At 34.9% G+C, this 72,089-nt stretch overlaps 1 pseudogene; it reads left to right on the forward strand.

Moving 5' to 3' along the window:
- Nucleotides 1–12,167: 12,167 nt before the first annotated feature.
- On the forward strand, nt 12,168–54,309 carry LOC140162115 (uncharacterized; annotated as a pseudogene).
- The last annotated feature ends 17,780 nt before the right edge of the window (nt 54,310–72,089 follow it).

Consider the following 72,089-nt stretch of genomic DNA (forward strand, 5'->3'; position numbering starts at 1 on the left):
CTTTGAAAGGTTAAAAACATCAGCAAACCATGCAGAAATGAATCTATACATTTATTTAATAATAATGATGATAATAATGACCAAGGGGAATGAGTAAGATGTTGCTAATATTGTTTTTTAAGATATTGACAAAAACCATGTTCAAATTCTTTTGTTTTATATTCAAGTTTTCAGCAATTGATAAATTAACTCATAACTCAGTAACCAGATGTCTGATTTTGATGGGGTTTGCATCAAAATATAGCATTTGTAAACTGTCAGAAAAGGATGTAAAAAATCTCTAATAGAAAATTGCTGACATGTGACTCATTCCACTTGATCATGTCACATTTCATCATTGCTTCAAAAGTTCATTCACATTGTGTACACATTTAATAAAAAAGTATGCAGTAAATGATTAAAAGTTCATTCACATTGTGCCTATATATTATGTATGCAGTAAATTATTAAAAATGCTGAACATTTTGCATAGGCCTAGTACATGTATGGATCATCTACATATCATAGGCACACTGACATGGCCCATGCCTCAAATCTGTCCCTGTAAATGGACCATTTTGACAATGAATTGCACTCACACAGCTAAAATAGCATCACCTCCCGTGACTTAGTTCAATATTCTACACTTCCCCGTCAGTCATTCCATGAATGTACACTTACATTATTTAGGTTGAATAACTGTGCCCTGAGGTTAAAGAACTGGGCTTTGCCTTCATCATGGTGGCGTGATAGGATTCTAGTGTTACGTTGAGTAAAGACTTTATATTTCTGAAAGTGTGAAGTTCACTTAACCATATACTCATGTTTACAATAGTTATCATGAAGCTTTGATCTCTGTTTTGTTTGAGAATGAGCCAAAACATAAACATGGCAAATGCAGATTTTAATGTCATGTACATAGGTTATTGTATATTGAGCCCCTGGGAATTGATTGCACCTTGCCTGGTGAACCTGAACCTGAATGCAACATAGTTGACCTGGACATGGAATTAGACTTATTACAAGACTTAACAATAGTTGCTATACAATATTAACAACCACAATTACATCCTTAAAAAAGTAAAAGCTAACCCCTCCAAAAAGTAACAGCCAACCCCTCCAAAAAGTAACAGCCAACCCAGGGCTGCCAACATAAATAGGCCTCTATGTATACCAGCAAAAATACATTTTCTTAAAAAAAATTCTGATTGCACAGGCTGAACAGGTTTTGTTTGGGTGTGGTAGTAGGACTGGATAATGATATAAACATTTTTTTTGGAGACCAAACTTGTTTGGACATTTCTCATAGTAATATGGCATCTTTCAGGTTTGAGATTCAACAGATCAACAAGATCTCAAATCAGTTGATCCAAGTTGGCTGATTATTTCCCACTCTTACATGTCCAGTTGTTGATTTGTGACAGCATTTCCCCGCCCATTTTTAACATCCTTTTCACATCATCGTGTCTAGCCTTGTTTTCCTGTGCTGCATAATGAAATTGGGCAGAAATAACTAGAACCAATTAGAACATATAAATCATAGTTTGGATTATTTGACAAAAATATCTAGAAATGATTTGAAATTCTTGCTATATATATGATGATTCCCTGCAGTTATTTATCACACATATTTTGTTTCATTGGTTTCCTGTGTTCAATTGCACTAGTAATAACTAGGCTTCAACAAGTGTAGAACTTAAGACAGGAAAGCTGGGAAATAGTATTTGTAAGAAGTTTTAGGCATTTCAGCAGGTAGCTGCAGCTTTTGAAAGTAGCAAATATGAAATGTGTGTGTGTGTTAAAGTCATAATTTTCAGAATTTACCTTTATTTTTTTCAAAACCGATTTGTTGGCATATTTGTAATACTTACACATGTTCTAACTTAAATCTATGAGCAAACTGTCAAATTCGTCCTATTTGTAGTAAAACGGGACGATTTTCTGTTGGTCCGACATAAAGTCATAATTTTTTAGATTTATGACTTTATGTCGGCCACGATCATAAACCGTAGTCTCGTACAAAATTAGCTTAGTTACGCTCCCTCCACATGTGGAGGGAGCGTAACTCAAACTGGCCGTGTAAGAGACTAACTCTGAGGCCGCTTTTCGCTGTCCTAATCCAAATAGTGCGAGATGTTTGAGTCTGATAGAGGTGAAGTTTATGATGTTGTTTCTTTGCAAATTCCCAATGTTTTTTTTGTCCATTTGTATTGGGAACTTTCATAATGATTGCATATTATCATTTTAGAAGAAAAAAAGAAAAATCTCAAAATTTAAAAAGATCGTACATTAAGGCTTTAAGAGAAATAAGTGCTCAAAACATGTTGGACAATCTAGTTGATTTCTTCACTTTTACAACATTCAAGTGAAAAAGATAATAATGAGGTCAGCCACAAATAGTGATATATATGTATCATTACATACTAGTACTAGTAGCAATAACAAATTCTTATCATTATAATATTTTAGAAAGTGATACTGTCATATCTTGCCCAAACTAGATCTCTTGAGTGGCCTTCAAACCCTTGCCAAAGTTGATTTTTTTTAGGTGGTGTTATTTTTGTGCCAATTGCTTCAACGCTACATTTAGCTTTATACAGCAGCAATGAGTACATGTGAAAAATACGTAAATGTGTAATTTTAGGAAAGATAATGAAAATCCTGCATGTAAGTGATTGTCAGGAAATCTACACAGCAGCAACTTAACCCACTCATGAAAAATGATTTGAGATACTAAAAAATGAATTCCTCATTAGGTCAAAATAATTTTTATTTTTGGTCATTAATAGCCAAGGAAGAGCTTCTTGTGTGGTGTTGAAGATGACTTGGAATGTGTTTATATGCAGGCAGGGCATTGATGATGAATCAGTGCATTGGTCATCCATTTGGGCGGCCGGTCTCTAGATCATGAATTGCTAGTCATACAGAAATCCAATATGTAGCAAATGCGGCGGGATTGTATTACATCAAATATAGGTACATGTTGCCAATATTATGAGCCCTTGCTTCTCAAGTGTAACACCGACCTGTATATACGATTTTTTCTTCTTTGTCTTCTTTTTACATTATAATGAAAGCCTAAAATATGGATTGAAACAAGAGACTTGTGTCCTATATTATCTTGAGTGTTCTCGATAGTGAAAGGCAAGAGTTGTAACCCATTTCTTATAACTTCGCTTCATAAAGATTATGATATATACCTGTTCATTTTTTTTTGGGTGGGGTAGCCTGCTCGTATCTTGATAGGATGTTGGCAAAGTAATTTGAATGAGTACATTTTTAATACCTGGTACCTTAAAAGCAAACATAATAACAAGATTATCCCAGGTATCCCAGTAATCCCAGGAGTGAGGATGAGACAAAAATATTCTACAGCCAATTTTAAGTTTACCTTATATCAGGGATGATGAAAATGCTTTAGCAGCCCTTGCTTTTTTATTTTCAGAAATGTTATTATTGTTTTGCGGTATAACTAATAAAGACCTAGGCCTATAATAATGGGTGTGATTTTGTTTGGTTACCAATAGGAAGGAATCATTGTTTGCATTGCCAACACTCTTACAAGTTGAGCATGTGAGATGAATTATTCTCCTGAAATCTCATGAACATGATGAAATATAAATCAAGCATTTAAGCCTTATCTCTGAAATATTACAGAGACTTGACCACATTCCACATTCAGTTCAGTATATACATGCCCATTTTGCTTTGATATAACTCACATAACTATGTAAAGTGATTCATGGTTTCAGATTCAGTCTTTGAAACTTGTGAGGATATGTGTTAATAGATAACACCAGGATCTCCTTATATGCCTGTCCAACAAGGCACAGTTCTATAAACCCAATACTCTAAAAATGACATGTAAATGGTCGAATCCAACGAAAAGTGTACACGGCATGTTCAGGGCCATAACTTAAAAGTATTAATCAACTGGCATTCATTTTTGTATTGTGTTTATTCGCCTTGATCATACGCTTCGCGCCATATATAATAAGACCCCCTTCTGTGAAAAACTTAGACACAGAGACCCCAAAACATGCTATTTTTACCCATTTTTTCAAAATATTTCTTAAAGTATTTTTAAAAGCGTCTAAATCAGTTATGAAAAGAAGTCATTGGATTGAATCTAAATTGATTTCCTGAAAGGCGTGTATTCAAAGATTGTCTGTTCAATTTTTTACATTTTTGTACATAATTATGAATTTTTTGTGATCATTTTTTGAGTGGTATTTTTTTACATTACCTACGAATACAATTCTTCATAGCACTAGATATATCTCTATAAAATGGAAATCACTAATAAATGCGCAATTGATACAAGCTTTGATATGTCCAATACTTAAATGCATTGCATTCGGGCATCTTTATTATTGTGTTTAGCTGCCAGAAATTCTAAATGGCACAAAGGTAGGTTTGGTAAAAAATATGCATTACCTCCGAATACATGTTAAAAGCTGTGTCATTTCCACAAAGTGAGAGAATAGTAAACAATAGTTAAGCAATAGGTGCAGGGTAATACACTCTTTATTTCTACCAAGTTTCAATAGCCTGCGTTTAAATATTTCTGAGATGTCAACAATAAAAGCAAGTATTCAGAGGTAAATTTCGGTAACCGAATGTTACCTACGAATACAATTTTTATCATGACAGTATTGTGAAACACCGCCATTCATGCCAATGCCCATATTGGTACATAACGAAGGCCTGTATGTTTGCTATCAAATCATATGTCAATGAAAGTTGCGAATTCACATACATGCCCACCATGCAAAACTGAATACGGCTTAATTGTTGAAAAATATGTACTGAAATAGACGACGGTCTGCTCATTTGAAAGAAAAATCAGATTCAAAGAAGATTAGAAGGGATAAATACTTGGATTTGTCAACTGTCATGTGTGCTTCATTTTAAATGTTTACCGACCTTCTGGTGTCTGAGTAATTTGTGTCCAAATTGATTTATTCGAAGGTAACTTTTGACGTTTTCGCTAAGGTTACCTACGAATACCATGGAAAAAACGACTGTTCTCATTGTCTCATGATCTAGACAACATAATGATGGACCCTGGTATAAAGCTAATTGTAGTTGCCCTCAAACGAAAGGCCACAAGACGTAACTGACTCCAAGATGGACTTCACAAGTCTGCAATAACGGTTTTAAGCGAGTTGTGTGCAATTAAGCAAATTAAAGTCACTTTAGTGCCTTTGTTTCTTACTTCAATACTCTTTCAACCGCTGTGAACCGACATTATTAATACATGATAGGGTCTGAAGTATCAATAACGCACATAAAGAAAATGATACATTCAAAGTGCTTTATAAAATGAAGTTTTGATTGGGATATCCACCAAAAGTCTAATTCTTACCTACAAATACTGAAATGTTACTTACGAATACAGCATAATACATGACATGTGTAATGAAGTGTCGCTACCAATGGAAATTAATTGTCAAAAACTTTAAGCGGTACCCCAGGACACTATTATTACCCATATACGGATTCATTCAACAATTATTTATTGTGTAAAATTGCTGATTAACTACTTGTATATCAAAATGAAGTGGTCAAAATCTTGCTAAAAGCATCCAAAAATTTTTGATCTAAGGTAATAGCATTTATTCATTTGGACGTATCATCTGAAAGAGATCTAAAAACTATCATTTTATTAATTCATTACCATAATAGCAAACTTTAAACCTCTCAACTCAATATAGATATTGTTAAATCGCTCATGTTACCTACGAATACCCGGGTTTGTTCACCTTTTCATTGTATAAAGCGTTAGGTGTATGCTTATAATTCCTAATATTCTTGAAAACATATATCCTACTCGTTCTTATACAATGTGTAAATTGATTCATACTCATTTGATAAATAAAATACAGAAACTGACCTAAACTTCATTTTCAAAAATAAACTAGCATAAATTGACTAAGATCATATTGATCGCGTTATAAAAATAAAAACAAATATTTTCTGGTTGAGCTAGCATTTTCCTGACACCCTGTGGTCTACATTACACCGAAAAAAGCGTTAATGGGAATATTCCATTTGTTTTAGGTTGATTAGTATTGCGATAGTGAAAGCATCCTAGTGGTATTAAGTAGGTAACATTGGGTTTTGATATCACATTTACTATCACACGTCCTGGATTTATTTTTCAAGATTAGTAATGGCACTTTTGGTTCCTATAAGGCCAATATGTCATCAATCAATGGGCAAAAGGAAAAAATTGTGGAGACATTTTTATTTCGGACTTTTATTTTTGGCCCGTGGACCCTTTTGGTTGGATTCGACCAAATGTATAGGGTACAATCAGTAAATCACACTACATGAGGTCAATTTTTGAGCCACAATTTATTGTTGAATATAGAAGTTGTTATTTATGACATTGATGAGATGATTGTGGCTGATATTTAGACATACTAAGAATGAAAAAAAACCTTGCAGAATAATTATATCATTCTAGTAAATATTCTTCTTCTATAATTTCACTGTTTTATATACATGGAGTATGATACAGGTACACGTACACAAATGTATGATGTGAGCTTGGTGGGTTGGTCAAGTCCGAAATCCTTGGAAAGTACTATCATCCCATGTGACTGGTCAATGATTGCATGCTGGTTATGGCCTAGATATGTCAAATAACTTTGCAATATGTGACCAGCTTTGTATGCCCTCAAGGGCTAAATAGCCTAATAGATGAGACAAGCATACCTACTGTTAATATGTTAGTAAGCCAATGAGGAGTATGTGTCCTCATACCAGGACAAGGTCATTTGCATAGTACAGCCATCTTGCTGGGCTGGTTATCACTGGACATTACTGTGTAGGTAAGTGTTATGTACACTGTCTCGAAATGTTCATGCCTGAAGTTATGTTGTGCATTGTACACCAAAAAGAATAAATGATAATATATTAATTTTGCTTCATATAATAAGTATGTAGGTGTTTGATAAGAATTAGAATTCACTGATGAAAGATAATTTTAAGTGTATAAATTTTCAGACTGTGAAAATATTCATGCACAAAATATTGACAAGTGTTTGTAGTAACCCTGGAGTGTGCTTTGTTGCCTGCCATGTATTTGGGTCACAGAGGAGATTTTGGGCTTTACTGCTTCTTGCAGTGTCACCAAAAATGAAGATAGTGTATGTTTGATGGATAACATTTTACAGCTTTTCCATTGATGTTGCTTTTGGGAAAAAGAGTGGGAAATTCTTGTAGACTTAGTGCTTTTTATATGGCTATTCAAATTATGTTTGTGGACTTGGATGGTTCTTTTTTCATAGAAAATAAAGGTCAATGAAATAATAAAAGTGCAACCTCGAAAAACCAGTGATGTTTTCTTTAGCTTCCTCCAAAATAATTGATGAAATGTTGGTTTAACACACTTTAATGAAAGAAAAAGGGAACATTTGTGGTGAATAATTGATGATGTGTACAGGAAGGGTTTTCATTTATTCCTACTGGAGTGTGCATATATTTATGCATGTGTGTGTGCATATTGTTAAGTTAGTGTAAGGTGGCGCACATGTGAGTGAATGTCGACATCACAATATCTTCAGATTATTTTATCAATACAACTTGTGAGAGTATTATGCTATAAAAGTAAGTTAGTGATTGGGTGATTAAATCAAGTCATGTATTAAGGGAATCTCATGGGCTGAAAAGCAAAGTCATATCTCTTGCTGAATGGGTTTTTATGCAGTTAAAAAAAAAAAAAAAAAGGTTATAGGCCTACAGTGCAAATATTTTTGAATAGAAAAGGCTGAAGGTAAAATGATTTTCATTCACACAGGGACAAATTATTCATCTGTAATAGCAATAACATGAAATATTTTGATAAATTTCAATTGGAACGTGAATTGTGCTTCAGAGATGGCGGTGTATTGTACAAATGATAAGAAGCAAATGTTTTAATTAAATTGCATCAACTTACAATGTGTTAATAAGTTAAGACTAATTATGTTGTTGTGGCAAAACTGACCATTACACTGATGGCCAGATGGTCAAACAAAGGGGCCATTGGTCAACTTCAAGGCCCAACATTTCTTTTGTTCTGGGTCAAAATGTAGAGAATGACCAGACTTGTCATTCATTCACAAAGGAGCTGTGGTCAGACTGACCATTACTGACCTAAAGTGACCAGACAAAACAGTAATCCCTGGTGGCAAAACTTTTCCTGAATTGTGGGAAGATTATTATGCAATTTGGACAAATTTTGGGACTGTTTTAGTTGAGGCTAAGCTGTAATCCATGGTATACCAGATTAACACCTGTGTGGTTTACAATTCAAGTGTGGGAAGTCTATTTTGCCTTAATATTAAGGTCAATCTTGGATAATGTAGTGTACATGATTTCTATGCAGTACACAGGATGATTTACTGTTTCTGATGTTGATTAAGATACTTCTTGCATCAATCCCTGAGATGTGTAATAAGCAGTGTAAGAACTTCTTAATCAACATCTGAGAGGTAAGATCACTCTGTTTAGGAGTCTACAATATGTTTTTGGATTAAAATTTGTCTCTGTGTCCACCATATAAATAATTAGGTCTTCACTTATTTTCTTTGTACAATTCGGTACTCTTTACTTTAAAATATACTTAGGAATAGGAGCAAGATTCTTGTACCAGATAATCACATATTAGAAATAATTCCTAACACCATCATCATAATAGCACATGTGAGTGAATTATTGAAGTAAATCAGTATAGACCAGGGGTATTCTATAAATCCCTCCGCATACTGCAGCACCCAAAATCAAGGCATGTATCATGTATTGACCAAGTGGTGAACTGTCATAGCCCCCTCTAGTGTGCAAAAATGACTTAGATTGGAATCGGATAAACTTACAGGCACTTGCTGCTTGCCAGCTACTAGTCTTTTATTCATAAGGTGTAGTGGTCAACATAGCTTATTGCGTTAATTTGTGGTTGAAGTAGATGAGAAGATTGTTTTATTAACAAGCTTTTGTTGTCACTGGCACCATGTGAGGCCAACAGAATGGTCAGTAATGACCAGTGTTGGATGGATGTAACTTTGTATTTGCTTAATTACTAAGAATCTGTAACACATTGAGTTTTTGATGCAAAGGGACAACTGAATTGGAAAGAGAATTGTTTTGCATATTGAAGTTGACTTTTCCAGATGTCTACAAATCATGTCCTTTTCCTCCATTTTGCCCTAAATATCAACTTCTGTCAGCAATGACAGTTCGGAAGTTTTATTGTTTTTTTAGAGAAGTTACTTAAAATCAGTTAAGAATTGAAATAAAAAAAATTAAAATAAATGTTTAATATAAGATACTACATTACCATAAAATGATAATATTTTAAAGATATTTTGAAGACCCAACATGATATGAACCAGAATAGATTTTGGTATTCAGATTTCAGCAATTGAGGATTCTATGTGCATTTGCCAAAGCTAGACCACATTTATAATGCATGTTTGCTTTTTAACTTGCCCTTTAAAATACCACTATGCTGCATCATTTAGTAATGAAGTTGTGATTTCCATGCCAATAAACACATGTTGCTAGTGAAGATCTCTCCTACCTCAGTGGTGGTGGTATCACCGTAACCATGTATTTGGATCCATTGTACTCTCATCACTTGTTATTAAAATGTGGTGCACTTTCACTTAGGACAAATCCCACCCCTTAAATCATACATATGGGTCATTTGATTTTTTACGCCAACCCCCTCCAGCCAAGCAATATCCAATTGTTGCGAAGCACCATTGCAGAGAGAAACTGGCCCCAACGATTCTAATGAATTATACATGAGTTGTAAGGAGCCTCATGCATTGCTGTTGGAAGCAGTAGTGTTTATCTATGTATGCTGTGCCTGTGTTGCCAGCAGTGTGCAGTGCTGGCGAGTATTGTTGTCATTAGTGCTGCTGCTGACCTCAAGTTAGGTCATTTACGCCAGAGATATTTACATGTTAACTGGCACTAGGCCAGCCCAACAGAGCGTGCACTACACTACCTATATGTGATCATTTGCATATACTCAGGGATATGATATAGTAAGTGAACATTTGGGGATGGACATCTAAACGTAAGCATATGTGGAACATGATGGAGAGAGAGATGCTAGTACATGTATAGTGTGACCTATAATGCCAGTTGCTGCTGCTGCTGCTGATTCTAGCTATGCTATGGACACATTAAATCACATTGCCTACAGCTAGCTAGCTGTCTTTAATTTTACTACTTCAGACATTCACCATCTTCAAAGAAGAGAAAACACTACATCCAAACCAAATTTGCTACCTCTACTATAGGGGTTGCTAGCTGAATGTTGTGAGAGAAACAAACTCTTTGATGCAGTGGTCTTGGAGTATCATTGCATGTTACAGTGGATACAGGGACTGGAGTGTAAATAACAGCTGTATTTACCAGGCCATCCAACAGACAGAATGATGGTGATTCCACAAGGTCCTCCTGCTCAGAGGAGTAAGTATCATTTTGAAGGCTTGTTAGGGTCATGTAATAAAATAATGCACAACTTGGCCTTGTGTTGTGTCAGCTTGTGAAGCACATTTTCAACCTTGGCCTAAACTTGAGTCCAAGTCAATAATTATTATTTGGCATTGACCATGTTGACATGGAATTAAGCTTTGGCTGGCTGGCCAGCCAGCCAGCCCCTGTCCATTCAATGTGCCCTTACACAATGTTATGTTGTTGAGTCATACATTGTGTAATGTCTTATTGGCTTCAAGGTGGGTTGTTGAAGTCAAGATTGTGAGGTTTGACATATGATCTAAGGAGAGTCTGATATGAGCTAGGCCAACAGGAGGAAGGGAACTCAGGATAAGTTAGCCACCCGCAATTGATTGTACAAAGTCTGCTTGCTTGCTTGCTTAGTCTGATGACACAGGCAAACCCTGCAAACTAAAGTTTGTGCCTTAGCCCTAAACTTTATACACTCTGTTCACATTATGTGGGAAGTGTAAGGTTATATTTGCTAGCCTATAGTTGAGGAAACCTAATTTTTCAGTTCACTTGGGTGATTTCCTGCTGTCGTTATTAATCTGCTGATATTGTTTGATATATGTCTGTATCTGGTCACTGTTGTCATACATTAATCGGCAATTTACTATATCATCTTTTTTTTTGTTTTCTCATAATCATAAGTTTATGTGCTATACATGTTTTGCGAGTTTGTTTCCAATCATTATCAGTCAAACATCAGTATCGTGGTTACTATGCACTATACATGTTGTACGAGTGAAATCGCTATGTTTCAAATAAGGGCGCGAACTTGAACACATGAGGGCGCAAACACATACACACAATCGTTTACCGATGTATGCGTGGGATGTATGTTACTAGGCCACACAATGTTGTCACCCTGTGTGGACGTGACTACATGAATTGGCTACATACCAAATGTGCAGTACGAACTGACTCCGCCCTATCAACATTGAAATGCCCTGGGAAATCATGCACTGGTAGTCAGTTGAATGTTTACCAATGACCTTGGACTTGGTAAATATCTATTACACTTGACTATGCACAATTTTTGTGTTGTGTAAGAAGGAAACTAGCTACGTTGCATACATTTTGTGTGTGTGGTAACAGCATGGCGTTGGTAATGAACGCTACCACCATGGTGGTATTTAATTTGGGAAGTGACCCTTAACTGAATAACAAAAAAAGAAAAGAAAACTTGATCCTACACATCACTTAACATTAACACTGCAAATGGTACCTTTTGTGAAAACAAGAATGATTTTTTTTGCATGCATGAAAAACAGTGAAATAATTACCAGAAAATATTTCAACCTGTGAAAAAGAAATCTTCCCAGCATAATTATGTACTGATCTGTTCCCAGAGGAGTGTACTCATTGGCTGCCCTGCGGGCTGTTCCATGTTCCAGGCATAGTGTACAGAAAGAAAGTTGTGGGAAAGATTATCTATTCATAGTTTTGGGCTCAAGTCAGATTCATCTTACATAACTTGCAATATTTCCGAATCAAAATTGGTATATATCTTAAAAAGTCTCACATGCAGTAGTTAGTTTTAAATAGGTAGCAAGATAACGCTTTATATCGCAGATTCAGAAACAAGCACTAGTTTATGTAGATGAGAGCAAAACTTACTCGGTTCAATTTTGTGCCGAACAAAGTATAGATGTTATTTCGGCAAAGTTAAGGTCAGTCATTGTCATGATGGGTGTACTTTGTTGCATGGCAGTCTCATTTCCTGTGTCAGAGTTCACTAGAGTGTAATCTCAACATTCAACATGCATTTTGGAGACGAGCGGACATACTCGTATTTAAAAAAAAACCAACATTTGGATTGGTACACAGGGTATTGGACTGTCCTTGTGCAGTGCTTATAATACATTGTAGGTAGCCATTTGTTTGATAGAGAAGTTTAATGAACAATCACTTTGTTTCTCATATCTTGAATGTTTTCACGTATGATACAACATCACAATGGCACTACCTGTGCCGTTCGTCAAACATTAATGAGCGCCCCCACATCTTAATTTATGTATCCGTTGGGTTCAAGATGCAAGCGGACAGTCACAATTTTTATCAAGTATGGAATATACAGTCGTGGTACACGAATATCCACAAATTGCGAAATGTTATCACTGGAATTGTTGGGCAGTTCATGTCAAAATGAGCCGATCATGTACCTTTTGCTCAGGACCAAGCTTGCCGAGACGATTGTTTTTGTTACTTCTCACATTGTTAGGGACACAACATGGTTTTGGTATGTTAAAAGTCTGTTGTCTGTCTGCTAGTTTACCCATTACGTTCAGCACAGGTTTACATTGCATTTAAATCATGTGGTCGGGGTGTGTGTGCGTGCGGTGAAATTCTAGTCTGGAAGACGGATCCATTTAGGCCTACTCAGTGCCTGAAAGAATTGTGTTGCACTTTGATTTTAGGTTCAGGTTCATTAAATGTGCGAGCAAACAGGTAGGCCTAAATGTACAAAATGCTGTGTTGAAAGTGTAAGTAAATCAAAACAAAGTGCATGTAATTCAAAGCAAAGTACATGTAATTCAAAACAAGCAAAGCTTTTTACCGAAGGAAAAAGAAGGTTTAAACCATGATTCTGCTAAAAATTATATATTTGGTCTCTAGAATATTATTTTCCTGTACAATTCACCCTAATAAGTGGTGCAGAAGTAAATAAGTATGTCATTGGGCATACAGCACCTGTTTAAAGAGCTCAACTGAGAAGTGGTAATTTGTGTGTCCGGGGAGGGGGGACATCATGTCTACAGGCCCAAACCAGTTCAAAAATTAAGAAAGTATTGATGGTAATGGTCAATTTTCTATTTTAGTCCTTAATTTTGTGAGTCTCTTGACCAATATCACCCTACAGGCTGACCTACTTCAAAATTTACTTGAGGAGATTAATACTTAAAAGAACTTGAGTTGTCATCACTTAATGACTCATAAGAAAAACTATAGAAACATATCTCCAATAACAGTGTTCTGACATGTTTATGTTGACGCTAATGTACATTAAGACCCCTTGCAATTACACTAAAATTGATGTTGATCATGGTTATTTAATTTTGCAGATGATGCTTCCTTCCTTTTGACTGGACTGACCTACTTTGTTACTTCATAATTACATGTAAAAATTGACTACTTTGACAGTGAATAAAGAAACATATTTTGAGAGGGAGAGAATTGGTGCAATGCTATGAGCAAAATTCATTTGTAGCTTTGATTTATAAATATTCTTGACTGTTGTTTCACTTTGATTTTTTTAATGCCTGAGATGATTAGTTTATGATTAAAATGACCAATTACTACAAATGAGTTCTAAAGCCAAAGTTGGATATGAATTCAAAAATAATTTGAATTGGTGCTACATTATTAACAGAATTCATTTGCAGCAATTAATCTTGACCGTTGTTATTGTTATCTTTAAAATAGACCTGGATTTCAAATACCTGGTAATGGGTAGTTATGATTAAAAAAGTTACCAAAAGAAATGAATGAATTGGATAATTTCAGTAGATTTTGATGTTTTACCATTCTTGAAAGGGGCAATCAGTAGATTTGATTGAATAGGTTGTTAATCTTTGGTCAGGTATGATTCTCACATTATGAAGGTATCCTTATTGTTATGGTTTGTAGCCTTGTCCTTAGGTGACCTAACAGCCATGAAGATTAGATTTAAGCTGTTGTGGTGGTAAAAAATATTGACCATTGGATATTTTTAAATTGGACCATTGGATATTTTTAAACTAGATAGATTAAATTCATCAAATAGTGGTAATTTACAGTGGTAAAGATGCAACATTACACAAGTCTTTGGTTCCAAATTTAGCACCATATGCTGTACCCTTTCTACCATAAATTTTCATCAAGTAATAAAGAGAAGGAAAGTAGAAAAAACTCACAAATTGATTTGTTGGAGTAGCAGGGGTATTGAAATAATGCAAGAAATCTATATTGGATGAGAGAAATTGAAGACTCACAAGATTGAAACTTGCTTTTGTCATGCTCTTCACAAATGTACAATTTTACAAGCCGTTTGCATACAGTGGAATTTTCTCATGCATGTGATTAAATGCAAGTAAAAAGACAAAGTCAACATTCATTTTATTGATGTCACTTTTAGAAAACCAAAAACATTGAAATTTTGATGTACTCGTTGGTGAGAATTGACAACTCAATGATGGAAAAAACATTGACATTATCGAACATGCTGAAACACCGTAATTGGATTCACTGTGAAGGTGATGACACAAGAGGCTTAGAACAAACAAAAATCCTCTTAAAAAGTACATGTTACAGAGAATTTATCCAGGCATTTATTAGTGCACTCACCAAATGTTCTGAAGGGCTTACATATTTTCTGTAGTAGTAACTTATGCCAAAATGTGTCCTTTTCAAGGGATTTCTTTTCATCTCCACAATCATAAAAATAAGATGCAATGAATGACATTATAAATTTTGAGAGAAATAAAAATGTTGATTATTCCCCAAACACACTTTCTTATCCTGTTGTTGTCACAGGATACTTATTTAATTCTAGGACCTTAGATGTGATACAATTTGAAAAAATTTATTACAGGGAATGAAAATGTTTTTGTAGTGTCATGCACTTCTTGCTGCACCTTTTTCTAGTGAATGATGTTGAGCAGATCATTTCAGTACATCATAATGCTTCTAGAGAACATAAATCTTGCCCAATAAGGTAAATATTTATTCAGATATGTTTGGCTCAAGATAACTTTCAAAATTTGAAAAACAAATTATGCAGCATCTCTTTTGCCTGCTGATGGATTGACACAAAATGTCATGTTGTCTTTTAGTGTCATGTTTTTGGAAGCTTCTAGATGAATTTTTCACATTGACCTGCTTCCCAGATATCTTGGATAATGAAATAACAGTCAATTCAGTATCGAAGTTACGTAATGTTACTATGTCAACGGGATCACGCGCTAAAGTAATGAACCACGATCGAAATGATCACCACATAAAGTATATGGCACTCGAAGGCATACCAAAGTAGCGTGATCCGGTAACCAAGAGAATTACGTAACCACTTCGATGCTGAATAGCTTTCTGGTGTGGGTTTCTGGTTTGGGAGAAAAGGAGGACAATTTCATTAATGCAGTACACTTTGATTGTTGAACTATTGCTAGTAAATATCAACAACAAATCTTCCCATACTGTCTATTTTTGTGATAAGTGTTTTCATGGTGGAAATTTCCTTTAAACTTCCGCTGATATCATGTTGGTGGCGCTCTACTAGATCAGCTGCACTTTTTCTTCGCTCCGATTATACAAGCAGTTTAAACTATTTTGTGGACAATATTATAACTTTTTATGAACTTGTGAGTAATATGTGACCAGTTTGAACTTCTTTGTGATAATTTTGAATTGCGTCTTGTCTAGTATTTTTCGATATTTTCTTCGGTTCGTGCATCACTGTATTTACGTACTGTTGAATTCGTCAGCCATGTACTGTAGGCCTACTTAGTGTTTTCATGATGTGTCGTCTAACATATTCGAAGGACACCTTGTTATCTATCCGAAAAGGTGTGATAAACTCTATTGAACCAAAACCATTCACCCCAGACAAGTGGAATGAACTAAAACGATTGAACGTTGTTAGAAAAACAAAGCGTGGGCGACGAGGTGGAAAGCGTTTAAGACGAAGGATCAACTCGATTGTTACTAATCGATTACCATCTCAGCAGTTTCTTGGAAATGAGAGTGCCACCAAAACAATAAATCCTCACAACTTGATTCGTGTCAAAAAGTGCAATTCAAATACACCCTCTGCAAAGTTCGCTGTTTGGAATGGCCAATCAATTAGGGGGCGTAAGAAAGCTTCCGCAATAATTGATCTTGTGATATCCGAACATCTGGACATTTTAGCGATAACTGAGAGTTGGCTAACTGGTGATGAAAGAGATAATCGAATTCTTTCTGACTTGAAAAATGCTCTTCCTGACTATGTTATGCATCATGTTCCGCGCCCGAAACGGGGTGGTGGTGTTGCTGTGCTCTTGCGCAGAGGATTTGACATTGTTATCAACCCGTCTTTTCTCGCTAAATCTTTCGAACAAATGGACGTGACAATTTCGTCGAAATCTTCATCCATAAGGCTTTACGTCATTTATCAACCCTATCCATCCAAGGTTAACAAGTTCACAGCGAAGATGTTCTTCGATGAATTTTCTGCATTTGTGGAGACATGTACATCCCTTGCTATTCCATTTGTAATAGCGGCGATTTCAACTTCCATGTGGACGTTCTGGATTATCGCGAAGCTATCATCTTTCGTGAACTTCTTGATTCTGCTTCATTTGATCAGCATGTAGACAAACCTACACATCGCTGCGGTCATACGCTAGATTTGGTGATTACTGGCGCAGCTCGATTCCATCATTTCTGATTTGACAATTGATGATACACTTCCATCTGATCATTTTGCTGTCATTTGCAAGCTTGCTGTGTCCGTCCACCTGTCACCAAACATCAGTTTCGCTTTGCGCAAACTACGTGACATCGATATCAATGCATTTAATAATGACATCGCTGCTTCGTCTCTTGTGACTGATCCAGCCAATGACGTTGAGTCCCTCAGTACTCAATTTGACAATGTCATGTCTGACTTGTTAGATTGTCATGCTCCGGAGGTTTCTAGAAGCGTTTCATTGCGACCTCATGCCCCCTGGTATGATGAGGCGCTCCGTAAAGAAAAGCAGGAGCGTAAATCGCTGTGAGCGTCAGTTTTGTAAATCTGGACTTGAAGTACACAGACAAACCTATCGTGATCAGTGCAAGAAATACTCAGCTAAGCTAGAAGAAGCAAAATCTAACTACCATAAATTGCAACTGAAGGACTGCGACCAAAAACAGTTGTTTCGACAGGTAGACAAAATGTGTTCGACTGGCTCCAACAGAACTCTTCCTCCCATGACAGCACTGAAAAGCTGGCAAATGACTTCATGAGTTTTTTGCGGATAAGATCCGGAAAGTTAGAGATAAGCTTGACAACATCACTCTGCAACCATCCGTGCCTTCTGAACAAAACCATACCTCAACTTTCAGTAATTTCTGCGAGGTATCTGAAGAGACTATCCATCGTATCATCATGAAATCACCATCGTCGACATGCTCGCTGGACTCAATTCCAACTTCGCTCCTAAAAGAATGCCTTCCTGAGTTACTTCCATCGATTACTAAAATTGTCAATCGTTCGCTCCTATCTGGCATCTTTCCTGCATCATACAAGGTTTCTAGTGTAACTCCCTTGATCAAGAAACCTGGACTGGACGTTAATATACTGAACAACTACAGGCCTATCTCCAACCTGAAGTTTGTCTCAAAGGTTGTTGAGAGGGCGGTGTCAGCCCAGCTTCAAGAATACATGCTTGATAACGAACTGTATGGTAGTAGACAATCAGCGTATCGCAAGCATTTCAGCACGGAGACTGCTCTAGTGCGAGTACAGAACGATATATTGCGTGCTGTTGACCAGCGTTCTGATGTTGTGCTTGTTCTACTCGATCTCTCGGCGCCTTTGATACAGTCGACCATCAGATATTACTTGGCGGCTGAGAGATCGTTACGGAGTCCACGGAAAAGCGCTTGCCTGGTGTACTAGCTACCTTTGTAATCGTCAACAATCAGTTGTTATTGGCGACAGTGTATCTGCGACACACTTCATGAACTGCTCCGTACCTCAAGGATCTGTCGCTGGACCATTCATGTTTACAGTTTATGCTGCTCCGCTTGAAGACTTGATTAGGTCATATGGTGTTGAAACTATGATCACGCGGACGATACACAGTTGTATCTTGTATTGGATCCCAGTAGCGACGGCCAACTTCAACGCCTTGAAGACTGCGTTCGTGGCGTGAAAGCGTGGACTGCAGAAAATAGATTGCTTCTGAGCGATTCAAAGACTGAGGTGTTGCATTTATCTTCGCGATTTAGCAGGAATCCGACACCAATTTCTACCATCAAAGTTGGCGACTCAGAAGTTGACATGGCTTCAGATGTGCGCAACCTTGGAGTCCTATTTGACCAGTACATGACGCTCATACCTCAAGTGAACAATGTGTGTGCGCTGCGTGTCTGGCTATCTCCAAAATTGGCCGTGATTCGGAAATACATCGACCGTCCCCACGGCAGAACGTTTAGTGCATGCATTTGTGACATCCAGACTTGATGCTAACAATAGTCTGCTCTTTGGTCTAACAAGTTCTGCAATTTCTAAGCTTCAACGGGTACAAAACAGTGCCGTGCGACTTGTTTTAGGAGTGAGTGGCCATCGCGTTAATATCAACGACGACGCCGAAATGAGCTGCACTGGCTTCCTGTGAAAGATCGAATTGTCTTCAAAATCCTCATGATCACATACAAATCGCTGAATGGACTAGCTCCACCTTACCTGAAAGAACTTCTTAACACCTACAAACCGAGCCGCTCCCTTCGGTCGTCGCCGCTTTCTCTCCTTGAAGTACCACGGACTGTAGCAACATCAGCGCACGGAGAGCGTGCCTTCTCAGTTTCTTCACCTAAGTTGTGGAATGGGTTACCTCAGCAGATTAGGAATGCCGCGTCACTTGCCACCTTCAAGAAACTGTTAAAAACTCATCTTTTTATCAATCCAACAGTTTAAATTATATGTGATTTGCTGCTATGTTGTGCGTGGTATCCAGTTAAGCAGACGTTTTAGTTTCTCACCTCGGTTTTTTCCATCATTCGGTGTGTCCATTCCACGGAGGTGATGGTCTGTTTTTGCTCTCTCCAACTCGTCTGCTGCCTGGATACCATGCATAAATCAATGTTGTGCAATCTTTCTTTTCAGATTGCTTATGTTGTTTTTAAGTCATATGTATATTGTATGTTTTGGACCTATACTATGTTTGCTTTTTAAATCACGTTTTATCGTATGGTCATGTTTATGAGTGCTGCTTTCACTCTCTGAAATTTGTATATTTAATGCGGTTTTATCATTGTTTTTTTATAACTTTTAATTTTGTGTATTGGTTGTATATTTATGTAAAGCGCTTAGAGGCCTTTTTAAGGTATTTCTGCGCTATACAAGCGCCTCATTATTATTATTATTATTATTATTAGATTAGTATTCACTCAGAACACACAAATTGCACATACTGTTCTTTTAATAGCTCCAATATGATTGTGCACTCACACACTGATGCAAATACATTAGGTACAAAACTCATTATACTCCACAACAAAAGGTTAATTGTTCTGTTGCTATTAAATGTGGAGTTTTGGACTGTGACTTTGGGGATGAGAGCATGTTGGCTCATTATACATATTGGTACAACATCCAGTACATGTATTTGATATGAACAATTTAAAATTAACATCTGGTGATACCGTTCAAAACTGACATAATAATACATAGAGTTCTGCAGTGAATAAATTTGCATGCATATAAAACACATCAGATGTATAAGGCCATTGATCAGTGGTCAGTTTTAGTATTTGGATGTTTTTATTTAATAAATTCAAAATCAATTAAAAGCGACAACTAATATAATTTATTCAACTTTCCTGTAATTTTAGAATGGAAAGCAGATGTTTTATTAATATATTGATATGATAAAATAAAAGAAATAAAACATAAAAAAGCTAGGCAATCCTCATCAGTAAATTATGATAAAATTGTGCAAATAAATGAATTGCCTGTGTGCTGAAAATGAGTCCATGCCGAACTTGCGAGGGGCTATTTTTCATCGTGGATGTAGAGTGTAACGTGAGCTAAGCCAATGAGAAATTCTTGAAATGAATCCCGTTCTATTTCTGTTCTCTGTACACATGCAAGCAAGGGTAATATAAAGCGTGAAACATTGACTCTCCTCAAGCATAATACATTTTCTGACCTTTACAATTGATTCCTTTTTATCCATCAGGGTTACTGACTCTCATCATAGTTATGTTTTTTGTTATTTTGTAAGTATAGTGTTTGGTCGTTTTGCATTGTCATGTTTCTTTAATTTCATTTATACAAATAGAACATTGGGACATTTGTCACGAATTGCTGTATTAGTGAGCACAATCTTTAGGTGGATACAAAAAAGTAAGTGTATACTGTGGAAATTAAAGGGACATGTTTGCACAGTGAATCATGCTTGTTCCACATTAATCATTTTCCAAGTAAAATGTATCCAAGCGCTTGCTGCTTTAGCTCCATGCTGTCGCTCCATGCAGCCTCATGAATACATGAATAGAAACTATGATATTTGTAATAATATGTGGTGAGACAGATGCAAGATTCTCCAGTCATTTTTAATATTGCAACATCAGTGTGTGCTGCTTGGATGTTGTACTGTGCTTAGCATCTTCTTGTGTAACATTATCATTTTACCAACAGATAGAAAGATGAGAGTGACAATACAGCTTTTATTACAAGTGACAACGCCACTTGGGATTGCCTAATGTAATAAATAGAAAGATGAAAAGGATGCAGAGTTGATTGTAACAAATTTTACATATGTTGACCAGTATTTTTGGGTAGATTTTCAAAGCAATATTGTAACATGCTCATAAGAAATAAATTTGTATTTCTTTGCCACAAAATGTTAGTTTTCACTGTCAGATATGTATGTCCCCTTTTAATTTTGAGCCAAGTGAATGAGGCGAATCAAAGAAAATCGCTATTTAATTCCAGCATCTATGTTGCTAGTGCATACTACTCCATCGATTGTGACTGAGGTCGGTACTTTTGATGTGTTATGGCCATCCTGTACGCCATGTATATAATATTATGAACATTGCATACTCATAATATTTTGGTTGTATGAATAAAATGATGGAATTATTGTTTTATTAAAAATCACAGATTTTGTCTCAAATACAGCACCTTAAAACCTTGATTTTTGCAAGTTATGTTACTTTACATTACAATCACGTAAAATAAGATTTTGAAAGTGGACCTTTTTTTCCAAATTTTGTGAAAAGTGGACTTTCTTCCTAAAATTTGGACCTTTTTTGTCCAAAAAAAGCGTAAAAACCCTGATTTTTTGGCTCGCTACGCTCGCAAATTCTGAAAATTTAGGACTTTTTGTATACTTTTCCAAATTTGTGGGGGTGCGTCGCACCCCCCGCACCCCCCCTGCGTACGGGCCTGTCAGTAGATGTTACAACATTGCTTCAATGTTATTAAATAATATTATTACATGTATATCTTATAGGCCCTTATCGGAAAGCAGTAGAAAATTTATAATCTTTCCCTTCCCTCTCCCTGTCCGTGAAAAAATTGATAAGAGATAAACATACGTATGCTTATCTAAATGACCAGTGATAGCTTTGGCACCATTATTCTTCATTTTAGTGTTGTGGCTTTGAAATGCTTGAAAAATCATTCACATGGAATGCATGATTTACATGATGATTTATTATTTCATCATACATATTATTTGATTAAATTGAAATGCCAAAATACTGCATGTGTTTATAGTGACCCAATACATACCATTTGCAGAATCCCTTTTAAGGTATGCTCAATGGATTTATGTTAGTGAAGGATATTATTCTAACCAATATGTAATTTTGACAAACAAGATTTAATTTTGATGGTGCTATTCATGCAGGGCAGCATATCATTGCCCCAGATCAAAGGCAAACAGGCCAATGAACATTTTACAGAGCACAGTACGCTCCCAGCAATTCAGTTGAAGTTGGGCTATGTTGATCATGGACATGATGACGTTGATGCTTGTGGCCCAGCTTTTTATGTTAGTCTTTCTCCCAGTCAAATGAGATAATTCTCTGTATGGTAATATTGTGTATAGAAACCGTGGTAGATACACAAGTCTTCTTATAAGGTCAGCTTTAGTTCAGAAAAAGAAGCATGGCTTCATGGCTTATTCTCCTTTTTTCTGCTCTTGCTCTCTTTTCACAGTTGCCCATAGGGGTGGATCTGGCACATTTGTAATTCTAACCCCTGAGCTTGGAATTTCTCCTTTACTGGTGACTTAAAGGTCATTCAACTTCGACCCAATTCATAGAAATGATGTACATTTATGATGAGAAGCATTCTTGGGTGGGGGCGTAGTAGATGCATTGGTTGGATTTTTGAATATTGCACTATTTAGGTTGTATACATGTGTCCATGTGCCACAATGAAAACCTGGTCCTGTTCCAACTATCAATATACATTGTAAATTTGTGCTATTTTGTAAATTAAATCTAATACTGGAATTAAAATTTTGCAACTCATTTGGCTATGTTCCATCCAAAACTAAAACTGACTTGAGGCCTGATTAAAAATCTACACCAAGATGTTGTGTATTTACTATATATCTGACATAGCAGTTCAGCAAATATGACAATATTACAAAACCTCTTGACACCTTCAAACATGACAATGAAGTTCCTTTAAAAAATAGATTGTGTGGAGAATCTTTGAAATCTAGGAAATTCTTTAGAGACTGTACATCTGAATAATGCTAAGCTGCTTCCCATCGGCTACTTAGATTACCATATCACCCTATGTAAAATAATTCAACAAATGTTACAAAATGTCCAATGAGCCAACACTACCCTGATCGGCTCTTAATAGGTGGGACCGACCTGGATTGATACAGAATGGTGTAAAACACAGCTGGGCGCAGCACCTGTACGTGGACCGCATGCTTTTATGATTTTGCGCAGGCGTAAGTTGGGACTTTATTGATTTGCAGTAACAAAAAACAAATAATTCTTGAGATTTTTGATGGTAGAACTGCATGAACATGTATGTTTTGTAAGAGATGCACATGCCCTTTATATAATCTTTCCCATCAAAAGCAAACAAAAATGTGAACTCATTTATAATGATATGATTCAAACTAGAGGGCAATGAACAAATATATAAAGCATGAATAATAGATAAATGTATAAAGCGTGATTAATATCGATATGATATTTGACCTTGTTACCTCCCTGTGTACTTATGCAAGTCATTAATTTCTAATACACGTTAAGAAACTCATATTTTCAGCGCAAAACATTGTTAAAAGCCTATTCAAGATGACAAATAAGAAGTGTGAAATCATTGTCACAGCACTTTAAAAGCAACACCCTGATATAAGCTTCTCTGTGATTGAAATTATATACTTTGCTTCCAATTTGGTATCATCAGTGTACTACTAGTATACTGCATGTGCGCAGTAAATATCAGAACAGTCTGCAATTCCGGTGTTGCATACCCTGGATTCATAGTGATGCCTGTGATAGAGTCTTTGTTTACATTCCGATTTCTACCATATTTTTCTCTACTGCATGATGAAGTGTCTTTCTTCAATGTATCATTAGAGGATCGGGTGAAGAAAATAATGTGATAGGTAAAGCAAAACCATTCAGGGTTCTCATTCAAGGAATGACTTATTGACTTTCATTAAGTGACACAAAATTGGTGCCTCATGCCCCCAAAAACCTATGATGGCAAGTTATACCTACGGTAAACAGAGTTGAATGTAGGACAAATGTACATGTATGATTTTAGGGTGCTGGTAATGTGCTCTAATTAAGTTGAATATATATTAAACTGGTCACATAATCCGTTGTTCTCCAGGTTTTGCTTGTACCAACATCAATTAAACTCAACACAGGTGTTAATCATTAGTCAAAATTATCAACTTCAAATGTTTCGAAAGTCCGATAAAAACTGCCCTAATGCAAACTCATGATATATACCAGGGCTTTAAAAAATAACTCATTGATGCGAATCGAAATCACAAATCAAATAATAATTTGATTGTTTGCAGATAGGTCTGTTGACACTCATACAAGTGTTTGTTTAATTATTATCACATGATTTTGGTCACTTCATTATGATATTCACAATTTTTTTCGTTGATATGATATTAAAATTGATTGTATGTGATGCTGGTAAAAATTCTGCAGGTTTTCCCCATAACAACTGCAAATCATTGAATGTTATTATAGTACTTGTAACTGAATATGATTCTATGTTGTTACCACTTACTGTCTCATCATGAAGTAAATACTCATTTGATGTGTGTATTTTGGTATTAAACTAATGGTTGACTACAAAGACATGCTTGAGTACATGATGGTACCAACTGACACATGATGTTTCATTAATATCAATTATTGACTGACAAGATGTTGTAAATAGTAATTCTACAGGTCTTTAATAGCAAATTTGCAATGTTTTTTTTCCGGTTTCAAACATTTTTACAATAAACCACAAAAAGAAGCCAGGCAGGCAAGTGAATATTTCACTTCTGCTTCAAATGATTTCAAAACTGAAATTGCAATTACACAGCCATATATATATCCATATTTTTAGAGGTCATACATTCACATTAATGTAATGCACAAACATTTTGCACCTGGCATATGGTGTGGAAATATATAATTTTGTTCCAATAATGAATAATTTGTCAGTCTTGTTTGAATGAAAAGACATTGATTGATTGATTCATTAATTGATGCATTGGGTGTTGTCATCAGATGTTGATTGGATTTAAATATTTTAAGAATCATTGTATGAATTTGTATTTATTATTATTATTCACTTGAACTAATAAATAGTAAGTGCTAAATTGAAGAGTGCTTTCCCAAATGTCCCTTCCTTCTGTTACTTAGATAACTGGCTTTTTTTGTTATCAATTTGAAAGTAAAATATAAGCACATTCACAAAACAATTCTCCATTTCAAAAACAACCAATTGCATCTCTTCTCAGGAAAAGAGTAAGTATGACCAAACATTGATATGTGACTGATGAACATTGTGTTGGTGGGCTGAGCTGTTTGAGAAATATGTTTGGGCTTCATTCAATTATCTTAATGACGATTACTTGCTTATTAAAAATTGATCTTGCTTAAAAACACAATTGATGCATGCATGTATGCATTTATATTAGCTCTTCCATGACATTGTTCAGTTCATTTACATTAGGGGAACTCAAGCATGGATTTTATTGCATATTTGAAACAAAAATTGAGAAACATGTTGGTTTATTTCATGTTCTTCTTGGTGTTCTTCTTCCTCCCCAAAGAAACCCAATTTCATGTCGAGAACATCTTGAAAGAAAGGCAACACTGCAGAAAATAAATTACTCTGTATTATAAAAGAAGACTACCCGTTGTGATTGCCCTCCCTCACTTGGATATCAATTGCATCGCAACCAGTTTCATGCTCGCATAATATAACATACATTCGCCGAGGGAGGCATGCTCTGTGTGTGTGTGTCACCTTTCATTAAAGCATGGTTGTATGCTATTCTGGGGCATTGCGCTGTAAATCAGGTGCATGTTACATGCATGCTATGTGATGCGGGGTTCAAGTTGAAAAGGCTATCTTGAATTCATCAGGTCTTAGGATATAAAATTTGCTGGTGAAATTTCAAGATGTTCTGGCAAAATTATTTTTTTGTATAATGCGTAAAAATGTGGCAGGTGAATGAATGGGAATATGATGAAACAGGCGGATTCTGCAAAATCTGAAATGCACATATTTCTGTTTTTTTTAAATATTTCACACAAGAGTGAAAATAAATCTTGTTATGCTGGAGTGTGTGGCTACAACACTGGAAACATTGACCTCAAAATATTGCATACTTGCTCCAATATTTCTTTCTTTTGTTTTGATAAATTGCACATGGCATGGTATGACAAACAAGATTACAGAATGTTACGGCCAAGTGAACAAATATACATGCAGTTATGCAGTCCGATCTTGACCTCAAACTGGGCAGTGAAGTTGAACATGGCCATACAACCAGTGATATATAAATTGCCATTTCCGTTAGTCAATATGTGGTGAGATACCTCACAACCATTGCATTTATACATCAAAATAGTTGACTGAAATGCTTGTAATATTCCTTTGCATTGCCAAGTTGCAATAGCAATCAATGATTGAACAATGATTTTTTTTCATGCATGTTTGATTTGACCTTGACCTGAGATAAATAACACTATAGAAATTGATTTTGCTTGAGTATAAATGATTAATATGTAATGTTTAGGTGCAATTCATGCCCTGGGAATTCGTGAAGTTTTCATGGGTAATGAAAGAGTGCATTTGATTTAATTTCATGTGGTGATCTGTTATTAAAGCATTTTGCTTCCTATCAGGATATTAGACATATAGGCCTAATCATGATAATGTCATACATACCTCTAAACCAAAGTCCATTGTATTCATGAAATTATGTCATATGGTTAGTTCATATTCAATTTCAAGTACACAAAATTTTTGCCACGATAAATGTGGAGGTGGAATATTACAATCTCTCTGATAAAAAATGCCTTTGTGCGATAAATTTGCTCGAGTTGGATTTTATAATAACGACTATTTGCCCATGATGAAAGTTTTTTGATTGGCTGCTTAGCAGGCATTAGTTTGAGGTAATGACCAACTGCATTTGACATTTAAAAATGCAGTTGGACATGTGGAAAAAACAGCCACTGTCTTACCAATATGCAAAATAATGCTACTGTAAAAATGGAAATTAACTTATGTGCGAGTAATTTTTTCGTGCTTTGCAAATTTTGAAAAGTTTAACCTTGTTTTTAAATTCACAGTTCTAAGCTTCCTTAAGTTACATTGAACTTTTGATTCACAAAATTAAATCCTTGTGAATTTTATCACATTTAGCTCTTGCATATCCTGTTGAAAATTTGCGTAACTCATGAACTGGGTGCCGAATTTGACAACTCAACACAAACAACTTCATTACCGAATTCACCTCAAAATTCATTTTTTGTGACAATGAGACATAATTTTCATTTGCAGATTATTTGCCTTGAAACATCATCAAAATTCTAAGCCTCAAATATCATTACAAGGATCATACCGGTATAAAATTCAAAAGCATTGAACTTTCACATGAAACTAGTGTCTATTTTTGTTGATCCATACACTGCTTACATATTAGGGAACAAACCAAAAGATCGATGACGTCCTATAAACGAAACTAGTTTCGTTTAGGGGGGAGGGGGTAAAAATACTTGATTACGTTTGTGCAAAAACATCGGTCTGAAGAATGTGTCATTATTATTATTATGTCAAAATTTTCAATATTTCACTATTATTACGTTTCTGGCAGGGAGGGAGGGGGTCGGCTGAGAAACGAAACTAGTTACGTTTATAGGACGTCATCGATCTTTTGGTTTGTTCCCTTAGTGACCAATGATTTACAAAAGTTACATTCCTTATTCATAATTTTTAAAATTAAAATCACTTCTAAACATTTTGAAATATCTTTTTAAGTCATAGAAACAAATGAAAATGATATTTTAGAGCGTTGTTTAGCAGTTTGTAACATGAGAAAATAAAGTTTAAAACAAAAATAAGTTCCTCTGCTTGAACGAGGTTGGTTCCAAGGAATTGTGGGTAAAAATGGCTGCCCCCATGCATTACATATCTTGATCTAAAGTACTGTAGTATTTCGTAATTTTATTATAGTTTGCATGTTATTTCCTACAAAAAATGGCCATTACATATCCAACATTCTGCTTAGGGAAGTCAAGGCGAAAATACCCAACAAAGTGAGGCTAATTTTCAGTTAAGCTTCTGAGAATACAAGATCACAAATTCAGAAATGAAGTGGAATACTGCTTATATTTACTGTATTTACTGGAATGTGAGAAAATCCTGAACTAAGTTGGGTATTAAGTACCCGCGAAAATGGCAAGCATCAGTGATTTGCGAAATATAGTACCTGCGACATTATAGTGTTTTACAGTATATGTATCGCAAAAGGAATATATTCGCTCATTGTTATTTTCGCGGCAGGGGCAGTAAAGATCAAGTACACAGAGTAATGAATTTCCTTACATAGTGCATATTTACACATTGGAAGAATTTACACACGTTTTGTTCATTTCTTGATGCACTAGATATAAAATTGTCAAGAAATCCAGTGCTCAAACATTGTTCATGAGTAATGAAAGTGAAACTAAATTATCACCCTAAAATAAAAGTTGAAATTTTCACACTACATTTATTTGCATGCTTTCCTTGTTCCAAGCAGCACTAGTAAGGATTGCTTACCACACCTTACCAGCTTTGTGCAGTAGTTTGATACAAAAGCAATAAATGCATCTGTAATGTTTCTGACAAAATATGTTATTTCTAATTAAATCTTATTGAGTGCTAAATTTATGCTGCAGCTGCAATTTTTTGATAAAACTTGAATAATCATATTTTATAGTCAGTTGTTCACAGGTAATAAAGTGCATGTCAAATCGGGATGGGGGTTGACTTTTTGAATGTGATCATCCTCCACTTTGAAATCATGCATTAGGCCCATAAATTTTTCCTCGGTCTTTGAAGAAAAAACCCCTTAGATATGGGTTTCCTTTGAAAAATGCAGTGAGATAAACATTAGCTTGAAAAAATATGATACAAATGGACATTGTATAGAGAGGAAAATGACATGCTGGTTTGGGGCAATGAATTCTGTGGACTTAAGTTTCTTTGGAGTTGTATGAGTAATGAAAAATGAAAATGACAGATACGCAATAACTGGCAGCACCCAGGTTTATTATGAAGAAAACAAAAGAAGAAAAAGATTGATTTTTTGAAGTGATTAGCACCAAGATATATAAATATAGCCATATATAGCGATGGATGTGTAATGTACATAATGGTATATGTGATTACCATCATCTTGAGGTCAAGGTTGAATTCATGGTGTATTGTTATTAAGCATGGAAGTATATTGCTGATAGATTTTCTTGCAAGTTCATTTTTGAATGATTTTCATATGACAAGAGCAGCAAGCTGTTAATGAAGTTTGAAGGTGCTTTCTTACTTCAATGCATCGACACTGGTCAGATTCAAAGTAAATTAAGGGGGTACTACACCCCTGTGGTAAATTCGTGACTATTTTTGCATTTTTCTCAAAAAATAATAACCCACTGGTAACAAAAGTTATGTATATTATTGGGGCAAGGAATCCAATTACTACACTGAAATTTCAGTGACTCAAGACAAGCGGTTTTTCAATATATATGATAGGAAACGAGGTACATCCTAGCGGTACCTTATTTCTTATCATAAATAACGAACCGCTTGTCTTGGGTCACTGAAATTCCAGTGTAGTAATTGGATTTCTTGCCCCTATAATATACATAACTTTTGTTACCACTGTGTTATTAGTTTTTGAGAAAAATGCAAAAATAGACACATATTTATCGAGGGGTTGAGTACCCCTTAATGCAGCCAATGTTCTTGGTAGATGTTCATGGATTTGGAAAACTTATACCTTTATATATCAGCTGCTTAGAGAATACATAAAGTGAGAAATTGATTTTAAAATATGGACAACTTGGCTTAGCTGTTGAAACTGTGTATAAGAATTCAAAGGTAATGTAATGTGTTTATTAAAAACCTGCTTTATTGACAGATTAATATTAACAAGCATTATTGTTGTCAAGAAGATTTCTGAGAAAGTTTAAAACAAAGCACTCATGTCTGAACAGCTCTTACACTATAGATGTTATGTAGCATGTATCATATGATATTATGCCAATAAATTCTCAGAATATGGCATTCATTTGAAAATCGCTCTCAAACTTGATAATTTTTGGCATTTCAAGGATTCTGCTCTTTTTTCAATTTTATTTTTAGATGGGTGATCAATTTATCAATTTAGAAAAAAACAAAACTACTTTTCATTCTCAATTTATTTAATTTCTGTGAAACTTTGTGCCCTTTTCCTTTCTGATTCTGCAACATATATTAGGCTTCTCAGAATCATGAGATTCTAATTCTATTCTGGCCTTTACAGTACAGGATATATTTACCGTACTGACGCGAGTATAAGCCCACCTTCGAGTATAGTCCCACCCTAATATTTGGGGAAATTTCAGAATTTGTTATTTCCCCGAGTAAAGTCCCACTGCCAATTTTTAACAGAATGGTTCCGAATTTGATAACCCAAATCATGCAACTTCATTTGCAAAATGACCTCAAAATTATTTTTGTGACTAAAATGGAGCTTAATTTTCATTGCTAGATTATTTATTTACCTTGAAACATCCTCAAAATAGTTCACATATTATAGTAAAGATGATAAAAATTCAACAAAACATCAAGCTTTTACAAAACTCTCGCTGGAAAAATGGAAACTGAATCAGTTGTTTTGTTTTTGTTTAGAAGCCACTCAGTCAATTAACCTCTTAACCTCAAACCTCTTTCGACGATTTTATTTATTTTCAGTCTCATATTTGCTGTCAAAAATCAATCCTAAATATTTAAAATGCTCTACATAAATCATGGATACATGAAAACATTATTTTGGAATTTTGAAGGATTTTGATGTGAGAAAATGAAGTCTAATTTAGTGAAAATAAACTCTACGGCCGTGAACAAGGATTCAAGATGGCCGCCTCCACAGTTAGTAAACAACATGTGGAAAGATCGATCTTGTGTCAGAGGCGTAAAATAAATTTAAAAAATGATAGTTTGCATGTAATTTCTTTCAAAGAAATTGACATATTTTATTAACAATATTCCCAACATTCTATTTAGTGAAGGTAAGGCTAAAATTCCACCCAAAAATATGAGAAAATATGAGTTTTTTACAACTCAAGTGAGACTACTTTTTAAAGCTTCTGGTGCCGAATATCGGACACCTTGACGTGTATTCACTGTTTTGAAACCTTAAAAATGCACCTTGTTAACTAGCAAATCCTCGTGTAAAGTCCCACCCCCCATTTTCGGTCATTTTTCACCCCAAAAAAGGGTGGGACTATACTCGCGTCAGTACGGTACTTTTTTCTGCTCACTAAACTGCACTCTGGCTGACAATAACACACCTGAAGAAGTGCATTCATGATTAAAAAGTAAAAAAGATAATTGCCTTTTCCCCAAGTAGTATTGATATTATTCCAAGATTATATATTAGTAAATCACTTTCAGGTGTGGTATCTACCTTTTTCAGTTATTTACAGATTAAGGGTGCAAATGTATTATGTAAGATCATGATAATAACTCATACAAAGATTCTTGTCACGTGATTGGCCAATTACAGTTTATTACTTTTGCTATTTTTAGTGGCAATTTAATTTGTGTACGAGTTATAAAACAAATATTGAATGTTTTTATTCGTTCAATGGAAAGAATATTTTCATTGGGTGAAATACGAACTGTATACTATATACCATTCATTCAACAGTCCATATTTCACCTCATGAAAATATTACCATCAGCATTGTACTCATAAATAAACATTCAATATTTGTATAATTAACACATTAAGTAACCCTTGAAAATGTATAGGAACTGAAGCAGAGAACCAATAGGTAACAATGCATGCAAGTCGAAGATATAGGTCTACCCATTTTGCAAAGGTTGATCATAATAAACAAATCATATAATTTTAATACTGATAAAGAATACCAGTTCAATATGTGCAATTCGATATGTCAGATGGTCTTGTGTCCCACAAAAAATACTGTGCAAACGTTGCTATCCGATCCTACTTACATACATTTTGTGTTTTGTTTTTATTAATGTGGCTCCAGAGCAAACAGCATACCTAGATAATTTCTTTTCTCATTTTGTATCCTACATAAATCAGCTAGCTAGTGTAACATAACTGGTAACATTTCTTATTCCTCAATATTTAAATGGAACAAAGAGTGAAACGCAAGAAAAAAAGAAGAAACAGTAAGCACCTCTAGTTTTGTTTTAGTGTATGTTACTAATATCATCCAGGTGTTGGCATCAATGAAGAGACAGTCAGTACCATCACAGATATTTGGTACCATGATGTGACTGACCTACCGCAGATCGGATTGAATACGGTAGTACAATCTTTATGTGATCCTAACATGCGACCTATATGTATCAGATAGCCATAATTCAACTCTAATTTTCCATGATTTTGATGCTTTTGGGGGTAAAAATACATCCAATTTGGAACAATATCTGAAGTCCAGTTTTGACAACATATTGGCTATGTAACGACATACTTTAATGAAAGAGATAAATTGTAATGTTTGTCAAAGAAGCTGCCAGGTTCCCTAGAGAAATTCATCTTAATACCGATGTGAAATTGCCTCTTAGAAAATGATGTTACATTTGAGAGATAAAAGTAGGTTATGAGTAAAACTAGAGCACTGTTATTTGTATGTGTTTAGAAATGGGTCCAGCCACTGATCCATTCATCTATTAAGATTTCAGCATGTCCATTCTTTTGTTGATTTTTCATTAGATATTTAGGTAGGCTGTAGGGGATAAGAGGGAAAGAAATGAAGGGAAATGGGGGAATTTGTCATATGAGATGTACTCATTGCACTGGTTTGTTGATCATTATGATTCATGCACCATGATGAGAAGGTCCATTTTCCAATTAAGGTGATACTAACCTGCAACTTAGTTTTACACTTCTAGATCAGTAAGTCTTAATGTTCTTGAGGTATGGCAAAATATTACACTACTTCCCCTGCAGACTTCCTCCTACTTTAAAAGAAGCTTCTATTTAAGAAATGACTATTCAGGTTTAAAGCACCACATTTATATCATAGACCCTGTTTATATTCACTCACCCAGGCCCATACATCTTTCAAAATATGACCAGCGATAATTTAAAATGCATGTCACAGTAATGTGTTCCGTGTTCTCTGATAAATTGTGGGCAAATTTCATAGAAATGTTTCTGTGCGGTATGCTTTTGTATTTGGTTGAAGATGTGGCCTCTACATGATATAAAACCAAAATAGATTACACTGTAATTGAATCATTTCTTGTCTTGGTTTATTATCCAATTCTTTTATTAAGTTAATAATGAATTCAGGTCATACAAGTTTGTGAGTAATTGACAATAACTGTGAGTTAATTTGAGCTGTATGTATTTTGTAATAGTTGCACATAGCATTCAAATGCAAGGTTGTGTACATGTTTGATGCAAAATCATTTACCAATTGATATTGAATGTTGAGGCATTTGCCAGTTGATGATAAAGGCTGATGACCATGATGTTTGCAATCTTACAATTGTGTATGGGACTTTTTGTGTGTGAATGTTTTATTTGTTTACAAATACCCTGGCAATAATATTATTGCAATATACATAGCACACTAACAATTAATGTAATTTCTTGTTAAAGGGGAAAAAGCGATTTCATAAAGAGCTGAAAATATAATAAATCACAGGTTGCGTGCTGTGCTTTTTAATACTTAATATGAGGCATGGTTGAGTGTGTTCACGGTACTGAGTATTAGAGAAAACAAAATGAATAGAATTGACATTACTGGGGAGTTTGGTTAATAACAATAGTAACCCCCACTTGAACTTTAGCTGCACATAGTGTATATATATAATATATTATAGAATTGTGTAATATTTAGTCAAGCAACTGGCTATTAATATCATCCACTGAAGCAATGAAAAAAGGGTTTTGTAGGAGTGTGTGTTTGTGTGAAATACCAAGGGAAGGAATGAATTGGCATGAGTGTTAGGGGTTTAAAGTGACCAGAGGCTAGCACAGCCTCTTTACTCTGTCTAATGTGATAGTCCTTCCAACCGTAAAGTTTGTCAAAACTGAACTTCAATAGTATTTCTGCCCTTCTCCCAAATCTGATCGTTCCAAACAGATACATTGATCAACATTATTTTGGCTCCATCTCGTTCAGATTTGGCAAGTTAATCAAGGTAAATGACACCTAATTTTAAAATGACAAAAACAGTGCCATTTACATCATGTTGTTCATCTACTGTTTTGTACCTAAAACAGGATGGCAAATTCCTTCAGTTTGCAATGAGCAATATATTTTCAAATTCTGTGCAAAAAGTGCAAAAAATTAAAAAGAATGTCACTTTTAGCCAATTTAAGGGTAGGATAGGGCGGGATGGAAGAGTACTTATTCTGGCTTTGTTTGCTTTATAGGCCTAAATCCTTTGCACATGGCAAGGGAAAGCACACCTGTTATTGCTGGTTAAACAAAGACTGTCCAGTACAAATTTCAATTGGTACATGTACATACTTGTGTGATTGAGCGTTGATCATGTATGATCTTAACACCGATGAGAATGATTTCTGCTAGTTTTGTACTGGCACACGTTGCTTATCAATCATGAATTGGGAATTCAGACACTAATGATAGGATCAGTATGCAAAGTACAAATGAAATCCATCAAATGTGTGTTCATGCAAAATTTGGAGCTATTTTGATCATTTCATTAAAAAGGCTTGGATAGCGACTTTTCCACATATTTTTTGTGGGACCTGAGAGCACATCAGACATGTCGAAATGCATTTTGAATGCGAGGAATGTCCTTATGATATCAAATAATTTCAATTTTTTTTTAATTCGCATTATTTCATATTATTTCATTAATATGGCAAATGATTAAAATTGGTATTTTTGAAATTTAACACTCTTCAACGTAAATTGTATAAAATCTAATAATATGTACTTAGAGTGTATGTACCTGGGATGAAAAGCCATCCATGATATGTAAACTTTGACATTTTGTATTGAAAATATAGATTTTTTTCACTTTAATACCAAAAAATGTAGGTATTTTGGGATAAAATGTATATCTTCAACATGAAAGGTCCAAATTTTCAATTGATGGTCGGCTTTTCATCCTAGCTACATACACCTTAACCTATCATTAGATTTATGAAGTTTACTTCGAGGACTGTTAAATATCAATAATATAAAAATGTAAATTTTTAATAATTTGCAATAAAATTTGTATTATAACACTAATTAAAAAACAAAATCAAAATTATTTGATATCATCAGGACATTCCTCATATTCAGAATGCAATGTGATATGTCTTATGTACTTTCAGGTCCCACAACTTTTTTTTTTTTTTTTTCAACAACAAAATTTAAATTTTAACATTTTTGAACCAGCTTTTGGAATTGGGAGTTTAATTCAAAATATTGTTCTTGATTATCATGATGGGCAGTGAGCAAAGATGATGATGATTATGATGATGATGTGCACTGTGCAGACTGTGAAAACATCAAAAGGCAATTTTGTATGCTTACAAATTGCAAAAGTGATTGATGTGCAGTGTGCTTGCATGAGTTTATGGGCAATGGCTATTTTACTCCTAATGAGTTAGTAGTCTCCATGCTAAATACACTATCCATTTACTGCATATGTCATTGTTATGGTTTTTTTTCTTTATTAAATTCTTTTTATGTTCTTTAAGGGATCTAGAATGGCGTTTATGGCGTTTCGACAGTATTTTTTGTGGGACATGAGAGCACCTCAGATGTATCGAATTGCATTCTGAATACGAAGCATGTCTTTCTGATATCAAATAATTTTCATTTTTTGAAATTCACGATATAATACTAATTTTATGACAAATTATTAAAATGTGATATTTTTCAAATTTTTGATATATAACAGTCCTCAAAATAAATTTTATAAATCTAATGACATATTCTTAAAGTGTATGTAGCTGGGAGGAAAAGCCGATGATCAATTGAAAATTTTGACCTTTTATATTGAAGATATGGATTTTTTCCCAAAAGACCTATTTTTTGGGTGTTTTGGGAAAAAAATCCATATCTTCAATACGAAAGGTCAAAATTTTCAATTGATCATCGGCTTTTCATCCCACCTACATACACTTTAAGTATTAATCATCAGATTTATAAAGTTTACTTCAAGTACTGTTAAATATCAAAATATCAATTTTAATGATTTGCCATAAAATGTGTATTACATTGCGTAAATTCAAAAATCAAAATTATTTGATATCAGAAGGACATTCTTCGTATTCAGAATGCAATTCGATATGTCTGATGTGCTCTAATGTCCCACAATAAATACTGTCCAAACGCTCATACCCCTTCCTTACAATATTCTTTCTCAATTTTCATTTTAAATTTTATTTTTTATTACTATTATGTCATGGTTGTTTAAACAAATATCATAAACTAATACTATTCCTACTCACAACAACTGATAGACTCAAGGAATGACAAAATGGAGCGAGCATTCTCTTGCCAGGCATTATTCTGCTCTCATCATCATTTGCCCTTCAACATCTTATCTCATTATTGAAAGAAAAGAAAATGCATGTCATGTTGAAGAGATTATTTGAAAACAAGATTAACACTTGATATATCTACATGATCATGGGGGATTGCATTATTGGAAAGATTTAGGCTAAAATGTACATACATTTTGTGAGTGGAGATATTTTAAATCACCAATAGAGAATGACGTTGAGGATATTTGACCCATATAAACTACCTCATCACATAGGGTGAGTGATGTTGGCAATTTTTTTTCTGCTCATCGCACATATCAAGTTAATGCTAAAGGTATCTCATGAAGTGACCCTTTGCATAGCTAATTAATCTCACAATCACTATGGTTTAATTATACTTAGAGTTGGATCTCTTTGTCTTTCTATAGCTCTTGTTTATTCATTCATGGTATCACCATCATCATGTATTAGTGATGGAAGCGCTGTGGTATTGGGTTTAAATTGAGTTTGTGTCGGCTTCAGTATTGCTTGTCATTGATATATTACCCTCCAGGTCATGCTGACATTATATTTACTACCTGATAGAAAATCAATTGCACATAGATTATCTCGTCCCCGTATTTCTTGTAATACATGCAGTTATCAGTAATTAGGTTCAAATGTTGGGACATCAAAGATTTCTTCAGTTTTTGTATCAACATTTTATCAAATTAGCCATTTGGTCATGCCTCAGAGTTGGTGTTATTTCTGATGTATATCAATTGGTGCTTCCCTCAGATAAATTATTATTCCTTTTAATATGAATGTGTGTACAAAATGTTAAACCATATGCTTTACCCATGATGCATTGTGTAGTCAAATGAACAATAGCGGGCTGACCATTGTATCAAATTTCATATTATTTCTATATTATCTATCTACCTATTCAATAAAAAACTGAATTGCTTTAAAAGTGCATTTCATATAATTATAGAATGATTTGCACAGCATCATTTGCTTCCACATACTCTGTTACCATAGCAACTATGTATCAGAATTATTGGAAGTGTAAGTAAGCAAGTGGTTGGTTCAACAAACTATCTATGATGCGGAGCCGCTATGAATTCTTAGTGCGCCACCTGGAGCCTACAGCTTTTACACAGGTTTCATGTGCATGTGTTGGGATTATGTATTTAGAATACCAAATTAACAAGACTATTTGAAGGGTGATTAGATTTAGAATGCATGTACATATTACACATGTTAGTACAGACTTCGTGTTTCGACAGGAATATATCATTTATAGAGATGCAGAATGTTTTGTCCACATTGGTAAACATTCTAAATGCATTTTGATTTTTTTGTAAGTATCATAATTTGCATTTAAAAAGGCAACATAATATTGGATGGATGGAACATGATGATTAGGAGTACTGTAAGAGCTATGGATGGAACATGATGATTAGGAGTACTGTATTAAAGAGCTAAGATACAGCAAAGAATATTCTTAGGTTGTCTGAAGGAAAAGACCTTATGGCATCACGAGTTGTGTGTCAGTCAGTCAGTCAGTACCGGTATGTCGTCTGTCGAGGTGTGTATGTTGTGAGGCTTTTCTTTAAAATTTGGTCCTGTATGAAGAGTTTAAATCCTATTGCAAGCATTACCGGGAAGCATTATGTTTTGAGGAATCCAGTGTGTGAATATATTGGATCCAACACATAATAATGAAAAAATTGGATGCCTTACACCCAATATTTATTGGTCTCACTACAATATTCAGATGATGTTATAATATTTTCCATATACTGTATACAGAAGGCCAGTGTGCAGTAATGATGATCACATTCAGGCTTCAACAAGGGATCTAATTTCCACTTGAACTGTTACCCATGATGCAGTTGAAATCCCTTTGCAGGGAATGAGGTCATTTATTGCTATGCTCCCACATATATGGTATCATTTTGATGGCACTTCATTTTGTCCCCTGATGATGAGTGCTATGATCTATGGATCCATACAATGTTTATATGTACGCCATTACCATGCTGATGATGTGTACAAATATGAATATGGTCAGAATATTGAAAGAAGGCTTATCGCTAGAACCGAGAGATAAATTAGTCGGTGCTCTGATCTTGCACTAAAAGAGTGAGCTGATTCAGGATTGGGCATGGAGATATTTTGTTACATGTTAAATACTACTTTTTGGTGAATATTTCATGTGTGATAATCAGGGTTGAAATTTGACTTTTTTTTTCAGAATTTGCTAAACATTGTAAATCCTAGGAAGAAATTTTGAAACTAAAAGCAAACAACAAAAATGGTGTTTATATATCTAGAATTCATCAGAGAGCATTCCATCAAAAGTTGCATATTACATTAGCAAAACAAATATTCTTGTTTCCCCATATTAAAGACAAAACTTTGTGACGTAGCTCTGTGATGTGCTCAAGTGACATAAGATCAGGAGACAAATGGATTCATTAATTAAAATTAATTTGCTTGCTAATGAAATGGTCTAAAATGAAAATATGGAACCAGTTTACTTCATCTGTGGTGGAGCAAACAAAGAGTACAAAGAAAACCACAAAGAGGAAGCGCTGGACATGACCATGACCATTAATGACAGATGAATGTGTAGAGGGGAAGCGAGGATGATGATTATGAGCATATGCGGGCGGCAACGTACGATGAAACATTGAGGATGTTATGCGGGAATGATTTTTCACAAGATTACCCATCCATATAATTAACAAAGATGCAGTAATAGCACTCATTTCCCCTTGGTGCATTCAGGCAACTCATTAATGTAACATTTATTTTTGAAAGTGCACTTGTGAAGATGGAATGAACATTTGGTCATTGACACTTACTAGAGCCAGTACTTAATTATTCATGAACTTGGTTCAATTATCCCTAGCTATTCACCTATGTAGCAAGGGTTATGAAAACAATGTCTGCAAGCTAGGAAACCTGCATAATCTTTTTGCGTGAATTCAAGTTAATACACAATGTGACTACATCACTAGTCATATGATCTAACATTGCATGTAAATCAATAAAGGATGTACCATTTTGCTTAAAAATGCCTAAAACATGAAGCACTTTTGAAGTTCAACTTTTCAAATAAAATAATAAGTCCTTGTTGAGATTGCAGACATCAGAGGAAAGACAGAAAAAGATCCGTCTTGTGCCGCGTCATTTGGGGAAAAGGAAATCCGTACTATTAATAGATCAATAAAGGCTAGCTAGTGCTTCATTTACATCCAACATAAACCTTATTTCAAAACAAAATCTTTTATAGATCTCAATCTAGAAAATACTCTTGAGAAAGCAGAAATGAAGACATTCAAAATACCTAAACAATACAAGGATGGTTGTGCTAGTATTACGAAGGTTGCCGGTTCGAATCCGCCAGATGGACTGATTTTTCAACGTTAATGTGCACTGGCTGCTCTGGGGAATGATTAAAGTTTGTTCAATACAAGGCTGTCTAGTCAAAATCCATTTTATTTTAAAATACTCAAGTTAACATCAAAGTTGACAACAGGTGACCTTGGGAATAGAAGAAGAAAAGTCATCAACAAATTTGATCATTGTAATAATCACAACACACTTGCACATTAAAGTTTGAAAAAGTTTTCATCATGGAACTACAGAACAATGGTCACATAGATGAACTTAACAGACAAAGGTAATTAAAGTAAGTTTGGAAGACACCTGATTCATTATATCATACACAATGGAATTTTAAGCAACAAGTGCCATAACAAGATACAGCATGTAGCATAAAATGCTATACATAATGGCTTAACTTAATTAAAGCTGGTAAATAGTAAATAACAAAAAGTCATCAAAACATGCTTTAAGAAATGAGCTAGGTATTTTGTGTTTTAACATGGCCTGATATGATATACATTAGTATCTAATAATGCACATAAGAGCACCGGTCAGAATCTGCTGCTGTACAAAGAGTGAGCAAAAGAAAGATCTATGACTCCAGTAATGCTTGTAAATGATGGCTCCCAATAAGGTCTTATCATGCATGCATACATTATTTCTTGTTATGCTCATTGCACATTGGTATTTTTTGCTGCGTTTGAATAACATAGAGGCCTTGCATGAAATTATCGATTGGCTCCAGACAAAGGATTTGCGCCGGTGTCCTTCATCCTAGTTATGGCGGAGTGCAGTCCATTCAATCAAATGTTGTCATCAACCTATTTGATCGTAGTGCAGGGTTATGTGTGTGAGACGAACTGTCACGGTAGATTGCAATCATGCTTTTGTTGAATGCATTTGAGTAGTCCGCCATATTTACGGGATGATACGTCACATGCAAGGCCTCTATAGGTTAAAATTCACTTTTGTGGTTAAACACACGGCTTGAGATCTATGAGTAGATCACAATTTTAGTCATGGTCAAGGTTTTCCATCAATCCCATCTTAAATGTTCCTCTAATGAAGAGGAAAACAGGCTGATAATTGCTATTGTTTGAGTTATTTGTGTGTACTTAACAAATATGGCTATGATTCAATGAGATATAAAACATACAGAATCAATGAAATATAAAACAAGGAAATAACCAAGGACATTAAAGTAATTAACAAAGAGGTGGTTGAACTCCAGCAAAGTTGGAACAGGTGAACTCAGTGTTGCTAGGACAGTATATAATATCAAATTGATTACCATAATTTGAATTAAACAATTCATTAAGTGACCATGGGTGCTGCCATTTTACATGTTACAAGACTACCGTGTGACAGGTGATGGACCATACACAAATGAATAGGCAATTTTTTGAGAATTTTCATGAACATTATTTAAAACTTACCTAGCTAGTTTATTCTAAAACAGGGTTCTATGAAATTTTAATATGCTATGAAAAACTTTAATTTAAAAAATATGTACCAAAGGAAATAAAAATCAATCAACAGTAAGTCTTGTTATTCACTCACAAATTTGGAGGAAAAAACAATCAGATTTTTAGTCTAAAAATGGAGGTCACCTTTCCAGACTTCCTGTCTCAAGCAGTAATGGATGCCACCAGTGCAGGCATCAATGAATTGTTTAATACGAATTAATAAATTCGGTATTATAGACTGTAGGAGTTTTGTATGAAGAAGCAGTGTTTGTTAAAAATGACAACATTTACTTTCTCAGTCAGTTCTGTAGGTTGTTTTTTAGATTTGGGGAGTCTGGGTGGCTCAAACCTCGAAATCTTGAAAATGATATTTTGCAGGTACATTTACCCGATTCTAAAACATTGCAAAATTAAATAAGGTGATTGACTGACAGATACCATTCATAATCATGAGTGACACTTAAATATTTGAAAATGTACCTTGCCTGTTATCATGGAAAAACACACCAAAAATGTGTGTGGTTAGTGGTAAATTTATATCAAACATTTCATGTTTGGCTATAATGATATGAATACAGCCTATCAGTCATGTACCTTTCCCAGGTATCAGCATGTGATATCTCTTGGTATTATGTTGGTCAATGTCCTCATTGCATACATAATATGTAGCTTGTATGGATGTGTCCCCTCTGCCAGGCTATGACTGTGATATCATATTTGCCTGCTGCAGTGCTGTACATGTATGTGTCCGATCATCATCCTTATATACTGTTACAAGATAATGAAATAGGTTAGCCAATAATGATGCAATGTAATCATCATAATCACGGGGCAAAGTATGTTTATGTGCATACAGGGCCAGCTGGCCATAAATGTAGAAATGTTTGACTTTGGAGCAGGCCCGTACGCAGGATTTCATTTGGGGGGTGCTGATTTTGAAAAAGTGGACCTTTTTCCAAGGGGGGGGGGAAATTTTGTGAAAAGTGGACAAAATTTGGACCTTTTTGGTCCAAAAAAGTGTAAAACACCTGATTTTTTGGCTCGCTATGCTCGCAAATTCTGAAATTTTGGGACCTTTTGTATACTTTTCCAAATTGGGGGGTGGGTGCATCACCCCCGCCCCCCTCGTGCACGGGCCTGCTTTGGACCACATAGTGTGGATGATGTGTGTAAACAATATTTATATGTAATTGTAAAGAAATTACACACAAATGGTGGAGGAAAAAGATCCTTTTGGTATGTTGACATAGAATGGATATTAGGGGCCTACTTACACAGTCCCCACTTGCACAGTCCTGTGTGACAAATTCCACAATTATCATTGTGAACATGTATGTGGGGTGTATGTGTAGTCTAGTCAGGGGATGTGTGTGGGCGCGAGTATTTTAATGCATGCTTTTTTCATATGTGAGAAGATTAAAGAAAATGTTTCATGTACGGAGCTGTCAGGTCACATAAAGGAAAATGATATGTTTTTCCTGTGTTTCAATGAAATTAAAAGAACCCAAAAATCTGACCGACTCCATGAGATAGGTACGTGGGTGGATTAGATGAACCTGAATCTACACAAAATCACTTAGTGACAGCATGGTATAAATGGAAGTAATAAAAGATTCATTTCAGTTCTACTCCACTGATGTTGACTTACAGATTTGTGTCTTGAAAAGTACAGGGCATTAGCTTCTAATGTCAGTTGTCAGCATTTTCCCTGACAATTAAGCAAATTCTGTATGCAGTTTTAATGATTCCAAGAGCCATGTGATGATGTGACAAAGGCAGTAATTTTGTTCACATTTTCAATGAAATAATCGAGAATAAGTTTCTCTGCTGCATGATGGTATGAGGTTGGGCCCTCAGTGCTGCATTCATATTCTCATGGGAAATCTCCTAGACATAGAAATTACTGCTAATTCTTCTGGTGATCTGGCTGCAATGGTTAGTGTATAGACTGATTAAGGTACTGCACCTATATAAAGCATGCTTAATGGCAGTGTGTTTTGGATGGTCAGCGACTTTCGGTAAAGCGTAATGATGGTATGATAAATCTGGCTATTATTGTCATTTCATAGAGCTAGCTGTAAAACCTGAACACTTGCCATATCCAACAAAAAATAACTAAAAATAATTCTGTCCTTAAAATTTCATCTAATTTTTAAAGCAACAAAGCAGCATTAATCACTCCCTGAATTGGTTAATAATGATAAAAAAGAAACATACTGAATTTGTGTGCCTTGACTGCATTAGTTACGCATACAACATTACGTGCTGTCCTTGTAATTTGCTGCAATGCATACAAATAACTTGCCTGGGGCCCAAAATATTTGAATTTTAAATTAGTCTTTATAATTCATAAATGTTAGAAACCACAGAACATGCATTAAAGCAAAGTATGTGGTTTTGTGAATCATTCCTTGTCAGAATTGTTCTTTGTGTATTGTGCATTTGGTGCCACTATGTCTCAATGTTAATGATTAGATAGTTCAAAAGGATGAAAAATGTCATTCTTTATCCAAAATCAACCTGATTCATGTACTCTGCAACCTTTTTGTTCAATAAGTAAGATTTTACAGTCCATGGTTTTCTTCACATTACTGACCATGTGCCTGGTGCATGAAGGTTAAACACTCCAACAAGATACAATTTCACAAATGTATCCTCTGCTTATAAATTATTGAAAAACAAAGTCATTTTATGCTGCCTTAATGTTGTATTTTATCCATTAGTATTTCATTAGTACCTTGTTAATCAAAAAGATCAAGTGAAAATACATGGATCCAAATGCCTGTAAGCTTTGATTATTTAAGCTACAAATTGTCTAAAAGGTTTTTAATGTTCAGGATTTTAATTGATTGACAACTAAGTTTATTTGCAACTCATGTTTTTGGTTGTTAAAAGTCTGCATTTCATGCATTTTTCAGATTAGAGAGTTTACCAGTACTACAACTCTCCCAATGCCTATTGCAGCATTATAACTACTAATCACAATGAATGAAATCAATGAAGTGAACACAAGGTACTTGTTAAGATGCTATTTATTCTCCAATATGTTTGTATTACTATTTTAAGTTGCTATCTACTGCTGATAGCACACATGCAGCAAGCGGAGGTATGAACATTTATTGCATAAATCCCTTGCTACAGTTAGGTAGCCATACCATTATCTGACAGAGAAGTAAATGAAACATGCATGACATCCGTATAAGGTAACAAATCACACAGCTAAGGTGATTGACATCGCAAACTCAATTTACTTTAAAAACATTGATAGCTACTATAGTGAGAAAACAACAGGTTTTATAATGGCATGGATAGGTTTCAGGTTCATAAAGTGATGGGGATTTGTTGTTTTTTCCTTCAAAATTCATCCCATCTTTTTGATGAATTGTTTCTGTGCGAATATTTCATTCATCTATGTATAACTAACTATATGCCCTAATGCATGGTGTGTAAAATTGGTTAATATGTAAAACAATGGACAAAATTGCATTTAAAATGGCCTATACGTTAAAATGGTAATGCTATACATGATAGCATGGTAATGGGTATAGTGTATGTAACAGCATCCCGTAGGGCAAGATTTCATGCTTTCAAGTTATGCAGGATTATGCTTGAAAGATGTATAGATTGATGGGTATTACACAAAGATATATCACTGTGGCCTCATTTCAACAAAATCACCAAGATGGCATAATAACATAAAATGAACACGGTATTTAAATTAATGTTACTAAAAATATGATGTGGATTGTTAGTATGGGGAAATATAAGAAACTACTTTGGAGAGCTTTACATTTTCATCTGTAGGTAGGGACAAGCATGTATTTTCATAATTACATTTTTGTCATATTTGACATTAAGAAAGTGCATCAATAAGAAAGCCACATTCACTGCTTACATTAAAAAAAATTCTTTAAAATGCAGATATCAGAGGTTTTAAAAGTACATCTATAACAAGAGAGGACAAATAACGCTATATTCATAGCTGTTAAATCTCTCCATATTGGTGTTGACTGCAGGCGACTAGTTCCAAATTTTCTTTAAAATGTCAAAACTTTAAAAATTGTACATTTGTATGACAGTATTTGGAATCGCCATGAAAAATACATTAAAATGTGTACAAACAAGCCCAGTATTCGTTAAGTAGTTTTTGAGATAGCCCTTGATATTTTCAGAAAATATCTTGAAACTTGTACTTTTTATGATGAAGCCTATATGGTCAGCATGCAAAGCATAAAGGATGTTTATTCTTTTACAAACAATTACAAAGGAAATGTAATGTCCGTTGGTTGAAGTTAATTCATTTACTTTTCACATAACAATACTTGAGAATATATTCAGTGGTGTGTGCAAAAAATAAATGATAACATGCAATAATTGTTGGGCATTCAATTTGTATAACCCCACTGCAAGATGCTTTATCGTATGATTATGATGTATGCATTGAGCACAAAATTTCATTTATTATTACATTTTATTATGTTGGTCACCTGGTCAACTGTGTTGTCTTCTATCATGAATGAAGCGACACATATTGTTTGTGTTGGTTTGTTTATTGAGATATTTTTTCCATTTTACTTCAAGTTAGTTGAGCAGGAAGTTTTAGTTGCTCCCTCTTGTCGAATTAGTTCTTAGAGCTCTGTCCTAATTTTGTATTTGTTTTGGAAGATGAAAGAATTGGATGTTTATTGGTTACCATACTTATTTTGGTGGTCGTTCTATTTAGTGTGGCTTTAGGGAGATAAACCCAAGCAAAGAAAATGGTATGAAATATCATTGGACATGCTTGATGCAATCTTTGCATACTGGTACGGCAATAGATCACATTTCTATGGGATAGATCAAGTGTGCTTTGATTTTGAAACCGTAGGAGGGATGGTGTAAGGCAGATGGACAGATAGTAGCAGGACATCTGTCAAATCCATTTCTGAAGCAGTCAATTCAGTCTGAATTAACACAGGTGTGCAAGTATATAAAACATGCCTGAAAGCATTAACATGCAGAATCATTTTATTAGTACATTTCACATACTGAATTATTTTATGTAAGATTGATATGTTATCCTGAAACTGATGCTAAAAGATAAAACCAAACCCCTGGATGTATACTGTATGATTTAATTATTCAAACATTAACCACTGATATGAAAATGAAATGGCAGACAAGACAGGGCTTTTACTGCTAGTACTAAAATAAGAGCTTCAATTGTGAATATAATGTGAAGGACACATCCTTATGTTAATAATGTGCGCTATGTAGTGAAATAATGATTTATGCCAATCAACTGTGTGCACACACTAACCATCACATTCGTACCATTTACAATGACATTGTATATTAGTTTAGTTGGGAATCGCCATACTAGGCAGAGGTAGGTACAGGCAAGTCAATTTCATTATGCATTTTGTTTTTCAACATAATTATTTTCCAAGTGAATAATTATGAAGGTATAGTTAATCATTGTATATGTAGCATTTTAAAAGGAAACGGAATGTGGTGTTGGTTTGAAAAGCTAAACTCTAAACGGAAGTGACTCAATAAGAAATGCTGCCATTGATGTTATCACGACGAAGCATTGAAAGTACATGACAAATTGTTGCATGCTTCGTGAACTGGCTAAGTAAACCTTAAAATGTTTTGTTGGATTTGTGAAAAGAAAACGGTGGAATGTAATCGGTGACCTAACTCACATAGCGTAAATATGAAATGGTAGAAATGTGGTGGAATTTGTTCACTCATAACATGCCAAGGAGTTGGGATATGATAAGTGCCTTTGCTGTATAATTCTACAAACTTGATATATACACGGTGATTATAAATAATGGTTGGTGAGTACATACTTTTAAAAAAGATGTTAGTGAAGACTTAATGAGGAAATTCTACACTGAGAAGAATTTAATTTTTTGAGAAATTACAGTGATGTATGTTGTCAAACAAATTGTATAACAAAGTAAAAAAATTCTAAATCTCAACATGTAAATATAAAAAATGTAACAGAATTGAGTCATCGTTATTTTAAGGCATAACTGCTCATATCAGGAACACTTGCTGCAGAGATGCCTGTTAGTCTTCAGGAAATGTCCTAAGAATTCAGGAAACTTCATTCAGATGATCATTACATTATAGATCATGTACATTGTACATAAGTATTTACAAAGATACATGTTTCAGAATTTGTTGACAATACTGACTTGTATGACCTGTTTACACAGAGCCTGAAGCCAACTTCAGTCGAACTTGAATTTGACTTTGAATGTGTTTCTCAGGATCGCCACGCTTTTGAACTTGAATCCTAGAATTTGACTTCTAATGACTCCCCGCTGCCAAGTTTTTTTTTTTGATTGAAACATAATTAGATGCCAAGTTCTAATGAATATTGGACGCATCAAGTGAGGGTGTAGAAGTCTAATTCACTTTTGCTTTGAAATCAACTAATGTTCTCTCTGTAAAAACTCGGTGCATGTTTCTTGGAAGATTTGGAACATGTCGTATCCACTTGAGATGGTAATTTTTGTACAACTATATAGTGCTTGACATTATGTGGTCAGGATTTGTTATCATGATGTTGGCTTTTGAACATGCACATAGCAAGTGGGCGTGTATGGTTGTTGCAACTTGATATATTATTTTCATTTCTCGAAATTAACACCAAAGTATCCAAATGTCAAGAAAAGCAAATCCAGTTTATGTTCAGTATTCAGTGGAAAGCAACTTATATAGAATTATAGTGGAATATGAAATGTAGTATTGAATATATATAGCTGATGCACACATTATCGATGTTTCCTAGAATGATATGCCATGTGTGTATACGAAACGGACACAATATGATGATGATTCAAGAGCCATCCTGGTTATTAACCTCAATTGGGCTGTTATTTTGATGCTTTTCCTGGGATTCTATTATCATTGTGCATATTGATTATTTACATTTTAATTGTTTCTGTTTGATACATATACTGGTTTATTACAAGAGACTGTACATGTTTATTCTTCAAACTTCCAAAAAATGGCTTTATTGGGACAATGTGCACGTATGGCACACACAAATTTGGTATTTGCACAATATTTAATTTTTGGCACATGATTTGGATAAATTTTGGTGGGAAACAGCTCCTTTTCCCTTTTTCTTTTCCTTTGCCACCCCAATTTTCTCTTTCATTTGTTGTCAGAAAGGGCACTTTTCTCTTTCATTTTGCTAAGTTACCAAGGTCATCTTTAAAACAAAACAAGTAATTTTTATAGGATGTCATCGATCTTTTGGGTTGTTTCCTTATAAACAAACAGGGATGTGGGCCCTGTGAAAAAGAATCAATAAAAAGAGTAGCTTGAGAAGTAGTTCACTATGTCTCTCTGCCTCATCTCATCTCTCATCACAATTCTGTCATACCGTCTTTGGTCATACAAGCGTTGTCATCTCATTTTGCTCCTCCTATTCTTATGCAATGGGAAAAATAGGTGATTAAGGGAAGGCGTGTCGGTCAAATCTGAGCAGGATAAATTGCCAGGAGCCCAGGTCACTCTGCTGGTTTATTGTTTCAATGTTTCATAGAAATTCAGGTAGCACATCTGCCTTGATCAGTTACATTATCAGATGGTCAAGCGATGCTCTATCAGATTTGTGATAATCTCTTTTTTAAATTTAAGGGTTATCTTGAGTTTGCAACAGCTGACATCATATTTTACTTGTTTTGTTATTGCAGTTTATTTCTCTGAATTTACAACTGTTAAATGCAGTGACCAATGATTGATTTTCAATGAAAAATCTTCACACTTAGGACTGCTACTCAACAAAAACACTAAGTTGGAAAAGAATTGTATAGCTTTTTGAATAATAGAAAGTGAAAAACAACAAAAGTGATTTTTTAAGATAATGGGTCAAGAAGACCACTGTCTGGCCAGCTGCTTGCTTGCTTTGTGGTAAATTATTATATAATGGAGACCTTCTTTGGGCCACTCTGGTCAGCAGCAGTAAAGGAAGGCTGATGTCAAATTATGAAAATGGCCATTTGACTAACAGAAAGTGTGAAAACAAAATAAGATATGAAATTGTAATAAGCTGGAAATTTGGCAGCTTTCAATAGCCAATATGGTAGTAATACAAGAACTTTGATTGAAAAATAACAACTTCACTCCACCAACCAACACATGCATATTATGAACATACGCACTTTTCAAATGTGTATGAATTACTGAAAGTAAAATACCAGCGAATCCTTTTAGCACATTAAGGGAAAGCTGCACTACTAACCGTCCATTCTTATTGTTTCAATGTATTATTTTGCAATGGTGGGATGCACATGCTCATGTCTTGCAAAGATTATGTGAGGACTGTGTTTACAAAGGAAGTGGCATTTTACTTTTGGTCAACTGCTTTGTGAAAGAAGTGGGAAATACAGGCTGTATCAAAATGTTTATTCTCCATAGATTGTTGCTGTTTTTGAAGAAAAAAAACCTGCTTCCTCCAAACATACCATTGGATGCAGTTGAAATGACCAGATGTGCAAATATAAAATATAATGTTCGGTCATTTCAAGCGGATCAATAGTGGTCTTTGGAATAGACGGATATTTCAAAAACGCCAAAAATGGATGGAGAATAATAATTTTGATACAGCCTGTAAAATGAAAAATGTCTTTATAAAATAAATATATGCCATACCCTGTATGAACCCTGCAATGTAATACAGGTATGTGCAAAACATCAATAGGAGGCATTCTAGAGTTGGTTTCTCTGCCCTGACTGTTTTTTATTGTATCTAGAAAGTAGATCCATTTATGTTCTGACTTATAATATTGATTGTTTGTATAAATATTACTGACATGTGTGCCATTCAGGTTTATCTATGGGATATGGTCAACCTTTGGAATGGCACTTATCATCATTCTGCCATACCTCAGAAAGCAGAACATTTCAGTTAATTTTACTGGTGTTTTCACATATTTTACCCATGATGGTATCATGATTTAGTGTTCAAATTCTGTTTACTAGAAGTATAATAAATCAAAAGTATTTCAAATCCTTTCTTTCCCAGGGTTGACTTCATCCAAGAACTTTTTATGATGTTTAGTCTAATCAAGACTTTGTTTTCTTCTTGTATTTTGCAGGATATCACTTGGACAAACTAGAGGCACAAGTTAATGGTTCATTTATGGATAGCGCCACCACAGAGGGCGCTCCTCCACCTACAGCGCCACCACCTCAGCTTACCAGCGATGAGGTGGAAAGTCCCCCAGATGCTAGCCCTAAGGAGGAGGAGGACAGTAACAACTCAGATGTGGCGCCAAGTCCCGAGAAGAACATGTTACAACGACAGTCACCATCTGCACAAGGATATCAGTGTAAGCTATGTACACTGGTTGCCTCCTCACAGAGTGCACTTGAGGAACATATGAACATACACACAGGTTCCAGACCGTATCACTGTTTGGAATGTGGTTTTAGTTGTTCACTACAAAGCACACTCAACCAGCATCTGGCCACACATCATCAAAAAGACGCCAACATGTTAATTAGGTGATCGAGACACCGGGCTATGAAAACAACTTGGAGCACCTCATGAAAGATGAAACACTTACAGAACATGCTCCTATGGCAGCAACAACGACCACATCACATAATGATAATTTACCTACCTCAGGAATGGTGACCAGTCCGGTCACCACCGCAGCACCCCCGCTTCAGCAACTGCCCACGCTGCCAGCGGTGGTCCCTCCTTCATTTCATGAGCACAGCAAAGTATTCCAGTGTAAGCTGTGCACGCACATCTCACCGACCAAGACACATCTAAATGAGCACATGAACGTGCACTCAGGGAAGAAACCATATAAGTGCCTGGTGTGCGGGTTCAGTAGTGCCTTCCGCTCTAGCCTCATGCGACATCTTATTGTTCACACAGGTACCAGCAAGCAGTATAAGTGTGACCACTGTCACTACCAAACCCCGTACAAGTGTAACTTGCAGGCCCACAGACGCAAGCGACATGGTAACTCACATGATCATAACGATATTGACTCTCTGGCTACCGTCACACAATGCCACATCCCCAATACATCATGGCAACCGAGCTAGTTTACTCCAGGTACAAGATCCCAGTAAATTGGTTGCTCATGTTGGAGAGAATAAGCTGGACATGCGTCAACGCTCTCCAGTATCTCCCGATGCTCTCAACTCCTTTCTGCCAGCAGCAGCTGTTGCAGCGCTTAACTCAGGAAATGCGACCACAGCCACCCTCGCCAAATGGCTCCAATACATCAGCCTCAAATGATGCTCAGGAAATGTTTATCCACAAGAACTCAGCTCCAGGATCGAATCTGGTGAGCACCCACCTGTCCTGGAGAAAAATGCTCCCAATAACAGCGAATCATCAGAACCTAAAGATGTGATGGATTATTCTGGTGCCGCCACGATCAACAACGACATGCCTGTTACAGCAAGTGCAAGCCCTACAGCACCCATCTTAACAGCAGCCTTACCAGGGTTTCATTAGGCATACCACCAGGCACCTTGCCACCAGGATCTTTGCCCACTAGTCAGCATGGTGAAATTTCAGTCATCACCCCCTTACAATGGGCCAGTGCTGGTTTTTCCAATATATAGGGCGCAAGAAAGAAGGTGGCGCACGCAAGCGGAAGCGTACACCCCTTCCCAAACGCGAGTTTCTGGTCTCGCCCACTGGAGATGACATAGCAGATCCATGGGCAGACACAAGTAGAGATTCGGCTAGCGGTGGAGGAGGAGATAATCAGTCTGACATTTACCGTAATGTGGCTCTCGCGATTATGCCATGAAAGGCGATCTTACACGGTGCTGTAAACGGAGGCATGGATTTGTCTCTGTGATTCTAGTTATGCGGATCCAGACATGATGGCAAATAATGGATCACCAAGTAGTGGTGAACAGACGAAGGATGAAGGTATGCATTAAGCCTGGCTCAGGAATAGGTATATCAGCTGGGTACTCCCAAGGTTCCCAGCTGACTAGGGTCAACCCAGACGGATCCGTCAAATTATTCTGAGAGCCAATCACAAAATTCATCTGATCTAGCAAGTAAGTTGAATAAATGCCCCCATTGCGAGAGACCTATTTTGCTGATCATGTGATTTTCACCTTGCACATGAGTTGTCACGCCAACGCCACCCGTATCAGTGCAGTATCTGTGGGTATCTTTGCCGCAAGGACAAATTGAGTTCACGTGTCACATAACACGTAGTCAGCATGTGAGATAGGGTGGTCGAGTTGAGGTGGACTCTGTGTGACCAAGAGTATATTGGGCTTAGAAAGCCAGAAAAAACTTCTCAGGGAAATACAATTTTGTTTAAGAAGTTGTGCTGTAATGGCAAAGGCTATTTTAGGAGAGTATTATTATTATTAACCTTGCCCCCTACTGTTTATTATAATACAAAGATGTGAAGAACCATAACTACCGGGAGTGCAAAATATATTTGTTTCACTCCTAAATAAATTTGTACTGTCCCTGAAATTATTTTTTTTCATATATTATACAATATATGTGTTCTTGTGGAAATTATTAATTGTGTAATGTTAACTTGCCCTTCTGAGCACTTAAAGAATATCTTGTTTTCCCTCTTTTTGGAATGCACTCATTTGATAGACCCTATATAATCGGACACCACATTAGTCATTTCCTTGAGTGTGTGCTTGTGTTATATTTGTTCCTCATTTTAATCATGTTAATAGACCATAAACAAATCAAAAACTTATTGCATGATATTTGTGTTGATGATTGTGATTGGCTCACAAAGGACACCTTGACGGACAGCTGGGCAGACCTAGGATCAACCTCATGTTATATTATTGCAAAAGTAAAGGTAGCCTAGAAAGACATTGTGTGCCTTGCAAAGGAGACATAACCAGGTATAAGGGATGTGGTAAATGTTGACTAAACAAATATGAGAGATGTCATAGCAAAGTTGGTTGATTTATATTATTATTATAATGGGCATTATTACAGCTATGGCATCCCAGTAAGTATTTGTACAGAAGTATTTGTTTCATACACCCATTTATAACACCGGCGTGTCCAGAATCTTTTCCTGTGGAGGGCCCAGCCCCTCTTTCAGATTTATGCAGGGGGCTTAATGGCTAAAATCACACAAAAATGGCTGATTTTACATGATTTTTAACAAAGTGCAGGGGGCTTCAGCACCCAAAGCCCCCCCCCCCCTGGACACACCACTGTATAATAACTCACTGAAAGTAGTTTTGAAACTATATAGTTCAAACTAATGTTTCCCTCATACCTTGGGGTATTCTTCACAGGTTGAATATGCATGATTGTTGAATCTGGAAAGCACATTACAGTATTGTAGACCAAGCACACACTGAGATAGTGTTGGTGTTGTAAAGAAACTTGTATAGAAAGATCCATAAGTTGGTAAGAGCAAGTGCTTAATTGGCTATAAGTACTTTTACCTACAGATTTTGTAACTATAATATCTTGGATTTTGGTTCATCTAACCACTTCAGTGCATCATTAATTTTTCAATTATAAATCAAATGTTAAAATAAAGTGAGCATGACAGAAACTCACTAAGAATAGCCAATTCAAGTTTGTTCTGATTGTTGATCTTTGAAAACTTTGCTTACAACACCTTATGGAAGTTTTATATTAAGTTTTCCCCAAATTTGTTGAGTGCATGCAGTTCAACCTTGATTGTCAGTTTATAGAAGAACTCCATAATTACTGGACCTAAGTCAACCTAATTTGGTGCAATTAAGCACTCTGCTACAAGGGATAGTGATAATAATTACTGATGGATTTTATATATTATATTTTTTATTATTCACTAGAAACTAGAGGGTGCAATTTTGCCAATGGGTAGAATACTGAAATATCAGGGATGATCTGCATTAATGAATCAGGGATTTTAATAGCGCCTGATAAATGCAGCTATAATATTATTTATACAAATGGGATCACAGCAGCTTAAAAGGTCTATCCCATTATGCTTTCTGGTACAGAGAAACTGCACTTGCCATAGACATTGTACACAAATCCTCACTTCAACTTTCAATTTCTCACTTAAATCAGGGTGCTTTTGTTTGAAAATATCACCCTACAGTATTGTGAATCAATCTGTAGCTATCAATATTTAATATTTAATCGGCTATATTCTTGGTATACATTTGCTATGAAGCAAGCATATACATTGCAATGCATGATGGGATAGTCCCTTCAACTGCTGTGAATGCTGTAACAGAGGTGCTTATGCAAACCATGTAATGATAATTATACCTCTGTAATGTTTTAGGGTTTTCTAGTCCAGCCTTAAGGTTAACAAGAACACTTAATAAAAGAGCAGACAGAAACTTGAGAGTGACTACCAAAAGTATTTTCAAGAGTTATTGATCAATTGTTAAACATGTTTGCTCTCTAGATATTGTGTTAATTTTAAGATGGCCTTGAAAAACATATCTGATTTAAAGACATTAATCAAATGTTTTTCTGCCATTCAATTTTTGTTATAAGAATGATTTCATCTTAGATTAGGTTTTCTTTAACTGTTCAGTTAAATGAAGTTAGTGAAGTCAAAATTACTATTTGTTATGTGTTATTGTTTGGATACCCATTAGACAGAGGGGATAGACAACAGAAGAGTTAACCTTGAGGCTGGGCCACATTCAGTATGAATGGAGTTAAGATAACTATGAAAAAAATTTCTACTACTGCTTGAATACTTTTTTTCTATCATGTTCTCTTCGCATATACCTCAAAACTTAAATGTTTACTATCCATTTTCCTTATTGTGGTGATTTCAATAAAATCGCTGGTATTATTGTGATACGCATTTTTTAAAGTCAGGAAGAAAAATAATCATTCTCTTGTGAATTTTAATGCAAATTGCTTAGCAAATCTCTGCAGTGTAAAATATGAAATATATATTTTTTGCAGGAAAGTTCACCATGTTAAATAAATGTTAGTTGAAATGAAATTAGTGATATCTATATTCGTGTTGAGGGCGCTTTTTGTGCATTCTTTTCCCTGTGAATTTGATTGATTAATGGTAGAGCAGTGAATGCATATGGCTATACCTAGAGTTTTTATTTTTCTCAGGAATACTGGTACTGCTGCGCGTTACTGCCAAATCCTTAACTTGTTATGAAAAAAATTATTATTAAAAACGAAGCTGAAATATTTGTAAACACAGTCCCAATATTATTTGTAAAATAATGGTTTTGTGTGTTAAGGGCTGCATATTTCCCCATTTTCTTTTGTTTGTTTTTTTGTTGCAAATTGTATTTTATATTGCTTTGTAGAGCTCAAGATTGTTAAACAAAGACCCGATCTTTTTTGAGTAGTTATCAATCAATGAATGTAAATTGTGAAAGAATTAAATCTGGTGATAGGGCAACCATTGGTATTTTTGACGGACTTTTGTTGGTGTCTTAAGAGGTATATATTAGCATAACACCAACATTGAAATTGAACTTAAAACAAAACATTATTCCATCTCGCCTGTAGAATTCCATACAGTGGTAAAAAAAATGAAATTATTTCTCACTTAATTCCAATAATCAGCTTGTTTGATTAGAATAATGTGGTAGAAGCCCTAGTTGTGTCTTAACCATAATTAAAATTATATATCTGAATGAAAAGAGTTCTTTTGATATGTTGGGTTGTCGCTGGTATGGCTAAATAAACAAAATGAAGGGCAGCTTGTAATATACTCCTTCGATATTTTTTTATTTTAGTAACAGGAATGAATTTAGAGCGCAGTGATTTTCACTGCTAGTCAGGCCAAAACAGCAATATAAATTGTCCATACTTTATTTCAAATAAAAAGTAGCCACTACACTAGTAGTGTGCAGTGGAGAGTATTAATAATTATTATTTAATCAATATTACAAGCAGCAATTCTTGACTTTATTTAGTCATTATAAAATGTAGATATTTTTTGATATCAATAAATGTCCATAAAATGTATGTAAAACATATAAAACGCTTCAATTGGGAAAAAACCTCTGCATTTATGGTATAGGCGCATTGCTTGGTTAATGGTAGCCAAGTAATGGGAAACTGTTACCAAGGAAAATAAATATACATCTATGGTGTTTGAATTGTGTAAGGATTTTAGGAAATATGTATAGTGGTATATATGAACATGATCAGTTATAGATTCAAAAGGGACTTGCAACTTTCAGTTTGATTTTATGTTAAAGTGTGATGTTATTTTTGTTCTTATTCTTTAATCATCCTCATATTCATATTTGTAATAATTTTATTAGTTTCAGTATATATTCATTTAATATAGTAAATACAAAAATGATTCTGAAACGGCACCAACATTAACATAATAGTGAACGGCAGGTTTTTTTGTTAATATTTACCAAATCAATGATTTGTTTCTTTTCATTTCTTCACATCATTTTGGAAAATTTTGATCAAAAAAATGCCATAAATTGTCTCCACAATATGTGTCAAGATAATATGTGTGTAGCACAGCACAGCATATCACATAAATTATATGTTAATAACAAGTAGAATGAATGTTACCATCATCTATCTCACTACATGATTGATTACGCTAGGTATATTACTGACATGTCATCAAGTTAGTTTTACACAAGGGTGGATCTTACAATTGCTGCTTCATGTATATTAGTGTTTGTTTTATAAAAGGGGTGGATCATGGTTTCCCAAAATAGTGTTAATATATGGAGGGATATGCCATCTATGTATACACTGTTGGGTATATCCTTCACCACTTACAAAGGCAAGTAGTAATGATAAAAAAAACACCTAAATATGAGATAATCTACTTTCATGTAGGCGGCATTTATGTACAAGATGCAGCTTGAAATCAAATCATTTTTTAATGTCTTGAATTAAGATTTAATGTAATAATCATAAATTGATCACATCCAAAGATGCTCATTAGATTCTACTTCAATACTGTGTTATTGAATAACTCATTACATTGATAATTTATTGATGTAGGTAGTTAATGTTCATCCATATCACATCATTTGTATCTTGTGGCAATGCATAATATGTGTGATCATATTTTGTGTGTGTCTTTTTAAAACATTGGATAAAGTGAATTTGTGTCCGTTTTATGACCCCCTTTACTGATAAAAGTATCTGCTTTTCTGTGTCTATATTCTGTAAAACAAGGACATTTCATTCAAATGGCTTGGAATCAACCAAAAATGACCTGGAATTTGACAGCATCCTTCTTAGTTTCATTGTCTTTAGTAGATATATGAAGATTTAACATTGACCCTCAATAATAATGTGTTGTAATTATGTCCAAGAGAAGTGAAGTGAAATTGATAAAGAAACCATCTTGGTGCATGATGAAACTTGACTTTCCTTGGGACTAATCACAATTTTATTGAGTTTCATTGGTGTTAGATGGAAGTAAAAAAAAAAAAAGGGCATTACTGAAGTTACAATTTTGGCTTTGATATTTTTACACTGCATGTTTCATATTTGCTGTCTTTCGTAGGTCTGTAGCCTAATGTTAATGATATTGGTATATATCGCCTTTTGGAGTCAAACCAGCAAATGTTTGACAAAGATTTTTAGGTAATTGTAATACACATTGTAAAGAATTACTCAAAAACAAATTATGTCAAATTTGAACCAAATTTCTGTTGTAAATTCTCTTTCTGTTCCCATTTGTAAAGTGTTATTTGGGGTTAAATTGGTTACCAAAATGCAGAGGTTTTGTGTGTTTATTCTTAAGTATAACATGCTATAAGCATGCATTCCTTCCTTGTTTTGGAAAAGAATGTGTGCATGAAATTTTTTAAAGGAATCGCACTGTCCTGTTATTCTATAAATATATATATTATAATAGAATTTGATGCGACATTTAATTGGCAAGTGTCTCAGTATAATATAGTAGTGGTACATAGACTTTAGGCCTAGCTAACAGGCAATGGTATAACCTTATTAAGATAATCTTAATTATATAGCTGATGTAATGTAGATGTTATTAATGATGTAGCACAAAATATGTGTAATTTTTGAAGAAATATTTACTACCTCACTCAGGTTGTGGATCAGGGTCTGTTCGTCACCAAGGAGATTTTTGAAGAATTTATATTATGACAACAGACCTGATTTACTTTATTTTATGAAATAGGCGTGGATATTTTGATTGTGTGCTGTCCATTGAGACTTCAGCTGCAAAATATATGTATTATACAGGTGTAAATGAGTATAGCTGGAGTCTGACGGATGACGCCCGTATTGTTTATGTCTTTATGTATTCGTACTTTCTCTCCTTCGCCTTCACTCTGTGTCCATATGAGTTATATATTTGTAGTGGGTTTTTGCTATGGAGATTGAAAATAAAATAAGGTTGAAGTATACAAATAGGAAAAAATTAATTTACAATGTTGAAATGTTATATTTCCCTTAAACATATTTGACTGCTAGTAGACCATCAAGGCTTACAAAATAATCTGGCACTTTGCATGATTTGTTTTCCTCCTTCAGTTTTGTACCTGCTCAATTCACAGTACCATATGCATTGTTGGTGTCAAACGTAGTGTTTGTGTCAGTAGTAGGAGTTGTTGCTGGTGATAATCCACCACCCTCAATCTCCATTATTTGTGTAGTATATATAAACCAACTTGAATTCTTCAATATTATTATTAAAAAAAATAAGGCTACCTCAAATGCAACCTTATGACCAGCCAGATTGGAAGAGTCTTATATTGTATTAAATTATATTATGGTCATGAGGTTGTTTAATTGTTCCAACTCATTTCATCATCATCCATAGCACATTTTGTACACATTTTTTCAAGAAAGAAAAAAATCAAAACTAGATCAAAGAATCTAAGAGCTTTTGTTCATTTTGCCATGTTTTGTGAATTCTGTATAAATGGAAGCAATGTCTGACTGGATCTGGAAAATTAAATATTTAAAATAACAGGATGAAGGGTTTAAAGATGGCACATGACATAATGTATTATGTCACATGATTAATGTTGTAATGCAATATTAACAATGCTTCTCAATTTTAGCTGTCTGAATCTTAAAATAAGCATGTGAAATGTATTATTAAACATAAAATACATTTGGATTTTGTTATTGTCAATATTTAATTTATCTTCCAGGGATTCCAGGGATTGTTTCCATTTCTTTCTACCTCGCTCAAATAGAGTAAACTATAGAAAGGGTATTCCACCCAAAACTGAAATAATTATATTGAAAAGGACACCAATTAGTATCAACATTTGGAAGTATACCATTGATTTGGAATTATAATTCTACCTCGTTCAAATAAAGAGTAAACTAAAGAAAGGGTATTCCACCCAAAACTGAAATAATTATATTGAAAAGGACACCAATATTAGTATCAACATTTGGAAGTATACCATTGATTTGGAATTATAATTCTACCTCGTTCAAATAAGAGTAAACTAAAGAAAGGGTATTCCACCCAACCGATTGATCAATTTAACTGAAATACATTAAAAAGGACACCAATATAAGTATCAACATTTGGAAGTATACCATTGATTTGGAATTATAATTCTACCTCGTTCAAATAAGAGTAAACTAAAGAAAGGGTATTCCACCCAATCGATTGATCAATTTAACTGAAATACATTAAAAAGACACCAATATATTAAGTATCAACATTTGGAAGTTTACCATTGATGTGGAATTATAAAGGATTCTTTGTTAAAATCATTAAGAACACAACATGTACCTCTATAACACAGTCTTTAATATGGTAAAGCATTTTGTTCATGGCTGTTATTACATTTTATGTCTTTGTTTTGGTTTTGCTCTATTGCCTTCCCATGGAATAAGGAATTTACAGTATTATGTTGTAAGTGGGTATCTTCCTTAGTTACAAAATGTCCTTTTCCTTGGGAAGTAACATGAGGAAAAACAATGACTCACAAAGATAACTTTGATACATACATTTTGCCATATTGTAGAGCTTTCTCAATTTCTCACTACCTCTAATAACATGCAAAATGAACAAATACTCTTGATTTAAGAACACCAGGTCTAACTTTCCAATCAGTGCTTAAATTTGAGCTTATTACTATTTTTGATTACATCAATCAAATTATGTATGTTATAATGATTTTTGTGAATAATTAGTAAATGAACAGAATAGGTCTGTTTTATATTATTGAAATCATTTTATCATTATCTCTTTCAAATTTGTTTCTATATAGAGTGTTAGGGGTTCAATGATAAGCTGGCTCAAAGTTTATTGCACTTTTGGTTAAATTTAACCAACATGAAAGACACCAAACTTTTAACAGAATTCGTATGATATACAGAGAAATATATTAATAAAGGAGTTTTTATATGTGACTTGTTATAACTTGCTGTCTTTACATGTTGTCATCTAGTCATTGTTTGGCTAGAATTATGTTCGCTCTTTTTCACTCTTATTTTCCCTGCAAATGAATGGACTTTTCTGAGCAGTCATTATTGCTGTAATAAACATGAAATAAATTTCAGTATTGATGTAAGAGATCAGTAGATATTACTAAATAAAAATATGCAACCTGATGTTCCACTGGTCATTATTTTTAATATTTTAGAAACAAAAACAGACTGTTTTAAACTTTGTTCTTTGATACTGACTTGTTTAGTCAATTGATTATGCAACAAAGGTGAGTTCTGGTCATTTTAGAGATGGGAAATTCTTTTATATTTAATTCATAATTTAATTATGACTGGCACAGAAGATGACATGACTATAATATATTTCATAATACCTATCAAGAGTCAGTTCAGTGACAGATACAGAAGAATCTGGGGTCAAAGGTCAACCATCCATGTTCATAATAGACTACATATTAATAGGTGCAATTTAAATTGGAAATTGGTTGGATTGAAAGGTTTCATGAGAATTTTGAGAATGGCACAAAAATATTTTGCAATTGTTAATAATAATGATAGTTTTACATTTGTTACAAATCTCAAAATTGACATAAAATCTGACAGCTGTTTTGATCATTTCCTTGATCCTAATCAGATTCTTGTGGATATGACACTGGCTAAGTTAACAGTACACAGGTATCATGGACTTATATAACGCCATGTCACATAAACTTATCAGGTGTTAAGTCCATTCCTTGCAGGAAAAAAACAACAACTTGTGTCGTACAGAATACACAGTACTACTATGGTTAACACGTCATTTTTTCAATTTTATGTGTGAAATATGTATGAAACATGAGTTAAAAATTGGTCATTGATTGACAGGGAGGAACTTAAACTTAATACAAGGTAGGTTCCTTGCCTTATAAAACTGGAGTGTATACGGGTAAATTGCCTAACCATTAAGTTGGTAATTTGTGTACAATTTACAGGTACCAAACCTCAGCAGACACTTCATCACTTGAAATAAATAAAACAACCTCAATTGTATAACAAAATGAAGTTTTCTTAATATTGTCTTCATTATTTGTCATTTGTGTAGTACTTTCGATGTGCATACTGCTAAGTGCGTAATGGTAAGGTAAATCTGCCATATTGGCCTGTCATACATGGATACTAAAATAATGAAAGCTGGAAACGAACCATAGTTTGTGTCTAAAAGCTTGCATAATTTGACAAAGATTTGTGCATATAGCGCATTCTATTGACGCAGCATAATACATGTCAAAGCGGGAATGAGCACACACTTTAATAGGAATTTGGAAGCATGGCAAAATAATCCTGGAGGTACACTATGTACAACATACAAGCGCTTGTAAGTCAGGACTTGTAAACCTCTTTTCCATATAAATATCAAACATGGGGCACCCAGCTATTCTGTGCTATTCTTATTTTATGCTATGCTGGGGGGGGGGGGATTGTGTACATCACTCTGTGTACATTTACAGACTATGGATTTTCATGTTATACAAGCCAAGACATTCAAAAAAAAAGTTTGGGTAAGAAATTAAAGATGGCATCCAAACTGGCTACCAAATAGGAATTTCCCATTAAAACACACTAACATACAAATGTGACATGATCAAGGGGTATGAGTCACATGTCGACCCTGGTCAAAATGAGTGTTACATAAGTTTCTCAAGAGGACATTTGGAGCTTTCAGAAACTGAAAACCCCATATTGATACGACTTTTCTTTATCAAGTTACGTCAATTTATCAATCGCTGAAAACAATATAAAACAAAAGAATTTTAACACATTTTTTGTCAATATCTCAAAATCAATCTTAGCGACATCCGACTCATTCCCCTTGATCGTGTCACAAATGATCATTTTGTTTCATTCGCATCATTCTAGAGCAATGGAATAAATGTTTCTATCAAAAGAAATATATTTGCACACAAATTGTTTGATTTGAATCTTTCCAATTGAAGATGGAATCAAAAATGGCCACCAAAATAGGCTATTTCTAGTTAGCTGTCCTAATAATTAAATAAAAATACAGCAATAGGTCAGATTCATTTCAAATGTTGGCTTCATGTCCGAATATTGCGCATTATTTATATCAGGCTTTTGAGTGATACAATAAAACTATATATTGTATAGTTTTTGCAAAATACCCGGATGCAATACAATATTGTTTTTAATATTGTACGCGTAGCGAGTACGCCATCGCGCGTCTCCATGGTCATGGCACCTGACGCCACCGTCACGCATCATACAACAACAGTGCCACCGTAGCGGCTCACAGAAGACTTTATAAACAAGTAAAACTACAAACTTTGCGGCAAATCTGGATGATGAATACCCTAGGAAATATAATCCACATAGTCTGCAAATAAACCTGTATATTTTCCGAATTTGTCTTTGGAGGACGGAAAGCGCAGAAAACAAGAAGGTCAATACACATTGGTTAGGCCCGGTGGCTAGGTAAGCTTAAATTTTCATTTTACCGCAGAGAGAAAGCCTGATATAAATAATAATAACACTCAATAGAAAAATATTCTTGTATCACACTCTAAGCCATTCAATATTATATAAATATGCATGTACTATGAGTTTGGGATATACACAGATGTAGGCTTGGAGCTCTCAGCTTCAGGAAAAATCATGCATAAATTGGCCTATGAGCTCCTAGAATGGACTCCTAAGTTTTTGGACACACAGTCATGTATTCGTACTCGACTCACAAAGAGAAATATCATTAGCCATGTAGTGTATCATATCATCTTTATTGCATCAAAACAAACAACATTTGAATAACTAATGTGCATGAAAGCACTTTGAGAGAGCATGTAAATATGTAAGCATTGCTTTAACATTTACAAATATGCCATTCCCACTGCAAAACAACATATACATAACTGACAACAGCACCAAGAAAGCAGCTTGCAGTTACTGCACGGATGGACAATAATATTCAATGACCGTATGCTGACTTTGATTTTTACTTTAGCGGAAAACCACAAATGATAGAAAAAATAGTAATCAGTTTTAAACTTGGCACATCTATGGCACATCAATTCAGATGGTGTAAAGAGCACAAAAAGACTATCAGAGTTAAAAGCTTCGTGGGATAACAAAACGTCATGGAGATTACTCCAAGACAAAACGTTGGTGCTCGGAATAGGATTCTCTGGTTATCTTTGAGTTGACCACAATAATGGATGCTGACTCATTCTCGACATTTGTAATTGACATGTGCAAAGCAAAATACAGTAAAAGCAGCAAAATTTTGTGACAATGAACAAAAGCTTCAGATGATACATATTGTGTATATTAAGACAACACTGGCAAGTTGAGCCTTGTTTTGAATGTATATTTGTTAATTACTTGAATGAAATAATATGGAAAAAAATCAAAAAGGCATGTTTGCTTGTCAAAGAAATGTGAACTGAAGAAGCCAAATGTCAGCACCGTTGTCCTGATTTACCATTTTAATTCTTGTGTTTCTTTTGTTTAAATACCCAGTGTTTTCAACTGATAACTGCCCTTTTTAATATCATATTTTAATGGCATTTATGGTAAAGCAATTCAAAGTTCAGTATGATGCACAATTCTGAACATTGACTTTTCATAACATTGTCCCAATGTTGCTAGATGGTATCACATTTATGATCATGTGGTCTTGTAGGGACTTATCTAGTGATCCGTCGGCCCATCTTTTTTTAGGGCAATTGTCATTTGAGACAGGCAAAAAAATTGCAATTTTGGACCATTTTACACTTTTTTAGGCCATTTTGACCATTTTCGACGGGCACTGTTGTTCAAAACGACGGGCAACTTCAAAATCCTAGCTAAGTCCCTGCTTTGAGGACATGCAAATGATACACCATAGGCCAAGCCTATACACTGAACAGGGGATTTTGTAGTTGTGATTTGTTGAGTCAACTGGTCATTTGTACTGAGTACCCCAATCCCAATGGATTAATAATTTGCTCAAATGTCAGATGATTTGATTCAAGTGGATATTTATAAATCGTTATATAATATGGAGTCTTTCTTTCAATCTAGCTCAGTTTTAGTCATAACTGTATTTGACCTGATTATGCTCTATGCTCATTCCCTGAAAAATCTAAACATTTCACCTTTGGAACCGATGAATATCCAGATATTCCGAGGTACAAAGCAAAATGTTTAGATTTTTCATAATGCGCGACATATTACTGATGCAAAGTTATTAACCTCATTCATAACCATCACTTTCATCTCTTCACTTTACAAAATAACACACAATTTTCCTCAAAACCAAACAATTTTTACGTTTTGCCTTTCCAAAAATCGATCAGGCTAAAACAGGACGACCAATATAAACAGAAGTGCGAATCACAATCTGTGCATATATTGTAGTGCGCCAATCCAAATCTGACCAGCGCTCTTGCAATTTGTTTGGCCTTTAACACGGCCGCCGCACGGAGGTTACTAATATTTACGCTGACGGCGCGGAGGTTTACACCAAAAATAATGGGGTCGCTCCTGTTATATGAGATGATAAATGCATGACAATGACTAAAACAATACCTTTATTCTCATTCAGTTTAAAAACACTTCAATGCAAATAAAAAATAATAATCATAAGGTAATAGAAACAAATTAGTTCAATCTTTTGATCAACCATCGATGCTTAGTTGATCCTTATTATTTATGAAATCAATTACGGTAATTGGCTATTGTTAAATGTGATAACATATGACTCTATGCCTGTATTGATATTGACCAATATAAATTTAGCATTAATTCTGATTAATTAGTTATCAGATGAATAATAACAAGCATCAAAGCAGCAATGACGGTCGATCCAAAGATCAAATACATTTGTTTCTGACGCCTAAGTATACAAAATTTTAATCAAATTAAATCCTATTTTTTACAAGGAATTACCTATGGCTTGGAATTGATGAGTCCTGTTGCTATGCGCCTCCCGATAAAACAGATAGGAACAACAACTTGGAAGTTTGCAGGAACTTTCTCAAGTCTCTGAGTTGAAATTAATTTGCTTGAAAATGTTATGAGGTAAAAGTAAATAATAATCGCTCTCTTGAATTAACTTGCTTACCACCTCGGGCACCAATAGGTTGAATATGTAATCCTATGCTAGTTTATTATGTAAGCTGTGAACTTGTTTGAAAATTCTACAACAAAGATATTAAATGATTATTTGTATGAAATCTTGGTACTTGGACCTGCACTTACAAATAGTGCCGATGTATTTCTATGTTTTCTCAGTATAATTCTCAAATCAAACAAATCAGTTCCTATTTATATCTTGAACCACCTGCACTATTTAATTGTTGAAATTAAAACCACCACCAAATCTTCGTAACCAATGATCATATCAAAGGATTATTGTTTTAACTTCAATATCTATGATCTCATTTGCATATTTAAGACTCTGCATTTGTACACAAAAAGAAAGAAATGTGTCCGTTTTATCTTGTATTGCTAGTTTCCACATTCCCACTCATGGACAGTAGCTTGCTTACACCAATGTGTTCAATAGAAATTGGTAAATACCTGCCTTAGAATGGCCGGCCAGTGAGTGACCAGTATAACCCTGATCCAATTCCATTATGAAAATGACCTAAATTGAATCAAACTTGATTACCAATGTTAGAAACTCTACATAGCAAAGCAAACTGAACACTGCTTGCATGCCTGCTACTAGTGCCGGAGTGACCCATCCTATTTCTTAGCTATCCCTATCATTTCCTATGTAATTTGAGCTTTGTCCGGTCCACGATTCATTCAGTGTGGCTTTAGCCAGGCCATCTGCGTAAAACAGGTCCACTCTGTAGCATTAAATCTTTTACTAAAGACACACGATGTCATCTCTTTTTAATAACAGATTTGTTCGCAAGCGTATTGATTTAGAAGACTTAACAAAATTTAAGCTCACTAATTACATTAACTGCTTGCTTCACATTGGAAACTGTCTTTGAAAGGTTGAAACGATTGACCGAATGATTCTTTTCACTATTTATTCAGCACATAAAGTGTTCATTGAAATTTGTGTGCGTCATCGAATAGGGATAATGACCACACCAACGCTAGTACCTGGCCAGGAAAAGCATGAATATGTGACGACCTATGATTAAAGTAAAAACGTGTTTCAAATTGTAATGGAGACTTGAATTTCTGACAACGGTTATATAGTTATGCTAAAAATAACCAAATATACCGACTGACCACACATAATATACTCTAGTTTGTATTGCATAGCTTTTCAAAATTATCAAACACTCTGTCTCCTCTTCTACCTTCTTTACTCTGAGGCTGTTGTGTATTTTTGTGCTTTGTAATTTTAGGGTCAGGGGAGGGACCTGGTTTAGAAAATACTCAGTTGTATGTTGCCTGTAGGCTTTCGCATTGAGTGAACGCGGGTCTAATTTTCACTGGACTAGCATGTGTCAATGTTTATCAAGTCCACTACAGGCCCTGGAGGTCAGCTTTTCGGAGGTCACCGACCATTGGATAAAATAAAAACTGACCAGTGGATTGGGAGAGAGAGTACGATCACCTTGCCTAGCGATGCAGCTGCAGATGGATATCAAGTGAGGAAACAATAAATAGATATATATATATATATATATATATATATATATACCTGCGCGGCGCATCTTCTTAACTAAGTAATATGTATAGCAGAATGATCTCTCTCTTATAGCTCATCTCAGTCACTAGCAAGCAGATGCACTTCAATTCCGTTTCATTTCATTATGTCCATGACCTGGGAAGCTAATAAGTGGGTCAAAATGAACAATGATCTATTGAATTTGCTGTCAAATAATGTTAAATTTAATTGATCATCATCTAATTTGAGATGGAAGGATAGGGGTTGATGTGGGAAAAACACATGGATGCTGCGGTTGCATGGAGGAAATACGTTCATATTAAGATGTGTGTGGTTTATTGGGTTCAATCGCTATGATCATTGCAATTCATTGAATTGTAGTTAGTGTAATTTTCTTTGTTACTCCTATTTCTTTATTAATGCACTGATTTGTTACAAAAACATCTAGTTCAATATGATAAAATAAGGATAACAATAATATATAAGAACGCAAGGTGATGAATTAGTGCATAGCTAACGGTATTACATAAATGGAAAACAAAGACAAGATAGACCTACACAAACTTGTAACCATATCATTTAGAAATAGGAAAATAGTTAAAAATACACTTTTAATAAACTAACTAGTCTGGATAAAATGATGAATCATACCTGAGAAAGATTTGGGTTTGGTGTCTACTCACCAAAAGATCAAGGTATGGTCTAAAAATGAAGTTGCTATCTTACTCCTGCTGAACCCAAAATATCACTATTTTACAGGTAAATCTTTATGACCACACAACTTTTGGTAGGAAATTGCTTTTTGATGCAATTCTCCAATAGAAAAGCACATCAGTGTTTCCTCCTCCTTTAGCCCTTGGTGAATGAATGTGAATTGCCTGTGATCGGTGGCAAAGACCTATGAACCATGTTGTTAAAGAATAAATGCAGGACAAATATAAATATCAAGAAAAGAGTCATGCTTCTGGATCTTCATGCCGGGCTTCATGCCTAGTCATATTTGACAGGATTAGTTTGTGTCTTGACACGTGATGTTATGTTAGCCCTCTTGGATGAAATGGAATTGATATCTCATGTTCATATCACAAAACTAATCCTATCAAATGTGTTTTCAGGACACTAAAAGAGTTTTGATATTAGGTCTTGTGTTAACAAGATCCTGACTTGTTTCTGGGCAACAAGGTGAAGGATTGACCCAAATGTATTTAAGAAAAGTTGCTTCTAAATCTTGTATGTCATATGCCTGGATGTTTTTCAAACAGTGGTCCATTAATGCAGCCACCAGCACAGACAATTACATCATCAGGTAGGGCAGGCAATCCAGGCGTCAACTTCTTGACCATCATGCTAAGTATCATCAGGGTAAGTATATTTTAACAAAAATAATGAAAGACCATCATCGACTGATCCTCCAAATTATGCATTTGCAGTATATCCTGGTGAAGATTCCTTTGGAAACTAAATCCCCCTAACTGCTCCTGGAAGTCTGCACAAAAGGACGGTGTACAGTTTCATGGCCAATAATGCATATGTCACACCCATGGGTGTCAATCACTTTTTGACAAAATGACCAACTTTTTTGTTCTTTTTGGCCATTTTTTGACGATTCAGGTCAAATGCCCCCTCCCCACTTGTCAAAGATGGATTGACACCACTGTTTGTATCTCTGAATGTATTCCATTCGGACACCACCACCATCTCCTGGATAGGAAATGATCCTCAAGTCTCTTCTCTGCATGGTGTATGGTGTTTAGTACACACATCTTTGACACGAATCAGTCTGAGGAGGAGGTCAGAAGAAAGAATGTGCCACATGTACACAAGATCGTATGCCATCAGGTGTTTGGTTTGCTGTAGAGGAAACAAAACAATGATACAGTTTAGTGTTGGGAGACTTATTTTATTATCATAAAATATATACGCTGGTGAAGTGATGTAATAATCGGATTAACTACTAGTACTATAGCAATAGGTGAAAACAATTTTTGAATACATCACGCTGCACTACAAGCAGGTTGCACTCATCACCTGTGTATGTCTGCAATCATATACAATACCGGCCTTTTCAAAGATACTAATCTTACAGGTGTGAGTGATCAGCATGATATGGTAACAGGTTGAGGCAGAGGTACCGCGTGAAGGTACCAGTGCAGTGCGGTATATTCAAAAATTGTTTTCACCTATTGGTATGGTAGTTATTCCGATTATTACATCACGTCACCAGCGTACTATATTTATCTCAACATGCACAAAACAATGACAGTTTGCTGGGATGATGCTAAATCTGAGATGTGACATATTGACAGGTATGTCAGGAAAGATGAACTTATGAATAGAAATAAACATGAAAAATACAGTCAGGCCCATAAAAGTATATTTCCTATCCTGATTTAAAAACAACAAATAGGCTAAACACTTGCATAATGAAGCCAAGCTAAAAACAGTAGAAGAGGGGCTATTGTACTATAGTCATTACTAAATAATGTACCTAAGGTTTAATGTCTAATTTCCAGCATGACTGCATTTCTTGATCATAGTCTTTCCTTCCTTCCTTTTACATAATATTACAGGACTAAAAGGGATGGTTTGGAATACATTTCTATGTGACTGACAACCATGCACTTGGCTTTGATTTGGTTTTGTGTGGGGATGGATGTGCAGTTAGGATAATTTCTGAAAAGGTTAACCCTGAAAAATAAGCCAGATTTGACCCCAAAAAAAAAAAAAAAAAGAGATCCAAAATTTTTCTAATTGCATGGGCTAGTAAAAATACACTTAAATTTGCCAAAATTCTGGAATTATTTTGCTAAAAAAGTCAAAAAATTAACAAGTTTTCCAGTATTTTGATAAAAACTGGAAAAAGGACTCCTATCTCTCAAACAATTGTGCAAAATTTGCAACCCATAGCTAAACCTTATAGTCTAAAAATGTTACCCAAATCGACCGCACATCTGTGTATGCGTTACCTTTTCATCCCTGAATAAACCCCATAAAAATGAAAAAGAGAAGAAGTCCCATAATTGATATGACTCGTCATTTTTTTCAGTAAAAAATCCAGCCGTTCATGGAGCAGGCATATCTCAAACTAATTTTGAGGTGTCACCTTGCTTATTACAGTTACATGATACATCAACAACATGCATGGTTATGGTTCACAGGTGATTGACAATATAATAACATTATAGTTATCATTTAAACTGGCTGGATGAGTCACTGTTGTATCTAAAGCCTGTCAGAGTTGACGCATAGAACGCTGTATAGTGACACCTAATTAAGTATGTTTTATGTTATGAAAGGATGACCCACTTCTATCTATCTTTCAAAATTTATCTCCCAATACATGTTAATTAAGACCTCTGAGAATTATCTTGACTAGAATGTAATCAAATATTGGGCTGGCATTCAGTGAAATAACTAGGACATTTATACATGATGCGCGATCCCCTATTTCTGGTATACCGTATTCTTTGTAATAAACGCTCCCACTCTAATAATCGCCCCCTCCAATATTTCCATGAAAAATTGACAAAAATGCAAACATTTCCCTGTCATATCGTGTGAGTAAGCTTAAACCTTGCATCAGTCATGTCAGGCATGCAGTGACAATCACTAAATTGCATGGACAAAACCTATTATGACTCAAACTACCATCCATTTCATTGCCTATTTATGGTAGAATTTCACCAGATTCTTGCTTGATGGTGCACTTACAGGTGTAATTTTGTTGTATTTACCACGAAAATGTCATTTTCCATTCAATTTCCGTGGAAGCGCCATGGAAATAGCATTAGTATAGTCGTAAATCCCTCCTTTCTACAGGAGCACATCGGGAAATTGAACCCGATTTTAAAGTTTTTTTCATTGACAACTTCCAATAAATGCCCCCTTTTGGAAAAATGCAACGCCCCCAGGGCGTTTATTACAAACAATTTTTATCAGAATTTTTTTCTGTTATATAAGTCCTCTGAGAATTATCTATGCTGGAAAAAAGATGAATGATATAATGATGTTTTGATTGGAATATTTGAATGCAATTAAGTTGCGACTGCAAGTTCGTCTGCAAGTGGTCTGATTTTGTCATATTCATTTTTTCTATCTTACATTGAGGCTTTTATTAAAACCATATTTCCAAATTTCGAGTTGTATCACTCCAAGTATACAAATATTAACTGTTTATGAGTGTAATGGTCGAAATATAATCACGAGGTGAACGATGGATTGTTCCATTCCACGAGCCGGAACGGCGAGTGGAATGGAACAATACATCTTTCACCTCGTGATTATATTTCGACCATCACACTCATAGACAGTTAATATTTGTTTTATATCACTCGTGCATAAATTCTATTACTAAAATACTATTTAAGGTAGGAAATACATTTATTCCTCAACATAACACCATGTTTTGCCGTGATATACTTCACATTTTGGGGTCCACCCCATAACTAAATCGGCGAGTCCAAGAGTGCACGGCTTGGCGCAGGCGCACTACGGCAGAGCACATGATGGTAAAGACTATCACACGGAGAGGGTGATGGTAAAAATGATAAAATGGTAATCAACCAATGAACTGTCTAGAATTTATGTATGAGTGATATAATACATACTTCTGGCTGTAAACGAAATATATCCAGGGCGTTTACTGACATAATGAGAAAAATATGAGCTATCTTCTGATAACAAACTGATCACGCCCCTTTATTAAGACCTCAGATAATTATCTTTGTTAGAATATACACAAATGGAAGTTTTAATTGAATATAATAACTGGGACATCATAATATTCTTGCATTCATTAATTCATTCATACATGGTATCCTACTTCTAAATGACACACTAATTATGTTAAATTAAACCTCTATTGTCAAGGCTAGAATATA

This window comes from Amphiura filiformis, chromosome 1 (assembly GCF_039555335.1).
Source record: "Amphiura filiformis chromosome 1, Afil_fr2py, whole genome shotgun sequence".
In the NCBI taxonomy this organism is placed as follows: Eukaryota; Metazoa; Echinodermata; class Ophiuroidea; order Amphilepidida; family Amphiuridae; genus Amphiura; species Amphiura filiformis.